This window comes from Primulina eburnea, chromosome 9 (assembly GCF_022965805.1).
Source record: "Primulina eburnea isolate SZY01 chromosome 9, ASM2296580v1, whole genome shotgun sequence".
NCBI classification, from domain to species: Eukaryota; Viridiplantae; Streptophyta; class Magnoliopsida; order Lamiales; family Gesneriaceae; genus Primulina; species Primulina eburnea.
In genome coordinates this window covers 23,377,401-23,449,489 of record NC_133109.1, presented here as the reverse complement: position 1 = coordinate 23,449,489, position 72,089 = coordinate 23,377,401, and the positions used below count along the sequence as shown (strand labels likewise).

General features: G+C 38.1%; 3 protein-coding genes and 2 long non-coding RNA genes across 5 annotated transcripts; 2 read left to right on the top strand and 3 right to left on the bottom strand.

Moving 5' to 3' along the window:
• The first annotated feature begins 22,588 nt into the window (after positions 1-22,588).
• On the top strand, positions 22,589-27,784 carry LOC140841354 (hexokinase-3-like). Its single transcript, XM_073208700.1, has 9 exons — positions 22,589-23,261; positions 24,422-24,572; positions 24,666-24,848; positions 25,771-25,845; positions 26,195-26,350; positions 26,451-26,549; positions 26,636-26,760; positions 26,843-26,924; positions 27,001-27,784. The coding sequence occupies exons 1-9, from the start codon at positions 22,990-22,992 to the stop codon at positions 27,388-27,390; spliced, it is 1,533 nt and encodes a 510-aa protein (XP_073064801.1). The 5' UTR covers positions 22,589-22,989; the 3' UTR covers positions 27,391-27,784.
• A 1,317-nt stretch (positions 27,785-29,101) lies between these two features.
• LOC140840456 (uncharacterized) lies at positions 29,102-31,521 on the bottom strand. Its single transcript, XR_012119995.1, has 3 exons — positions 31,373-31,521; positions 31,120-31,240; positions 29,102-29,274 (listed from the first exon to the last, which is right to left on the bottom strand). It is a non-coding gene; the product is annotated as an uncharacterized lncRNA (long non-coding RNA).
• An 8,154-nt stretch (positions 31,522-39,675) lies between these two features.
• Positions 39,676-44,764, top strand: LOC140840813 (uncharacterized). The gene is made up of 7 exons (XM_073207979.1): positions 39,676-41,377; positions 41,469-41,596; positions 41,715-42,422; positions 43,004-43,363; positions 43,408-43,855; positions 43,969-44,060; positions 44,450-44,764. The coding sequence occupies exons 1-7, from the start codon at positions 39,676-39,678 to the stop codon at positions 44,762-44,764; spliced, it is 3,753 nt and encodes a 1,250-aa protein (XP_073064080.1).
• Positions 44,765-54,102: 9,338 nt separating this feature from the next.
• On the bottom strand, positions 54,103-54,874 carry LOC140840455 (uncharacterized). Its single transcript, XR_012119994.1, has 3 exons — positions 54,647-54,874; positions 54,499-54,552; positions 54,103-54,431 (listed from the first exon to the last, which is right to left on the bottom strand). It is a non-coding gene; the product is annotated as an uncharacterized lncRNA (long non-coding RNA).
• Positions 54,875-55,096: 222 nt separating this feature from the next.
• LOC140840812 (uncharacterized) lies at positions 55,097-56,556 on the bottom strand. The gene is made up of 6 exons (XM_073207978.1): positions 56,413-56,556; positions 56,235-56,331; positions 55,880-55,976; positions 55,594-55,803; positions 55,356-55,482; positions 55,097-55,267 (listed from the first exon to the last, which is right to left on the bottom strand). The coding sequence occupies exons 1-6, from the start codon at positions 56,554-56,556 to the stop codon at positions 55,097-55,099; spliced, it is 846 nt and encodes a 281-aa protein (XP_073064079.1).
• Between the last annotated feature and the right edge of the window lie 15,533 nt (positions 56,557-72,089).

Genomic DNA, 72,089 nt, shown 5'->3' with positions numbered 1-72,089 from the left:
AAGGATATAGGCCGCTCGAGTTCGAGACTAGTATTTGCGATGTGAGTACCATGTTTCATTGGTAGGGGACATTGTGATGTCCGAACATGCAGATAGGTGCTCCTTGTTGAGTGCACTGAACAACCCTCCATAAAAGGACTTTCCAAGTGGTTCTCACTTATCGAGTGGAAACGTCCTAGTCTATGGTTGTACACCATTAGTCCTTATGACCCGGGACAACATTGAGACTCTATGTGCTAGAATTACACTTTGACTTGTTTACCGACTCTCATGGGGTCATCAGGTGGCAAGGTTGGGTGTTCTGTCGAAAAACATAGGAGTCGATGCATTGTAGTCGGGGATTCACCGCTTACCTTCGGGTATGGATATCCTATGTGTTATCATGTGTATGTAGGTTGAAATCTCTGGCCAGAGTATGGTGGTAATTATGAAAGGGGTTTCATAGATTACACCATCGATGCAACTACGACATGACACATAGTATCGATTCATTGAAAACTCTCGATAAAACAATGGTTGTCGAATCGGTCGGGATATATGAGTTGAAGGGACCGTACTGTACGCTAACCATAATTGAATGGTTCTTGCAGGCACTATCATTTGATACCTAGGGAATCATGTAAGCGATGCTGCTAGGCGTTTAACATGATTGGTTGGGTACTATCAGACTTGAGTTCTGACGTTCTTGTTATCAAGGTGTTGATAAGTAAGAATGGAGCAATTGGGGTATGCTCATATAAGGACATGTTTAGTCCGAATCACATGGAGATGTGAACCCACGGCTAGTTATATCAATGAACCATTGAGGGCCACACAAGTACTAGCTTTCTAGATCCCGTTGAGAAGTAAAAATAATTCAATGTATTGAACGGCTTATAAAGGAGTTTATAAGCGTAAGGAAAATTAGAAGTATGACTTCTATAAAGGAGAAACTAGTTCAATGTGTTGAACGACTTATAAATGAGTTTATAAGTGTAAAGAAAAATAGAAGTATGACTTCTATGAGAGAAATGTAAATTTTGATTTATGGAAGTGTTCCTAAATTAAAATTTGGCCAAGTGAATAATGTATTTGAAAATTGTGATTTTCATAGACATTATTATGGACTAAATTAAATTAATTCAAGTGTTGAATTAATTAAACACTAGTGGACCTAGTAGAGTCCAAATAATTAAATTAATTAAAGTGTTGAATTAATTAAATTATATTGAGTCTTGTAGAACTCAATTTAAATTAATTATTTAACTAGTGGGACTTGGGTAAATTCAAGTAATGTTTAATTAGTCTCAAATATGTTTGAGATAATTAAATTTAGTCCATGGTTTTTAATTTGTTAAAAAACCATATAATATGCATGCATGGGAGGTGAAAGGTTGGGAGACTACTTTTTGAGTTTTCAAGGCATGGCATGCAATTTTATGCCTCAACTTTTTCCACTACCAAGACAAGTCTTCCCACTTCACTCTCACATAGCAATGGCCGAAATTCTCACTCAAATTCTCTCCAAGTTTTTCTCTCATTTTCTTCTTCAAGTGTTGAGGAATGAAAAATACTTCTCTTTGAAAAATCCTCCTATTTTTCTAGTGCAAAATTTGAGGGGATCTACCTAGTTGGTGGTGGGCCTAATTTTGAAGAAAGGAGTCCAAGGAGAGCTTGTAGATTTCTTCATGCCTTTCAAGAGCCAAGATTGTTTACAACTTGGTTGGAGCCATCATCAACCTCAAGAGGTTGATAGGTAACGATTTTCTTACACCCTATGTATGACATAGTTGTGTTTTTGTATTTGCTACATGAAATGAGGGGTGGCCGAAAATTTACATGAAAAATGTGATTTTTTTAAACTTCCGTTGCGCTTCCGGTCACCGTAACCGATCCCCTTTCAAGTGGTATCCGAGCTATGGTTATGTTTTTGTGTAGCAAATACAAGATATTATATTGAGATTGATTTCTAACCGCATGAGAATGAAATTTGCAACAAAAATTCAAGGTTTGATGGAGCATATTTCGGGGAGCATGTTGCTGCCCGTTTCGGGGAGCCCGGGCAGCCCGAGGGGCTGCCCATTTCGGGCAGCTAGGGCAGCCCGAGGGACTTCCCGAACAGCCCCATCAATTTAACAATTAAAAAATAATAATTTTGTTGCCGGAATCCGGCGACGGAGCTCCGGCGACGGCGATGACGACTAGGGTTTCCAAAAGGTGTTTTGGAATATCAAAGTGTCATGGGCCTTGAGTTGTTGGGCCATTGGATGACTAACATGTTTGTGAATTTTAAATGGGCCAAAATATTTTTGGTGAAAAATGAGTTTTTGGGCCCTTAAATTTAAAATTACAAAAGTTGCAAATATTTTCTCATGAAATAAATATTTTAAGTTGGACTTTAAATATTTATAGTAAATGGTGATTTACAAGAAATTCGGTTATAAATAAATTAATTGGAAAGTAGACAAAGGTGTTTGTATACTTTGTTAATTTAGTTTATAATCGTGGCGGTTAGTGATTGGATCAAGATATATAATATTGGATAAATTAATTATTGTGATAATTAATTGATGGTGTATGATATGTGATATTATGCATGAAGGATGATCAAAAGCCCAAGCCCAATTTGCTAGGTGTATGCTAGGATATTTTGTGTTGAATGATTGTAATAATTATCAATTTATAAAGTGGGCTTGGTTTATGGCCCGTTCCCACCCCATGAGATGTATCCCTATTTGCCATGGATATTTATTTGTAAATATTAGTATAGTGGATGATCAATATTGGAAGATGGTGGCCATGATGATTATGAAGATCGAAGACATGTAAAAATTTGAAGCTAATGTAATAGTTGCATTGCATCCCGTGCATTTACCCTAGGATTGGACCTAGGCCCGTGTTTAGCTCACACGGGCCATTAGTATTGGGGCGATTGATCATCCTTGTTTGTTTATTGTTTATAATATATGCATGATATGTTATAAATAATGAGTATGTGCGTTATTATTCCCTTTTTTCCATTTATTTCTTATTTTTAGAATAAGAGACGAAAGAGAAAGAATAAATGTGTATTCAACGTCTGCGAGACTCGGGTTTAGGTTCGAATTAAATAAATTAATAGAGGAACCTCCGGATCCCACTCCTGTGCTAAGTCTTTGTCTCAATGACGGCTATATTGATAAAAAGTGACTCTATATAATGCTAATTGAGGCCTTAAGCATAAGGATCCTCTCTCTTTAAAAGCCAAAGCATCGTCTAGTCTAACCTGACTGATAATAACAAAGTTGCATGAATCCGGCAAACATACGATCAAACATGGCGAGCTTTTAAAATAAAATTAATGATGAGACCTTTCAAAATTAAAAACCCTCATTTTGAATAAGATTCAAAATTAATATCAAGCCCGGAAAGGGGAATTATAAATTTGTTTATAATTTCCTTGTCTTCCATCGACAATGGGTGCATGATGAACGTTACCCGTACTCGGGGCTCGGCTCATATTATTGGGGGAGCTTTGGGTGCCGGAAAGCTGTGACATCCATTGACATGGTGATGTGAACTACGTGGAACTCCCATGATTTCGGCTCATATTATTGAGGGAACTCATGGCGACCGTCCATTAAGGTTCAACATCGATGGGTAAGGCTTGACACGTGAAGATGAACGACGTCATATTATTGGGTTCTAATCAAACGTGAGAAAAAAGTTTACGTAGAGGGTTGCATTGTGATGCAATTGGAAACTACCTTTTAGGAATTGTGATTGGCTGATATTATTCGGGATCATAATTCGCTAATTGGACCTTACGTACCTACTGAGGAAAGGAGTTTCCCGTTTTCACTAGAGGGTAGTGAAAGATGTCAAAACAGTGGGAGAAAATATTTATGAAGTAAAAGTCCAAACTTCATATCTTACTAAATATTTTAAAATAGTCATCAACATTTATCTGTTTTTACTTTTCAGTACAAATTGACAATGTCTTCGATTCGCGATCCGATATCCGTAATACTCGACAAACACATATTAACAGGACCTAATTACCTCACTTGGCTAAGAAACCTAAAAATCGTATTGAATTCGGAAAGGGTAGCATATACACTGACTGAGTCGCCTCATGTTGAGGCTCCGACTGACTGCAATCCTGAGGAATTGCAGGCTTACAAGGAATGGTGTGACCATGACTTGATAGCAAGGTGTTATATGCTGAATTCTATGAATGATGAGCTGCAGAGGCGTTTTCAGGATGCAAAGAATGCTACTGACATTCATATGCACCTCAAAGAGCTCTTTGGTGAGCAGACTCGGCCTCTTAGGTATGCTACCTTCAAGGAGCTGATCACTTTGCGCATGCGAGATGGGGCCTCGGTCCATGAGCATGGCCTAAAGATGATCGGGCTCGTGGAAAAGCTCGTTGGCGTGGATCTGATCTTGCCTTCGGAGTTGACCACCGACGTGTTGCTGTTGTCATTGCCTAGCTCATTTGATCCTTTTGTGGTGAACTTCAACATGAACAAGATGGAGCCGACCCTTGAGGAGTTGGTGAATATGCTTGTTACGTTTGAATCAACCATCAAGAAAGAGAAGTTGGTTCTTTATGTGGGTTCTTCATCTGGTACGAAGATTGATCCACATGGGAAGGGAAAGAAGAGTTCTTTCCAACGTCCCAAGAAGAACGTGCCCTTGTTGAGGCAATCTCCGAATCCCGTTGTGGCAGCCACACCAGTTAAGGCTGACAAGACTAGTGATGTTTGTCATCACTGCAAGATGCCTGGACATTGGAGGCGAAATTTCAAGGAATATCTTGCCCAGAAGAGTTCTGGAAATGGTATGTTCTAAATTGAAGTAAACATTTCAATTAACTCTACTTCTTGGGTATTAGATACCGGTTGTGACTCATATATCTGTAATGACTTACAGGTGATGGGAAGAAGTAGAAAGCTTAAGGAAGGTGTGACCTTCTAGAGGATGGACAATGGAGCAAGAGTTGCTGCCATGGCTGTTGAAGATGTTTACTTTTTGTTGAACAATAGTTTTAAGTTAATTTTATGAGATGTTTTGTTTGTACCTAATTTTGTAAAAAACATTGTTTCCATTTCTATGCTGATAAAAATGGATATTCTTATTTATTTTGCAAAGGTGTTTGAAACATTTACATGAATGAATGTTTGATTGGTACTGGTGAACTTGAAAACGATCTCTATAACTTAAAATTGAAAGATATTCCATTAAATGTCCATTCAAAGGCAGACACCATATGAGATATGGATGGGTAAGCCTCCCAAATATTCTTATCTTAGAATATGGGGAGCCCTGCTTATGTGAAGCAGGTAGTGGGAGATAAATTGGATAGTTGATCCATTTTATGTTACTTTGTGGGATATCCAAGGAATTATGTTGGATATCAATTCTATCATCCCCAAGAAACAAAGGTGTTTGTTTCTAGGAATGCAACCTTTTTGGAAAAGGAATTTCTATTGGATAGAAAAGGGGAGATGATAGAACTCGAAGAGGTTCGAGAGACACCCACAATTATTGTACCCATACCCGAAAAGCCAAGAGAGGAGATACAAGCTCCTAGAAGATCCGAGAGAGTCTCGAGACCACCTATGAGGTATGGTCAGCTTCTTGAAGAAGGCCATGATGAGCCTAACCTTGAATGCGATCCAAGGACCTTCAAGGAAGCGTTATCTGATGCCGATTCATCCAAGTGGCTTGAAGCAATGGAATCTGAGATGAATTCCATGCATTCGAACCAAGTGTGGGATCTTATAGATCCACCTGAGGGAAAGGTTCCCATAGGGACTTGGGACGGATGGGAAGGTATTGACCTTCAAGGCGCGATTGGTGGCAAAAGGATATACTCAAAGACAAGGAGTTGACTTTGAGGAAACTTTTTCACCAGTTGCAATGTTCAAGTCCATAAGGATTTTGCTAGCCATAGCTGCATGGTATGACTATGAGATATGACAGATGGATGTCAAGACAGCCTTTCTTAATGGGGATATTAAGGAAGAGATTTACATGTCTCAAACCTGGAGGGTTTACATCTATCGGAAGTGAGCAGATGGTATGCAAACTTCAGAGATCTATTTATGGTCTAAAGCAGGCATCTAGGAGTTGGAACCTTAGATTCGATAGTACAATAAAAGAGTTGATTTACTAAGAATCCTGAGGAACCCTGTGTGTATAAGAAGGTCAGTGGGAGTGTTGTGACATTCCTGGTGCTTTATGTTGATGACATTCTACTCATTGGGAATGATGTAGGAATGTTGCAATCAACTAAGATATGGTTAATGAGTAAGTTCTCGATGCAGGACTTGGGTGAAGCATCTTTTGTATTGGGAATACAGGTCTATAGAGATAGATCGAGAAGATTGCTTGGTCTCACCCAGTCCACATACATTGATGCCATCGTGAAGCGGTTCTCGATGGATGAGTCCAAGAGAGGACATCTACCAATGTGTCATGGCGTGTCCCTATCCAAGTCTGTCTCCCAAGACTGATGCAGAGATAGCGGCGATGACAAGCATTCCTTATGCATATTCGATTGGTTGCATCATGTATGAGATTATATCTACACGTCCTGACGTGGCTTTCGCACTAAGTGTAGTGAGTAGATATCAATCGAACCCCGGTCTTCCACATTGGAAAGCTGTGAAAGACATCCTCAAGTAGTTGAGAAGGACCAATAAATTGTTCTTGGTTTATGGGGTGGAGAACTGAAATTGGAAGGCTATACCGACTCTAGCTTCCAAAGCGATATCGATGACTCGAAGTCAACCTCTGGATTTGTATTCATGCTCAATGGTGATGCTGTCTCTTGGAAGAGTTCCAAGCAAGACAATACTGCGGATTCCAGCACAGAGGCCGAATACATTGCTGCATCAGATGCAGCAAGGGAGGCTGTTTGGATAAGGAATTTTGTCCTAGAGTTGGACGTCATTCCTAATTGAGTTGCTACTCTCCCAGTGTTGTGTGACAACACGGGAGCTTTAGCTCAAGTAAAGGAGCCAAGGTCTCATCAGAAGTCCAAACATGTATTGAGTAAGTACCACATCCTCGGAGAGATTGTGGAAAGAGGAAGAAGTGTCTTTTGACATAGTCGGCTCCGCAGATAATGTTGCTGATCCACTAGCTAAGCCTTTACCTGGACCATTATTCGAGATGCATCGCGAATCAATGGGTTTAAAGCATATGGGTAGTTGGCTCTAGTGCAAGTGGGAGATTGTTAGAGTAGGTGTCCGTCGAGCCAAGTGTTGGCCGAGTGTTCACAATTAAACTCTATGTATATGCAATCTTTATTTTAGTAATATTTGATATTATTATTTTGGCACATCTTTATCTGTATACTCATGCTAGTTGCATAGATAAAGCCCTTGAATATACAAATGGTAGAAAGAATATGAGATTCTCATATGATGAGTATCATGAAACTCATATTTGTAATACTGTATATTCTAAACGGTTCTTAGTCGATTCAGCCGCCACTAAGAAGGATATAGGCCGCTCGAGTTCGAGACTAGTATCTGCGATGTGAGTACCATGTTTCATTGGTAGGGGACATTGTGATGTTCGAACATGCAGATAGGTGCTCCTTGTTGAGTGCACTGAACAACCCTCCATAAAAGGACTTTCCAAGTGGTTCTCACTTATCGAGTGGAAACGTCCTAGTTTATGGTTGTACACCATTAGTTCTTATGACCCGGGACAACATTGAAACTCTATGTGCTAGAATTACACTTTGACTTGTTTATCGACTCTCATGGGGTCATCAGGTGGCAAGGTTGGGTGTTCTGTCGAAACACATAGGAGTCGATGCATTGTAGTCGGGGATTCACCGCTTACCTTCGGGTATGGATATCCTATGTGTTATCATGTGTATGTAGGTTGAAATCTCTGGCCAGAGTATGTTGGTAATTATGAAAGGGGTTTCATAGATTACACCATCGATGCAACTACGACATGACACATAGTATCGATTCATTGACAACTCTCGATAAACCAATGGTTGTCGAATCGGTCGGGATATATGAGTTGAAGGGACCGTACTGTACGCTAACCATAATTGAATTGTTCTTGCAGGCACTATCATTTGATACCTAGGGAATCATGTAAGCGATGCTGCTAGGCGTTTAACATGATTGGTTGGGTACTATCAGACTTGAGTTCTGACGTTCTTGTTATCAAGGTGTTGATAAGTAAGAATGGAGCAATTGGGGTATGCTCATATAAGGACATGTTTAGTCCGAATCACATGGAGATGTGAACCCACGGCTAGTTGTATCAATGAACCATTGAGGGCCACACAAGTACTAGCTTTCTAGATCCCGTTGAGAAGTAAAAATAGTTCAATGTGTTTAACGGCTTATAAAGGGGTTTATAAGCGTAAGGAAAATTAGAAGTATGACTTCTATAAAGGAGAAACTAGTTCAATGTGTTGAACGACTTATAAATGAGTTTATAAGTGTAAAGAAAAATAGAAGTATGACTTCTATGAGAGAAATGTAAATTTTGATTTATGGAAGTGTTCCTAAATTAAAATTTGGCCAAGTGAATAATGTATTTGAAAATTGTGATTTTCATAGACATTATTATGGACTAAATTAAATTAATTCAAGTGTTGAATTAATTAAACACTAGTGGACCTAGTAGAGTCCAAATAATTAAATTAATTAAAGTGTTGAATTAATTAAATTATATTGAGTCTTGCAGAACTCAATTTAAATTAATTATTTAACTAGTGGGACTTGGGTAAATTCAAGTAATGTTTAATTAGTCTCAAATATGTTTGAGATAATTAAATTTAGTCCATGGTTTTTAATTTGTTAAAAAATCATATAATATGCATCCATGGGAGGTGAAAGGTTGGGAGACTACTTTTTGAGTTTTCAAGGCATGGCATGCAATTTTATGCCTCAACTTTTTCCACTACCAAGACAAGTCTTCCCACTTCACTCTCACATAGCAATGGCCGAAATTCTCACTCAAATTCTCTCCAAGTTTTTCTATCATTTTCTTCTTCAAGTGTTGAGGAATGAAAAATACTTCTCTTTGAAAAATCCTCCTATTTTTCTAGTGCAAAATTTGAGGGGATCTACCTAGTTGGTGGTGGGCCTAATTTTGAAGAAAGGAGTCCAAGGAGAGCTTGTAGATTTCTTCATGCCTTTCAAGAGCCAAGATTGTTTACAACTTGGTTGGAGCCATCATCAACCTCAAGAGGTTGATAGGTAACGATTTTCTTACACCCTATGTATGACATAGTTGTGTTTTTGTATTTGCTACATGAAATGAGGGGTGGCCGAAAATTTACATGAAAAATGTGATTTTTTAAACTTCCGTTGCGCTTCCGGTCACCGTAACCGATCCCCTTTCAAGTGGTATCCGAGCTATGGAAGAAAGTGCAGATCACCGGTCCGTTGGGATGAAGTCAGTGAGAGAGCATATCTTGGTCCAGAGATAGTTCAGCAGACAGCAGATGTGGTGGACAAGATTTGAGACAGAATGAAGACTGCCCAAAGCCGTCAAAAGAGCTATGCCGATAAGAGGAGAAGAAATCTAGAGTTTGCCGTAGGAGATCATGTTTTTATAAAGATTGCACCCATGAAGGGTGTTATGAGATTTGGGAAGAGAGGCAAGCTCAGTCTGAGGTTCATTGGACCGTTCGAGATTTTGGACAGAGTTGAGACATTAGCCTATCGTGTTGCCCTTCCGCCGAATCTGGCCGGGGTACACAACGTATTCCACGTCTCAATGCTGAGGAAGTATCTAGCTAATCCTTCCATGTTCTGAGCTACGAGCCGTTGCAGTTGGCTCCAGACCTGTCTTATGAGGAGCGACCGACTCAAATCCTAGACAGACAGGAGCGCAGACTCCGGAACAAAGTGACAAAGTTGGTCAAAGTCCGGTGGCTAAATCAATCAGTGGAGGAAGCCACTTGGGAAGCCGAAGCAGATATGAGACTTCGCTACCCGGAGTTGTTCGGTAAGACTTAATTTCGAAGACGAAATTTTTATAAGTGGGGGAGGAACTGTTGTAAGGCCAGAGATTTAATTACTGTAATCAGACGAAGATTAAATGGTCAGAATTGTGAGTATTAAATATCACAGGAGCCAAATAAAACATGAAAGGAGAAGCCGGGCGTTGTTGCATTGTGAGCCAAGATTTCGGGCAGAATATTTGGCGCCCGAGCGGTAGAAAAGCACCGCCCGAGCGCCAAGGCATCACAAGAATTCGGACAGAAAGGCTGGCGCCCGAGCGGTAAAGATTTACCGCTCGAGCGCCAATGGAATAAGGAGCCACGCACCGAACAGAAAGTGTCGCGCCCGAGCGGTACTTTCTTACCGCTCGAGCGCGAGACGTGGAATAGGCGGAATGAGCCACTTGCTTCAGTGCATGTTACGGATGTATATATATATATATATATATATATATATATACACACACACATGCAAATCTTCAGGATTCCTTAAGCAGATCATTTCTCAGAATTGAAGAAAGGGCCGAGGAAGATAGCAGAAAATCCTTACGCCTTTTGTGAGAAATCCGTCCGTCAGATTTTGAATCCGACTTCAGTACTGTGTTCCTAGCAACGACAGCTACAACTGGACGTAAGTTTTGTTACGTTTTGAGATGTTTTGAAAATATGATGTTGCTAGAATTGAATATGATTCAGATATGGTGTTTCTGCTACTGTAGACATTATAGAATTGAAGTCAGATTAAAGAACAGATTGTTTCTGTAATTGTTATGATTTTTGAAAGATATTGACTGAGATTCTATATCAGAATTGTGTTAATATTCAGAGTATGAATTATGTTGACACAGATTATGAGTTCCAGTATTATATTTGTGATGTTCAGATTGACGGGGTTATTCAGATTGTATTATTATACCGTCGAAACATCAGTTGATGTAGATTGATCAGATTCAGTATTGATTCAGATCGTATTGTGATATCGATGACATGAATTGAATTGTATCTTGTTCAGATATTGATCAGATTATGTACTGAGTTGAGTATTGATCAGAACAGATTGTGAATTGAGTTATTCATTGATACTATGTATTCGATATTGTCTTTTCAGATTGGATATGGACAGAGTTGAATACAGGTCATCGTCTTCGTCAGACAGGGACGACAGAGGTATGATTCATGTGATATACGGGAAGACATAACTCAAATAAGATCCTATTTGAGTTTCCCAACAAAATCACATACTAGATTATTGTTATATTCTGATATGAATATGATTTGTTTAAGTGCTGATATGTTACTGCTTTGTTTATAGATTTATATGCATTACATTTGAGATAGGAAAGTTTGACAGATAGTCAGACTTCTAGACGTTCGGTGTATCGTACGTAGGAGCAGACATCCTCCTATTGTAGATTACTCGATACAGCTCAGACCGAAGTCTAGGAATAAGACGTACAGTCACCCCGATTGGGAGGGTAGGTGACAGCCATTGACGTCTTATTCACACCGGGATCCCTAGAGTTATAGTTGAGTCGAGTCTAGACATGATTTGACTAGAACTGCATGTGTTTAGAGATGTGGTTTCATAGACTATGAAACCCACGTTTATTGCTTTCAGTATGATAACATGTTTATATGATGTGATTTGAATTGCATGTTTACCTGATTGGAGCTGCATGCTTATTTTGATTTGATTTCATAGATTATGAAATCTATTATATTTAATTTTATTCATGATAGAACGTCTCATGATTTACTTTGTGTATATACATGCTTACCATGTCTTATACTGGGATTTATTCTCACCGGAGTATCCGGCTGTTGTCTTGTTTTGTATGTGTGTATGGCAACAGGTGGGGCAGGATCAGGGTCCAGAAGATGAGGATAGATCGAAATTAGAGTGGTGATCACGGACTTGGATGTAGATAGGTTTTATTACTTGATTGTAGTAGCTGAACCTAGTTTTAAATCAGATGCATGTTATACAAGATTTGTATTATTATACTAGTTTGTATAATATATTGATTCCATTACCTTCCGCATTTTAAAAGAAAATTTTTTTTTGACCCTGTTTATCTTAACTGATAATTAAACCCCAAAGATGATTAAGAAGATGATTAGCGTCCGGGTCCCCACAACAGGTGGTATCAGAGCGGATAGATCCTTTAGATTGAGATAGTTAGAACTGATAGATCCTTTAGACTGGGATAGATTGAGATAGAAGAGAATGAGCGAGGTAGATTGAGTTTTCTTTCCTTGCATGTGATTGCTTGCATGAGAATTATTTCAATGTTGACTTACATTGTGTGTGCTAGCATGATTTACTGCTTTCCCTATTACATGTTGGTTGTTATCTGAGTTGATTGCAGCATGTAATTGTTAAGCCTGGATCAGAACCGAGTCTGAATCAGAGGTATATGATCAGAGGAGGGCTGAGACAGATTGTATAGATTGTGTACTAATCTGTTTGATATTCAGATATACCGCCTCGAAGAATTTCAGAAAAAGGCAGTACTTCATCTGAACAGAGAGATGTATCAGAAACTCAGTTAGAAGAAAAGATGAAAGAATTTGAGTTATTACAGCCGCCGGTTCTGAATGGTACCGAGACATCTGAAGATTGTCAGAACTGGTTTGATGATATAGAAATCTTGTTCGATTTACTTGACTGTACAGATGAACAGAGGGTTAAAATGGTGCCGTATCAGTTACGAGAAGCCGCCAGGAGTTGGTGGATTACCAGTAGAAGAATGTGGGCACAGAGAGGTACATTGATGTCGTGGGAAATATTCAGAACTGAATTCTATCGAAGATTTTTCTCAACTTCGTACCGAGAGGACAAGAAATTAGAGTTTGAGAATTTGAGCCAAGGGCAGTTAAATATTGACGAATATATTGCTAAATTCTCTACTCTACTGCATTTTGCTCCTCATTTAGCTGGAAATGATGAAGCTGTAGTGAATCAGTTCATCAGAGGGCTGAATTCGGAGGTAGTTGCATTTATGAATTTGCAACGACCTTACCATTTTGCTGACATCCTGAGTAGATCAAAGAGAGCTGAGGCGAGTCTGATTAGACAATTGACAAGGTTGTGTGTGAAGCCACTTCAGGCACTGCAATCCCCTCTTTGATATGATCACGGCAGTACGAGTGGGAAGCAAGATTTGCTGAAAGCTCGGAAGAAGCCATTCAAGAAGTTAGGAAGTGGTTCCTCGAGTTCCAGTAGTTCTAGTCCGAGCTATACTGGAGTGTATTGCAGGAGTTGCGGAGGGAGACATTTCACCGAGCAATGCCAGGGATTGACTGGTAGATGTAATATTTGTGGACATCCGGGACACTTTGCTAAAGTCTGTCCCCAGAAGCGTTCCCGAATATTGTAGGGAACAGAGTTCAACTGAAAACATAGATCCAGAATTCACAACAGGTACTATTCTTTATGATTCTATTGCATATGTATTGATATATACTAATGCATTTGTTAAGAATATATTTGACTGAGTAGCATGGAGATATGCTGTATCTGTTGGGTCTAGTTGTACTGTAGTATTGATTTCCTAGCTTGTTGAGGAAAATGTTGATATCAGAGATTTCTGTGACATGTTATATACTACAGTAAGATAAGAATGAGATCGAGTTAGATTATGATGTACTTGTGTTTTCTGATTTGAACGCATTATTGATATGTATATGTTGAACAAGTACAGACATATTGTAGAATTTTTCCAGAAATGGTAAAATTCAGACCAGAGATGACTGATTAGTGGAGATACCACGATAAGGATTCTAGACTTAGAATTCCTTTGATATCTATATTGTATATGACTCGATTATTACAGAAAGGAGCAGATTGCATCCTTATGTATTCAGTAGATCCACTGAAATCGAGTTTAGTATTGACAGATTGGTCAGTATTATACGAGTTGGCTGATGGTTGCCTAGATAAGATTTCAGAATTGTGTTATATCAGAAAGATAAATTTCAGAATTGAATTGAGATCAGGTATTGATTGTATACAGAAATTATTCAGATAAGAATTCCGTTTGAAACAGATTGTATTCAGAGTAGGGGATATCTGAAATTAGTATACAGATTGATTTTGATACAATTGATATTGTGATCAGTGACTGATCAGATACCGATATCAGAAAGACCAGAAAGTCAGAAATGTCAGAATTGTCAGAGCTTGATATTATATGAGTTGACAGATTATCTGATACGATTGTGTCTTAAACTGCTTGAGAATTATTGCTTCTAGATCAGTATTTTATACAGATTGTATTGTTTGGGGAGCATATTATATTTGCATATGAGATATAGCAGTTGATCAGAATGGCATGAAGATCTGCTTGATTTGTCAGAATCGATAGTATTGTTAGAACATACAATCCTATATATTTACTAGATTAGTATAGATTATTTTTATTCTGAATCAGTATTGATACAGATTGTATGAACCGTCGAGAGTATATACAGTTCAGCTTGTATAAGAAATGAATTCGAGAATTTTAGCAGTTCAGAAACGTGATCAGAGTGGTTAGAACAGTATTTCGATAATCAGAGCAGAGTATCAGTTAGAGAAACAGAGATGTGATTTTGTGTTTTGTATTAGACTGATTGTGTTATGATATCAGAATGTTTCAGAGTTGTATAACAGAATTGATATTTATAATCAGAGCCGAATACCAGGTAGGTATTTTTCTTTAAATTTTATTAGTAACTGATTTGTTTATACCGAATAGTTTGAATCTGAAATTACAGACAGTGTCAGAAATGCATTGTAGTGGATTCAGTATTCATTTTACTGACTGAGAATGTATGAGATTCGAACAGACAGGTATGATATAGATAGATTAAATCAGTTATAACAGAATTTGTACAGAAATGTTGGCAGAAATTGTACTGATACGTCTGAATCGTTAACAGAGAAGACAGAAAGAGAGAAATCTGTTGGCAGAAATTGTACTGATACGTCTGAATCGCTAACAGAGAAGACAGAAAGAGAGAAATCAGAAGAGTTATTACAGACTTAGTATATTTCTGATTCGACATGGGGAGTATATTTCGATGAATTTCGTAATGAGATTATCCCAATATTTTCCAGATTGTGATATAATATGATTATGAGTGACAGATTGTTCAATCTATATCTATTAGTTTGTACAAGATGATGTACAAACAGAACCAAATGACACAGATTGATGTCAGAACATAGTCAGAGTGACTAGAATGTAGAAGTAGACTATATCAGATTGTGATTTTGATCAAGTTTGCAATTATAGCAGATCATACCATAAGTGATTTTACAGATTAATTACAGATTGACAGACAGTCAGAGTGTATTATCCAGATATTGGAAGATATCCAAAGAACTGAAGTGCTGGATGTTAGCACTAAATGATATTTCATATTGTCATTATATGAATTATTGTATAATTATAGCTATCAGATTATCAGATGGGTAATGAGATAGTTACAGATAAAATATTATACAGTGAATACTACATAATTCTTTTGCAGAGAAGGCAGAAAAAAATGAATATAGATCAAATTTGACAGATTTAAGATGCCAACGTCGGATGATGACGGTTGGTAGGGGAATGATATCCTGGATTTGGGATTAATAGATTGATAATAACTGATAGTACTGATATGTCGTGAGCTATAGATTGGTCTATACGGATGTTGTATAGCCAGTACTGCGAAATTGATTTTCTCAAAGCTATTTTGAGAGATAGAATCGAGAATATAAGGTTGATATTTTAGAATTGATTCATTAAGATGAGTTTATGATTTAAACTCTGTATACATTTCTTCTGATATATCTGAATTGAGTACTTGTGAGTTCGAGGACGAACTCAGATTTAAGAGGGGGAGAAATGTAAGGCCCGAGATTTAATTACTGTAATCAGACGAAGATTAAATGGTCAGAATTGTGAGTAGTAAATATCACAGGAGCCAAATAAAACATGAAAGGAGAAGCCGGGCGTTGTTGCATTGTGAGCCAAGATTTCGGGCAGAATATGTGGCGCCCGAGCGGTAGAAAAGCACCGCCCGAGCGCCAAGGCATCACAAGAATTCGGACAGAAAGGCTGGCGCCCGAGCGGTAAAGATTTACCGCTCGAGCGCCAATGGAATAAGGAGCCACGCACCGAACAGAAAGTGTCGCGCCCGAGCGGTACTTTCTTACCGCTCGAGCGCGAGACGTGGAATAGGCGGAATGAGCCACTTGCTTCAGTGCATGTTACGGATGTATATATATATATATAAATAAATATATATATACACATGCAAATCTTCAGAATTCCTTAAGCAACTCATTTCTCAGAATTGAAGAAAGGGCCGAGGAAGATAGCAGAAAATCCCTACGCCTTTTGTGAGAAATCCGTCCGTCAGATTTTGAATCAGACTTCAGTACTGTGTTCCTAGCAACGACAGCTACAACTGGACGTAAGTTTTGTTACGTTTTGAGATGTTTTGAAAATATGATGTTGCTAGAATTGAATATGATTCAGATATGGTGTTTCTGCTACCGTAGACATTATAGAATTGAAGTCAGATTAAAGAACAGATTGTTTCTGTAATTGTTATGATTTTTGAAAGATATTGACTGAGATTCTATATCAGAATTGTGTTAATATTCATAGTATGAATTATGTTGACACAGATTATGAGTTCCAGTATTATATTTGTGATGTTCAGATTGACGGGGTTATTCAGATTGTATTATTATACTGTCGAAACATCAGTTGATGTAGATTGATCAGATTCAGTATTGATTCAGATCGTATTGTGATATCGATGACATGAATTGAATTGTATCTTGTTCAGATATTGATCAGATTATGTACTGAGTTGAGTATTGATCAGAACAGATTGTGAATTGAGTTATTCATTGATACTATGTATTCGATATTGTCTTTTCAGATTGGATATGGACAGATTTGAATACAGGTCATCGTCTTCGTCAGACAGGGACGACAAAGGTATGATTCATGTGATATACGGGAAGACATAACTCAAATAAGATCCTATTTGAGTTTCCCAACAAAATCACATACTAGATTATTGTTATATTCTGATATGAATATGATTTGTTTAAGTGCTGATATGTTACTGCTTTGTTTATAGATTTATATGCATTGCATTTGAGATAGGAAATTTTGACAGATAGTCAGACTTCTAGACGTTCGGTGTATCGTACGTAGGAGCAGACATCATCCTATTGTAGATTACTCGATACAACTCAGACCGAAGTCTAGGAATAAGACGTACAGTCACCCCGATTGGGAGGGTAGGTGACAGCCATTGACGTCTTATTCACACCGGTATCCCTAGAGTTATAGTTGAGTCGAGTCTAGACATGATTTGACTAGAACTGCATGTGTTTAGAGATGTGGTTTCATAGACTATGAAACCCACGTTTATTGCTTTCAGTATGATAGCATGTTTATATGATGTGATTTGAATTGCTTGTTTACCTGATTGGAGCTGCATGCTTATTTTGATTTGATTTCATAGATTATGAAATCTATTATATTTAATTTTATTCATGATAGAACGTCTCATGATTTACTGTGTGTATATACATGCTTACCATGTCTTATACTGGGATTTATTCTCACCGGAGTATCCGGCTGTTGTCTTGTTTTGTATGTGTGCATGGCAACAGGTGGGGCAGGATCTTGGTCCAGAGGATGAGGATAGATCGAAATTAGAGTGGTGATCACGGACTTGGATGTAGATAGGTTTTATTACTTGATTGTAGTAGTTGAACCTAGTTTTAAATCAGATGCATGTTATACAAGATTTGTATTATTATACTAGTTTGTATAATATATTGATTCCATTACCTTCCGCATTTTAAAAGAAAATTTTTTTTTGACCCTGTTTATCTTAACTGATAATTAAACCCCAAAGATGATTAAGAAGATGATTAGCGTCCGGGTCCCCACAACTGTAGTGCCCAAATTCAGTGCACGTATAACTCATGCATTTATTTAATTATTGATGCATGTATTTAATTTTAAAGCGAGTCCTAGTAGTGCATGATTTATGAATATACATTATTTTAAATTATTCATGTTTATGTGATGCACGTTAAAATGTTTTTTCGAGTTTCATGTTTCAGGCGATTATTCGAAGCGGGATCGAGGAAAAGGCCGGTGACGATTTTTGGTATTTTAAAATGTGGTATTTTTAATTTTTTAGTCAAGAATGGGGCGTTTTAAATGATTTATTTAGTGTTAGTATTTTAAAGCCTAACTTATTTGTTAGTAGATTATGAGTTTAAATCTTCTAAGGATTTTTACTTGTGTAAGTTATTTTAAAATTTTAGAGATTTTATTAGTTAAGGGAGAGTTAGTATTTTTAAATTAGTAGCTAATTATTTAATTAAGCTTAATTCACTCCCTAATTACTAAAACACACGCACACACACACACTTTTACACACACCTGTACACGACTAAACACACACACTCACTTCACACTCAGATTTTTATTATTTTTGAGAGAGAAAACCTAGGGTTCCTCAAGCTAGAGCAGCCGCCCCCTTCCCTCTTCGATTTCCAGCAACTTTTCGTGCGTTTTCTTTTAGGATTTTAGTGCCACGTTCGTCCCGGATCAAGCCTCGATCCGTTCCCACGTCGGTATCACCGTTTCGGTAAATTTTATCATCAAAAGGCACGTATAATCTCTCTTTTCTGCGTCGATGATGTCATAGTATGTGTTGCATTGTTTTTATGCGTAAAATCCATGTTTGATGTGTAGTAGTTTGGGCAGGAAATTTATCGATGTGTATTGCAATAGTTTTTAGATCTAAAATCCCGTTTTTCCCTGTATTTTGGGTTACTTCGATTTTTCAGCCAAGAATCTGAGAAAACTTTCAGCCCAAAAAATGTAGAACTTTTTGATACCTTAGATTTGATATAAAATTCAAATTGTTTGGATAAAAATTGAGTGAGTTATGGCGTTTTTCGTGGGACTGCTCAAACTGCGACTTTTACGTAAATTGTGTTCTTGAAGTTTATTTATTGCAGGCTTTGTTGGGGATCGACGGGCGATCATTGCTGCGTATAGGTATATTGTTATTGATGTGGGGATGGTTATTGACATTTCGTTTCGTGTCGTTAGGCATTTGGGAGATTGAATTGTCGTTTATAACTGTTTTGTTGTCAAAGATCGTGTTTACGGGTTTAGTGTGTACTTGTAATTGTGGGGTCGTTTTGGAGACTTTTGGGAGGTTAGGTGGAGTCGAGTCAATGCCCTAGTATCCTAGGATGGGTCTCGAAGCGTTGTTCACTGTCGGTGTGATCGAATTTGGGGAGATTAAGTTTCTAAGTCGTGGAGCACAGTACACTCGGCGCTCGAGTGGTAATTTCTTACCGCCTGAGGGCCACTCCTTCGGTTCAGTGTAGGCGTCCAGTAGACCTGGCGCCCGAGCGGTAATATATTACCGCCCGAGCGCGGACCCTGGCGCCCGAGCGGTATAGTTCCACCGCCCGAGCGCCACCCCTTCTGTCCAAATATTTTGTTCTTTCTTCTTTTCAAATTCTAATAGTGAGTTCATGTCTTTTATGGTTGGGAAATGTTCACACGGCATCTTAGAGTTTGTTTCGGGGTTTGATGTCCTGGTTAGTATGATTAAACGAGGTCAAGTCCCGAATAATTTAGAATGTCATAAGCTATTTATGCACTTCGGTGGTGAGCTCGAGTACCTACGTCTAAGTTATGCAAGTTAAGTGTTGAAAGTCATGTTAGTATGCAGCAGCGGCCCCAAATGAAATCCAACGAATCCCTCAACGCCAAGTAAGTATTTTGACGTGCAAGAAAAATATTTTAAATTTTTGAGGTATGTTAAATGTCTTGTGACCAAATTATGCTTAGGATTGGAAAGCGTTAAATTATGAACGAGAACCAATCCGCCCGTTAAATTATGAACGGGTTAGATCATGGTTGGAAAGCGTTAAATTATGAACGGGAACCAACCAGCCCGTTAAATTATGAACGGGGATCTCATGTATGTGCAAGTGGATATGTCCCTGTCAGCCCAGTACTGTGGTTTGTCTGATCAGGCGTTTATTATGTATGGGTCACTTGCTTTGAAACATGCCTCTACGCAAATAGAAAGTCATGTATGTTTAAGTATGATCAAGTATGCAAGCATGTTTATGAAAGTTTTTAAGTTATGGCACGTCTATGTAAGTACGCAAGTTCAAACTCAATTCAAATCCAAGCTTCAAGTATGTATGTTCTATTTTAAAGTTGCATGCGATTTTATTATGTATTACTTGCTATTATCAGTTTATACGTGTTTAGTCTTTAGACTCACTAGACTTGATCGATGCAGGTGAGGATGTCCATGAGGAGACAGGAGGTGGGGACCAAGGGACAGGCTTGGACTGATCGGGAGGCTAGACCCGAGGACCGCCCACGCTGTTTTAATATTTTTATGCAAGTTTAAAATATTCTGATTTTATGTTTTGATACGAGATATTTTGAGTAAGCTTTTCTTTCAGCAAAATTTTTTATTGGTGATGGATGAATTCGAAGATATAATTTTTATGAACGATGTAGTGACGACCGTATTGATTTTATTATCGTATTCAAGAAATTTTTTTTATTTTTCCGTAAATTTTAAGTAGTACAAGTACGGTTCGTCACATCTTGTGTACTTAACTGATTAACTATCATTTTAAAATTGCTTTGATCAGTTGGAGTGTTCGTGTGTTCAGTTGTCACCATAACTGAAATACAAGAATGCAAAAACTAATATGTGTTCTTTCAGTTAGTCAGTTTACACAAGTTAGAATATTTTCTAACATTTCAGTTTTCTTTACGAAGGATTACTTCGAGTTTCTTCCGCTTGGTTTAAAACCAAACTCGATTTAATTCATCAGTGTTAATATTCTTAGAACACAAGCTATTGAAGACTGTTGTGTGTGAAATTCCTTCGAAGGCGCTAGCACACACAATCCTTCAAGTTTATTTTACTATGTTTAAACGAATACCCTTTTGCAAACTTTGGTTGTTACTGTTTTTATTCCAAATATTTTAGACGGGTAGTTTATTTTATCGTTATTTGAAAAGTTGTTATTTATTTAAGAAATTTTTATTTTTCTACAAATTTAAGTAGTTCAAAATTACGGAATATTACACTAGGTGTGAATAGTAGGCTCGTCAACTCATAACTCATAGCTCTAGCTAATTGGATAGGAAGGAAGACCCATATGATGGAATGCTCGGGTCGGTAGCTCCTTAGCTCTATAGTACGTTCCAGCAACTAGGAGGTTGTGATATTATTAGTAACATCAAATTCAAAAAATAAAATAAAAAATCATGGATTTCCAGTTCTTTGTTCCACACACATCATAGGGGAAAAAGTGCAATTCTTGGTTTTGGATTTTAAATAATCAAATTACACCTATTTTTTTAACATAAAGGTGTCAAATATTTTTAAAATACTAACGAGTTATTTAGCAAGTTTGGATTGTATCAGCGAACATAAAGAATCCAAATCATAAGACAAAAGCTTGTCTCATGCCTTTCATTTTTTCCCATCATTAAGAAAATGTCCCTTTCATCATCATCATTAAAACGTCCAATTAAACTACCACCTTTTCAAATCAAAGCTCCAAAATCCTACACAACCAACCCCCACACCACCCCCCCCCCCCAAACTAGATATATTATATGTAGACTAATAATAATAACATATATGTCATATATATACAATATATATGTGACATATATGTAGACTAAATTGTACGTATTGATTTTGAGTGGGACAATAATTAGAAAAAAATGAAATTTTTTAGGGAGAAAACCCCTAAATATAACAGGATAATTTTATAAATTTAGGTTTTTTCCACTAAAAAATTATTATTTTCTAGTTATTGTCCCACTCAAAATCAACACATACGACTTAGCCTATATATATATATATATTATTATTATTAGTGCCCACTCAAAATCAACACATGCAACTTTGTCTACATATATGTTATTATTATTAGTCTCCGGACAATTACTAGAAAATAATAATTTTGTAGGGGAAAAAACCTTATATATATAATAATAATAATTAGACAAATAATAATAACATATATGTAGACTAAGTTTGTGTGTTGATTTTGATTGGGAAAATAATAATCTAAATTTATAAATGACCATGGTCAACTGAAATACACGGTATCATTTTCTTAAAAAATAATTATAAACCCTTGAAAAGATATTAATTTTTTATAGAAAAATGGTTGGCTATAGTAAAAAATAATAGATCTGTTTATATTTAGGTATTTTCCCTATAAATTAATTTTTCTATTTATTGTCCAACTCAAATCAACACACAACTTAGTCTACATTTGTGTCATTGTTTTGTCCGGTAAACCCCACACTAGGAAAACTATAATGAGTAGGTATCTTGTGAGACGGTCTCACAAATCTTTATCTGTAGACAATCTTATCGATATTCACAATAAAAAAATTAATTATCTTAACGTAAAAATTAATATTTTTTCATAAATAACTTAAATAAGATATTCGTATAACAAAATATGCGTTTCCAATTTCTGCCAACTATAATTTCACACCCCAAGGCGTTCCAAGCAGTCAAACCCATGATCCCCTCGCTATAACGAGAAAGCTAACAAATCAGGCATTTCGGTATGTGCAAGGGCAAATCCGTCCTTCCGGATCGCAGTATAAATTGCGAAGTTCGCTTTCCGCAGCACACTCCTAGCAATCTCTTAATTCCAATAAACTTTTTCCCTCGGAGAGCAGTGAGCGAACAACTCATCTCCGTCTCGCCATTGAAGGGGAAAAATAAGTGGGCAAGAATCGTTGTATATCGAAAAAAATATTCAGGCGACGCCCGTTCTGCGAGCCCTTTAATTGGACCCGATTCTTGCGGGATGATGTCGTGTATTGATCACTGATATTGGTTGATTGATGTTTGTTGTAACGATGGTGGATTGATTGATTTTCTTTGGAGTGACTGAGAAGCGGAAAGGGGCAGTTTTTTTTTTTCATTTTTTAATGGGGAAAGTGGGGTTGGGGTTGGCGGCGGGTTGTGCTGTGGCCGCGTGTTTAGTGGCGGCGGTGATGGTGGGGAGGAGGGTGAGGAGGAAGATGGGATGGAGGAGGGTTATGAGGGTGGTGGAGGAGCTGGAGGAGGGCTGCGCTACCCCGGTGTTGAGGCTGCGCCAGGTTGTGGATGCAATGGCGGTTGAGATGCACGCAGGGCTTGCTTCCGAGGGAGGTTCGAAGCTCAAGATGCTTCTCACTTACGTTCATGAACTTCCCACCGGGTAAACCCTTCAACACATCTTTCTTCATTGGTTCATTGGTTTCATCATGTTTTGCTGCTCGAATATGATGTTGCTTGTGTTTATTTTATTTTATTTTTTGTGTGTGGCACTCATTTTGTTCGTTTAAATGGTGTGAAAATTTTCGAATTTTCTTGTTTCCGTGTTGCTGTAATTTTGAGTAATTGTTAGTGATGTTATCGAATTTTTGTGTGTTTGGGCTAATGCTTGATTATGTATTCTCCTTTCTGTCTGTTCCAAGGTTGGTATCAATTTGGTTTTTTTCCCGAGGATGGGATGTGAATTGTTGCTTTCACCAATTCATTTTTTCTTTCCTCATTAGGAATATGCTTGATACCGCTGGTTTTGCCTGTGCACTATTCTTTATTGTTCTCTCTCTTTTTGTTTTTGGTTTATAATTTCTTTGGTTTTCATAGTGTTTTATTTATCATTTATAGTCATTTTTAACGTTTTTAGATGTTTGACGATAATCTTGTCATGCTGAATATTTTGATTGCTGTATTTAATCCCCCATTTTTGTTTGCTGACAAGCTTATTATTTCGATGGTGTTCGATAGGATTGTGTATTAGGTTCTGCTGTGTTTTTTGGGGATAACAATTAACAACACTCATTAATTAATCTAATTTAAGATTTCCTAGTTAACAAATGCTGTATTTCCTTTTTTGCAACTTTGGAATAATCTTGTTTCAAATCTATTGTGCTCTTTATTACTTCCAAAGCGAAAGCGTTGATAATATCAACTGCTGAAAGAATTGATATGGTTGGTTATAACTTATAATTATATATTATTGTTGTTACATCATTGATATTAATCTAATTTGTTTCGGTTTGCTTTAAGAAGCCTTCTTTAGGGGTAAATTTTTAATTTTTAAATGCTTTGTGGATTCATTTTATTTTTTGCAATGTGTCAAACGACTATTTGTTAATGTTAAGTCTCACAGTGCTTAAACATGCATGTCACAAGTTAACAGCTAAAATTTTCAGCAATATAAACTATTCTCTTTTAGATTCCTAATTGTGTTTTCAATCTTTGAAATCATGGATAAAATTAAAAAGCCTTTTGGAATTTGAAGTTTGAACTCCTTTTGTTTTCTTAAGTTTACCGTTGCTTGTTAAGTTCGACCTTACATTATTTCTCCAGGAATGAGAAAGGAACCTTTTACGCTCTTCATCTCGGTGGTACCAACTTTCGAGTCTTGCGGGTTCAGTTAGGAGGCCAACGGTCTGCTATTATTGGACATGACGTAGATCGACAACCCATTCCCGAGCCTTTGATGACTGGCACAAGTGAGGTAGGAAAGTTTAGGCATTTGTTTTGATGTTCATGATAATTGGTAAGAATTGAGACACATACGTTCTTTCTTCATTGTGGTTTCCTCTACCAGGAGCTTTTTGATTTCATAGCCGCATCATTGAAGGTTTTTGTTGAAAAGGGAGATAATGTTTCCGAGCTTTCAAGAATGGGAAAGAGGGAACTGGGCTTCACATTTTCGTTTCCGGTGAAACAAATTTCTTTTTCATCAGGACTTCTAATCAAATGGACAAAAGGATTCGCTATAGAAGACACGGTTAGTTGAAGATGTTTGCTTTGTGTTGGTTCTAGTTGTCTTCCTTAATGAGTGGAAGGAAAACAAGTAGCTTAGGTTTTTCCTTCCCAGGGTGGGGGGTGTGGTGGGGGTGGGGGGTTTGGATTTTCTAAAGTTACCACTTATTATGAAATACGTACTAAAAAAGTCATTTATTTCGGTACTCTACTTGTCCACTTAAATGTTGACTTTGCTTTTCTTTTTTTTCCTCGTCCAACACACCTTAGTACATCATGACAATAGATTTCAAGAAATAAAGGGATTTCTGAAAGCAAATGACTTCTAGCCATATAATTGGTGTAACGCCCCAGATTCGATGAATTTCCTCACTGTACCAAGACGGTTCTTTCTAGCATGCTTATGTCCTCACTCACACGCACCCAAGGAAACTTCCCAGGGGTCGCATATCCCAAAATTGTCCCAAGTCAAGTACGCTTAACTTAAGAGTTCTTATGTGATGAGCTACCGAAAAGAAGATGCACCTTCATGATATAAGTAGTACCTATCAAATCTTTTAAGCACTCCTAAACTGCACAGTTTCATACCTGAACAGTTTTGGAATCTCTCTTCTTCCGGTGTAAGATCGGTTCATTCATGTTCCTTTCATCTAGAAGCCTACTAGGAACCCGTTCATTGTTCGTACAACCTCATAGCAACAGCGATCACCCCCGCCCTTTTCGACCCCGAGTCTCACAATTGGTCTCAATTATACTTGCTTCAAATTTACATTTCTCCTACAAACTGATGTCATTTTTGGTTTAAATCGTTCTGTCAAGCTAGTTCGTTACGAAGGCCATTTTTCTTATATTAAATTAAAGTAACTATATTTTTGCCTTAAATTCATCAATATGAATGGAGATCTGTTGAATTATAACTTTGTGTGGGATTCCATGCTTACTTTTAGGTTGGAAGAGATGTTTCTCAGTGTCTACAACAAGCATTGTCTCGGAAAGGCCTGGATATTCAAGTGACTGCACTTGTAAGTTCTTTATTCTATCCTAACAGACTTGATAGCCTGATACAGTGTTTATTCTCATTTATATAATGGACTGCTGATGTTTTATTCCAATTAGTTTTGCATTTCACATGTAGTGTAAAGGAGATAATCTAATTATTTTCTCTAGTTGGTATTGGTTTTTAGCTAAGGTAAATGAATTGCTTTTTTCTTTTTCTTTTTTGCTTTAGTCTTCAACATCGACCTCATATATTTATGCGGGTTTATAAATCGACTCATTGTTGATTCCCACGTAATTAGATGAATGATCATGTTCATATCAGTTCGTGTTCATCTAAGATATATTAATCAATGTTTCTTATTGTGTAAGCAGATAAATGATACTGTAGGGACCTTGGCTGTGGGTCATTATCACGATCAGGACACATTGGTCGCTGTAATTATTGGGACAGGTACCAACGCCTGTTATTTGGAAAGAGCAGATGCCATAATTAAGTGTCAAGGCCTCCTTACGACTTCAAGAGACATGGTAGACTTTCCAAGTGTCGATTAAGTATTTTGCATGTTTGTCAATATTTGCTTTCATTTTCTAATATCACTAATTTTTAACATTTTTGAAATGTTATTAGGTGGTCAACGTGGAATGGGGTAATTTTTGGTCGTCACATTTGCCTAGAACATCATACGACATTGACTTGGACGTTGAGAGTCCCAACCCAAATGATCAGGTGATATTAATTCAACAGTTAAGAAGTAACTTTTTGCTCAATAATTCAAGCTGCGACTGATCAATGAAAAATATGCTATGGTATAGGGTTTTGAGAAAATGATATCAGGAATGTACCTAGGAGATATCGTGCGCAGAGTGATTCTACGGATGTCTCAGGAGTTGGATGTTTTACCCCATTCTTCCAAATTACATGTGCCCTTCATCTTGAGGTAATAATCTCATTCTTAACCCGGTACTATAGTTTCTGTGTTTCATATTTATTCTTTTATCCAATCCTTAAAACTATTCCAGGACTCCATTAATGGCTGCCATGCACGAGGATGAATCCCCTGACTTAAGGGAGGTAGCCAGAGTTTTAGAAGATGTCTTGGAGGTTGAACACCTACCCACTCTTTATTCTCATTTTATTTTCATCTTACTGAAAAGATCCCAATCGCTTTGCCTTTCAGATCCCTGATGTTCCCCTTAATATTCGCAAGCTTATTGTAAAGATATGCGATATAGTGACCTGCAGAGCAGCCAGATTGGCGGCTGCAGGAATTGTGGGAATACTGAAAAAGATAGGCCGGGATGGGAGTGGTGGAGTCACCAGTGGGAAAGGCAGACCCAAAGTGGGAAGCCAAATCAAGATAAAAAGAACGGTGGTGGCGATTGAGGGGGGTTTATATACGAACTATACATTGTTCAGAGAGTATTTAAACGAGGCAATGGCACAAATACTAGGTGAGGATGTTGCTCCTTATGTCATAATTAAAGTGACCGAAGATGGATCAGGTATTGGTGCTGCCCTTTTAGCTGCATCTCATTCAGCATCCTCTGTCATGGATACCGTACTGTAGTTGCTATATATATGTATAGATATATATGCATACATGTATAGCTCCGGACCTCATCTCCTGGTATATTTAGTGTGTTGTATCTCCCCTTACACTTTGGAAAGTTCACCGCATATTTTGTGATACGTTTTCATGTTTCAATCAAGATTTTGATTTGCGAGATATGTGGTGACGATCCAGCCGTGTTATTGAAGATATAACACCAAGTATTAGGAGCGATTCGAAATGTGTATAGCCCCTTAATACTTCTGGGAATCATAAACTTATGGTGTATAGTTTGTAGTGTATGTGTCATGATATATACTAGGTTGATCTCATAGGCTACAACACTAGATAGATGGTGTAACCGAGTCTGAAATATTGAATTCAATTCTATTTATTCATTTATATTAATTTTTTTTTTCACACAGATTGTAATTTTTAAATTTTTTTTTTGTATGCTGTGACAACTTACCACGGACATTTCAGGTTGGTTAGTCGACATATATATACCAAGCAATTATATTATTTCCCTGTACTTGCTTTGATCGCCATTGGATTGTGTCGATTGTTCCTGTGAGTGTTGTACAATCGAGCAGAGCAATGGCCTTCATGATACATCTAAAATTCAACAATCGATTCAAAAGCCAAAAGCAATCAAAGATTTTATCCAGTTTTAAATTGAAATTGAAAATTAGATGACTCGCGGATTAAAGATTGAATAATATGGATCAAAACTGAGCATGATTTACCGTTTGAATTGATCAGGAGATTCAATGCAAAACCGATTTGAATTTGATCCAGTTTAACTTGGTTCAATCCGGAATTGATATAACTTGTTCTAGGTTGAATCAAATTCAACATCAACCGTGGTCAGTGATTCAGATTGGTCTACTTCAAAATGATTGATATCTATTTATATCTGATTTCTTTGATATATAATAGTTTTGAAAAATGATTTATATCTGATTTCTTTATTACATAATAGTTTTGAAAAAAGTTGATTCAAATTTGATCTCAAGTCTGATTCAATCCAGCTTTATCAACTTCACCAGTCATGTAACCATGCAAGCTGCCATATCATTACAACCAAATTTCTTGGCTGCCGCTATGTTGTCGCTGACGTGAGCTGCCTCACATTGTACTTGGCCAGTTCCTTGTACCTTTCGGCAACGCCAATTAAACACACAGTCTGAAAGAAATGAAGAAGAAGCGTGTCAGCACGTTTAGAAACAAGTCCATCCCCAAGTCTCCATGAATTTTGTTGCTTTGTATTGTGAGAGCAACAAACGCCAACAACTACTAATTTTGTACAGTACCATCCTCCAGTTAACGGGGGAAAGTACCGAATTCGAGTCTCCTCCGGGATTTTATCACAATTCTTTTGGTGGTTTAAACGAATATGCATAGAGAGAGACACTGGTTTGAATCTGTGGAAAAAATGTTTTTCTTACCTATACAATTTGGACCACTATACTCAAGTCAGGGCTGCCAAGATCGACTTTTTGTGGCAGTGGAACAGCAGGGATGAACCCATCTAGATCCGGCCCAAACCCCTGGCCCATCCCAAGCCCAAATAGAAGACAGGCCCATCAAAGGCCCATATATTTTCTTATAAATACCAGGTTTGAGTGTTAATTCATTCATTCAATATTGTTTTCAGCAGCGCCCTTAGTTGCTCCCCTATATATCCTCAGTCACTGACTTGAGCGTCGGAGGGGCTACGCCAGGACACCCTCATGGCCCCTCCTAATGATCTTATTTGTAATTTCAGGCTCAGGATAATTTCAAAACCTGCGTCTGGACTAGTGACACTTGCTGGAATCGGACCCTAAATTTCCCGTGAGTATCAATAATTTTCTCTCGATCAATGCCATTATTTGCACGAGCTTCATAGAGAACAGCAAACTGCAGCGGAAATAGAAATTAACATGGAGATTTGCTTTATCACGCATGATCGAGGGTAACTGCTATACAATATATATCGAGCTCAAATAAGCAACTTAAACAAGCTCGATGACTACCCTTTTAAAATATTCACTTGTTAATGAAATCTAGAACTGGTTACATCTATGTAGCACGAACACTTCTAAATTTCTTTCCCCCTGAAGTATCAGACACGGATATGATACGCGGCGGTCAAACGTCTTGGACACCGTAATGATACGCCATGGACACGATGGCGATACGTTTTTGGATGCGTTTCGTTAAACAAATTGGCCTTTTCTTTTTAAATTACTGTTCTGAAGTTGTACATTGTGTATATGTACATAAATATGTATATATACTTCTACAATATATATATAGATATACATATTTCTATAAATATATTGTAGAAGTATATATATATATATATATATATATATATATTATGTGTGTATATATATATATATACTAGGAACGTACACGTGCGATGCACGTTGGCGACTAATAATGAAAAATATAATCACGAGAATTAGATAATGTTTAAAGTCATTTGAATAACATCATGTTTTTAAGTATTTATCAATCAAAATATATTAAAACATAATACATAAAAATACATCATGACAATAAATCATATATATTCACTTATTTATATGACATTTTTCAATCCGCGACATAATACAACTCTCTTAAATGATAAATCAGCAAAAATAATTTTCATTCAAATATCATTCAAAACGAAAAAAAAACAATAAAAATAAAATTAACATAATAGTGAATTTTACCAAATCAAAACTAAAATTTACTTAAATAGAGTACACATAGACAAACGTAAAATAAAATTCTCTTAATTACTAAATTATCATAATAATATTAAAATAAAATCATTAAACTTGCTATTTAAGTACATATCACTTTTGTTTTTGCTAACTTTTAACACATTGCGGATTTTATTTAATTTCTATGTTTTTTTTAATTACATATTATAGACAATTAATTTTATATCAAAATCAATCATTTATAAATTAATATTGGTGATTAATAATTTAAGAGAAATAAGATTTTAACATCGTACCACTAAAATAAAAATATATAGGAAAAAATATATATAAATAAAATAACATGTAATACTCAGTTAAAAAAATTATATATAAAATTGTAATATATAACAAATGATAATAAACTATCAATATAAATCATATTTATTATAAAGATTATATTGAATAAATTTTTTTAAAGATTATATCATAAATCTAGTTTAAAATTTAGAAAAAAAAGAAGAAGAATGTGTATTAATGTCCAAATATATCTAAGATGGACAACAAATCACAAAAAATGACTAAGAAATGTAAATAAATAAATTTTTTACATAAAATTTAGAAAATAAAGAATAATGTGAATTAATGTCCAAATCTATCTAAGATGGACAATGAATTACAAAAAAACCCTTAAAAAGACATATTAATTTAATTTGCTAACTTAAAAGAACAAGGAAATGTAAAAAAAATAATTTTTTGGCATAAAATTTAAGAAATAAAGAGGAATACGTATTAATGTCCAAATTCATTTAAGATGGACAATGAATTACAAAAAAAAAAAAAACCTTTAAGATAACTTAATAATTTAATTGGCCAACTTAAATGAACAAGGACATATAACTTAATAATTTAATTGGCATAAAATTCCTAGTTGTATCGTGTATAATATTTTCAAAATTTTCCGTCGTATTAGATAGAATACACGTACATGTATCTATGCAACATAGGGTTACACTGATTACACAATGGTTCGGTAGGAACAAAATACAATACGGGGTTGTACGTTTACCTTTCGTTCGGTTTGAGTTTCTTCCGGAAAATACTTATCAACTAGAGATTTGATCGCTCTTCTAATTTCTTCATCTGATGCATAGCATGTAATTTCTATTGGAAGTACTCTTAACAAAAACCTGGTAAGAGATAGCAGGTTCTAATCTCACTCATGCCAAATGTTAAAAATAATAAGTGAATGAAATATAGGGTATTCTATAATAACCCATGTGGGGGATACACCAAGAGGAAGCAACTTATATAATACGAACCTTGATATGTGTTTCCTGGTGGATGCAGGAGAGGTCATCATGTGTTGGACGATATCTTCCGGCCAGGATCTCCATCTCTCTTGCGCATTTGTATGAAGACAACGTCATTACAACCGGGGGCTAGTTTGCTGAAACCCTCTAACTTTTTTTTTTTTTTTTTATTTATAAAAGAGACATTGTATCAATAGCAAAAGCATGTTTTTCCACAAAAGAAAAAAAAAATCTGGCAGCCATTTTCCACTCACCTTGCATGCTCTTGTTACCCAACTCCGCTAATTCAGCTTCAATTAGCTGATCGACAGATTTTTCTACCTTGAGAGACGATCCATTTCCAGATTCAGTTGTATATGTTCAAACACATAGTTTCTTAACGGGAAGCTGTTAGAGTAGGTGCAGCCAACTTGTGGCTCGGGTTTTATTGACTTTAATGTAAAACAATCTTTATTTTAATAATATTTTACGTTTTTATTCGATTATGGCATTATACTTTATCTGTATACCCATGCAAGCTGCATAGATAAAGTCCTTGAATATACAATAGGTACCATGAGGTCTGCGTTACAACATAAGATCATGCAACCCATTAGGAAGTGTACCATATATTCTAAACAGGTACCTAGTCGAATCAACCGCCTAAAACTAGGATAAAGGTCGCTCGAGCTTGAGACTAGCATATGTGGTGTAAACACCATGTTTCATTGACAAGGGCATGGAGATGTCCATTCACACAGATGAGTGATCATATGATAATGCACTGAACGACCCTCCTTCGGACTATCCAAGTGGTTCCCACTTATCGAGTGGAATAGTTCGCAGTTATGGTTGTACACCATTAGTCCTTTGACCCAGGACAATGTAGGGGCTATACGTACTAGCATGCACTTTGATCCGTTTACCGACTCCATCGAGGGTCATCAGGTGGCGAGGTTGGGTGTAGTTTCGAAATACGTATGAGTAAATGCATTGTAGTCGGGGATTCATCGTTCGCCTACGGGTGAAGATATCCTATGTGATCTGATGAGTTAATAGTGCAAGGAGTCACTGGCCAGAGCAAGAAATGTGCTTTAGGGAAAGCTGTTTTCCTAGTTGCACATGCCATGCCACTATTAGTACTCAAAGATAAATCACATTATTATCGAATTCATATGCAACTCTCGATATACCAATACCAATGGTTGTAGATTCGATCGGGATATATGTGTTGAAGGGACCGTACTGTACGCTAACCATGACTAAAGGTTCTTGCAGGCACTATCAGTGATACCTAGGGGATCATGGGACGATGCTACTAGACGCTCTTACCATGATCCGATGGGTCCAATCAGAATTGAATTCTGACATTCTTGATCAAGGTGTTGATGAAAGAATGGGGCTAACTAGGGTAAGCCCAAATAAAAATAAATGTTATTCTGAATCACATGGAGATGTGAACCCACAGCTAGCTGTATCCCTAAACCATTGAGGGTCACACAAGTATCGGATTCTGTGTTCCCGTTGAGATAGTCAAATTTCCAAGAGTTGGAATTTGACGACTATAGTTTGATGAAGATCAAACAGGAAGTCTATAAAAGAGTTTATGAGCTGATTCCATATGATGGAAGAAATGGAAGTTGGCATGATTGCTAAATAAGGAAGGAGAGTGGAACTGCCTGTTTTGTGAAGGAGTTCACTAAAACTGACAGCTGCCAAATATGGTAACTGTCATATATGATAAGTTCTAAATTTGTTAAATGAAAATTTTGATCTTCGAAATTTTTTGATTTTCTTTGTATGAACAAGATTTGTATCCTTGGTACATCGGCGCTCTCGGATCGTCGATCGGGATTATAATGAGTTCGGAATCAATTTTTTAGTGAATTTGGAATTTACTAATTAAATTATTGTGCTAGTAGTGGTGACTACTAAGATGCACAAATTTCCATAAATATTCTAGAGAAGTCTAGAATTAAATTAACTAAGGAATTAGTTTATAAATTAAATAATTGTTATTTAATTTAATATACATATACATGTAGATATTTTATATGGTGATATAAAATATGTGTATATAATATTATTATATCATGTATTATTAAAAGTTAATAAATATTATTTATTAAATATATGAGAGTTTAAATATAATGAAATTATTAAAGTCCTTGTGGGAGAGAAACTCCTAATTAGATTAGGAATCTCACTCTCTATATACACCGCGAGGACTCATAATTAAAAAACGTAATTTTGCACACAAAAATTGAAAAAAACACTTTCCTCCCTTTGCCATAAAGCTCTCGGCCACCTTAAACAAAAGTTGGAAGAATTTTTTACCAAAAGCAAATTGGATTTGCTTAATGATTGATTAAGAATCAATAATTATTGGTTAATGAATGATTAAGAATCAATTAGCACAAAATCCATGACTATGAATCATGGACCACACGGCCATACCATAGAATTTTTGAGAAAAATAATTCGGCCACTTTGTGTTCTTCCAACGTTGCACCGAGTCCGGATTTTGGAAATTCGGAAGTTACAATCTCAACGCACAAATCGTTTGTGATCTCTAGTGCAATCCAAGCAAGGAACAAAGTTTCTGATCGTGGTCCTAATTAAGATATAAAAGGAGAAGAGCCGTTTGTAGGGATTTACAAGAAGGACTATCTCTGTGTAAAAATAGGAATAGTTTGGAGTCCAAGCGTTAAGAACGCAAATGTATAATTTTAAACACCCTATGGATGTTTTGAACACACGACGCCCAAGAACAAAATTTTTAAACTTCCGCTGCGTCTTGGGTGCGAGAATTCGATGTTCCAACAGAGGCAACACAGGCTTCAGCCTCTTGATTGAGGTGATCCTCAGGCTTCTCTTCGATTTTTTGTGTTTTCTTATTGAAAGAATGAGGTCCTGTCTTGTCTCTTGAAACAAGGTTTACTCCAATAACAGGTTCATCTTCATTCTTTTTCTGCAACTCATCCCCATCCCTTTGAGTAGACATGCTTAACGGACCGGTTTGGACTGGAACCGACTCGGAACCGGTCCGAAAAGCCCGGAACCGGATCCGGTATGTGAGAACCGGATCCGGTATGTGAGAACCGGACCCGAAACCATGTACAATCCATTAAATTGTGGGTTGAACCGGTTCAGAAAATTCCGGATCCGGTTCCGAACCGGTTTCGGGCCGAATCCGGAACCGACCCGGAACCGAACCCTTACCCGGTAACCGAAATTTTTTTTAGAAAAATAATAAAAGGCCTTTGGCCCAACGGTTGCAACCAAAGGCTGCCAAATGCAGCAGCAACGGCTGCTGCAAGGCACATTTCAGTAGCCGTTCAACGGCTACTGAAATGTGCCATTTTTTTTTTCATTTGGCCCCCACAAACTGCAATCATTTTTTTTTTAACCCTCAAAATCATCTATAAATACAAGTCATTTTTTTATATTTCACATATCAATTTTCTCTCAACTTCTCATTTCTCTACAATCGATATATTTCTTTGCTATCATTCTCCAAATATATTCAATAATTGTGTTATAATTTTATCTATAATCCGTATTATTTTTATTGTTATTTATTTATTATTTCGCAATTTACTCAAATAAATAATTCGAATTTCAATGGCATCATCTTCAAACCGTCGTGGTGGTGGTGGCGAATACGCTCCCGACTTTGGTGAACATTTTGGCTACATCCCCGACTTTGATGAAGTCGAACCTGGCCACAAGAATGAAGAAACCATTGAACTCCCTGACAAAGATGTAGGGACGTCATCGTTTACTCGAGCAAGCAACTCAATGTCAACGAGCACGACGACAGCCCGTGCAAAGCGAAGCAAAGTTTGGGATCACTTTGATATTGAACAACAAGGTACGACTAACTCTTTTGCCGTTTGTAAAATTTGCAAAACGAGGTATTCTTACAAAACGGGTGGTGGTTTCGGTGGTACCGGTAATTTGAAAAAACATTTAGTTAAGGTACATAAACTTGACCCTGATACGCTACAACCATTCGGTAGGGAACCAATACAACAACAAATTAATCCTTTTAGTGGTAAAGCTTTTACAATTACAAAAGAAATTTCTCGGAAAGCCATCGTAAAGTTTGTTACCAAATGTTGTCAACCTTTAATAATAGCTGAACAAGAAGGTTTTTTTGAATTTACTAATACTATTCAACCTGGTTTTCACAATATTTTTCTAGGCACACACTTAAGAAATATTGTTTTGATATTTACAAAGAATATAAATAAACACTAAAATCGCATCTTTCAAATATTTCTAGTAGAGTTAGTTTAACAACTGATATTTGTACTAATTTAAAATATGAATCATATCTTGTTGTTACATGTCATTAGATTGACGAAACTTGGACTATACAAAAAAGAATTTTAGCGCTAGATCATTTAGAATCGTGTCACAACGCATACACTATAGCCAGATATGTTTTAAATGTTGTTAAGATTTATGGCATATAAAATAAAATAATGTCGATAACGTTAGATAATGCGAGTGCCAATACTCTTGCAATTAAATATCTTAAAGATTCACTAAAACCAATTTTAGAAGGTAATTTGCTTCATGTTAGATGTGCGTGTCATATTATCAACTTATGTGTTAAATGTGCATGTGATGAACAAATGTCCACTGTAATATAAAAATTCAAATTATGTGGGAAATTATTATGTGAAAGAAGATATGGACGTGACTGGAAAACAGTAGTCGAATCAACCGGAATTAAATTTAAAAAATTTCCTCTTCCTATTGAAACTAGATGGAATTCTTTATATCACTTGCTTCATACTTTATTACGTTTTCAAGATTTAGTTACTCCATATTATAATAATATTACAACACAATATTTAATGCTAAGTGATGATTGGAATATTTTGAGTAAATGTGTTTCTTTGTTAGAAATTTTTAAAGAAGCAACCGAAAAATTTTCTGGCATTAACTACCCTACTTCAACCATGTTTCTACCTTTGCTTTTCAATATGTTTTATAAATTTATTGAATATCGCGATGATTCTGTTATGCGTGATTTTGTTTCAAATATGGAAAACAAATTTTTAAAATATTGGGAAACTATCCCAATTGTGCATGGTTTAGCAACATTACTTGATCCTACTCAAAATCAAGGAGGATTAGACGTGTTTTTTGAATATTATGCTAAATTTCTTGGCAAGAATGTTGATGATCAAAAGAAGTCAATCATGCATTCTCTCCAAGAATTGTTTGATTTGTATGCTAGTGAACAATGTGATGAACCGAGTGCGCAGCCGGAGGAGATGCCGACATATAAGAGCAAAAGTGGAGCACTGAACTTCTTTCAAAGTTTGAAACGACAAAAGTTCAAAGAAAAATCGGTGACAACAACCAATAACAATGAGATCCAAATTTATCTAAGTCAATATATTGAGAGTACGGATAATTTCGATGTTCTTGATTGGTGGAAAGCAAATTCTAAACTTCATCCAGTGTTATATGCAATTGCAAGATATGTCCTACCCATTCAAAGTTCAAGTGTTGCTTCCGAATCAGCATTTTCACTATGTGGAAGGATCATTGGTGACCAAAGAACTAATTTAAAGCCAAAAACACTTTCCATACTAACGTGCCTACAAGATTGGTTTGCAGCAGAAAAAAAGAATAGGACCTCTGGCGCGATCGACGAATTCCAAAGCTCAAGTTCCGACGAAGATCCAGAATATTCCAAATATATTTTAATAAATCGTGATGAATTTTCATGTTCAATTGTAAAAATAAATGTTTAAGTTATTCTGTTAATTTTTTTTATGTAATCACAATTATTTGCAATCAAAATATTAAATAAACAATTGTCCATTAATATTACTAATTTTAATTATATAGTAAAATATAATAAATTATAGTTCGGAACCGGTTTAAACCGAACCGGAACCTGTATAATAGAAGTCGAACCGGTCTTGGTTTGGATTGTTTTTCATCTTGGAACCGGAACCGGTTCGGAACCGGTTCCTAACCGGATTAAAAATATTTTAATTTCTTATTTACATCAAATAATCTATTTAAATGATATTTATTTTAATTTTCATATTTCTAAATGTTTTTCAAAATTTTTAATTTTTATATATTTATAATATATTTTTAAAATACCCGTTCCGCGAAATTTCATTGTAACTGGAACGGTAGCATCCGTTCCGATCCCCGCGACCGCGACAGCGAACCATGGATCCAGGTGTAGGAATACATTTATCCGGATGTGTCATTTACCACTACCTGGATTTGCTTGTTGTATCTTTTAGTTTTTCTTCTCGACCTTTTTTTTGAAGCTAATTATAGTTAGTTTTATAATTTGTTGTTTCTTGATGCAGTTCTATGAAGATGTTATGGAGGGGCTTGAGTCAAGAGTTGAGAAACTGAAACCATCGGTCAAGCCTACGAACAAAAATAACTAAATTCTCATACTCTGATTCATCCAGTAGTGCTCGATGATGAAGGTAAAAATGAGAATAAAGATGCAGAAGATGATGGTCAAAGCAACAACTAGGCATGCTTATTGGTTCCACCGGACCGGTTTCAGACCGGTGCCTACTGGTTCTCGGTCCGGTGACTTCGGAACCGGTCCGAACCGGTTCTATAATCATAATAAATTCATTTATATTTGAAAATATGATAATCAAATTTAGTTTAAATAAGATAATTATGTTTCGTGTGTTTACAAAAGTATAATCTATCCTATTAAATAGTTTAACTTGCCAACCTGAAAATCTTGTTGAAAAAATATAATCATGATAAAAATATTTAAGTTTAAAAAACTTAGATATGAAATTTTATTTAAATAAGATAAATACGTTACATGTGTTTATAAATTTATATTTAGTACTCCGATTGTTTCTAAATGATTAATTAAATGAAAAATATTAAGTTTTTAGAAAATAAATTGTACATGTTTAAATTTTTACACTCCAATCTGACCTCAAATTTATTTTTTGGATTATGATTGGGTTTATTTTTTGCTAACATGTAACATAACTTATAATTGTATAAAATTAAAATAGAAACAAAGGCCCAACTCAAATTGAATTCAACACAAATTTCATATCAATAAAGGCCCAATATAACATTTAATATTTTGACATATGGACATTGTGTGTTTAGGCCCAAAAAAGAGTGTAACCTAGCTATTTGGAGTATATAAACTACACATGTCGGCTCAAGCTCTCATTTTTCAGTCAGCTTCTCCAATTTTCATTTTTTCGAATCTCACAGTACAAACTCACACATTTGTTTGAAGTTTGTAAATTTTCATGGGAATCAATATTTTTCGACAACATGATTAGTAGTTGGATCGATTTCAGAGATTCCCAAGAGAAATGTGCATTCTGAAGAGACATGTTGCACATTATTTTCAGATTGTGATACCCCCGGATGGAGGATGGGCTCGGCTCGCTCTCGATAGCCCATCTTGTTGGAAGCCCAGCATTCTAAGAAGCCCGGGAGGTCACCTGGGAGGTTATCCCAGCCGACCTCCCATATAAGAAGTTCCATCAATTGGAGAGGTCTGCCGACCTCCAACAGCCGAGCTCCCATGCCGACCTCCCATATAAGAAGGTCCATCGATTGGGGAGGTCAGCCGACCTCCCATGGCCGATCTCCCATGCCGACCTCCCAGCGTGAAGCCGAGCCGACCTCCTTGGTGTTGATATCGGGATGATTGGAGGCGCCTTGGCCGAGCTCCCGAGCCGAGCTCCCACAAGGTCCTGGAGGCAGGCGTGCTCATACCTACGAGAGCTCTTACTCAGACATTAAGCGTGTAGCCCATATAAATCAAAGCCCAGAAATGTAAAGCCCATTAAAAATCTAATCAAATCTGGCACGAGATCTAGCCAAATCTTCCGAAGATTCTGAGGATCTAGACCTACCAAAACTAGGACTCTATGATTCACCTATAAATACCAAGTTTCGTTAACTCTTTATTCAATTCATATATTCACATTCTCTCTGCACACACATTACTCTCTCTCAGTTTTCTGTTCTCTGACTTGAGTGTCGGAGGGGCTACGCCGGAACAACCTTTTGGCCCCTTTCTAACACTTTTGTTTGCGTTTCTTGATTTCTAGGTGTATGATCCGAGCTCCCAAGGTGAAGATCCGACCTCCCAACCACCCTTCGAAGGTTTGATCCGATCTCCACCAGTGAAGGTCCGACCTCCCAGTTAGCATCACCGATTTCAGCAATATCAATTGGCGCCGTCTGTGGGAATATACTGAAAAGACGTAGACATGTGGGGACGAACAGGTAGAAGAACAGGCCCTGCAGGTGGCAACCGAGGTCCCGAAGGGGGTCAAATGAGAAGAGTGGCTGATCTTAGCCTAGATCAACTGGCCCAGTTGATTAACAGATCTGTAGATGAGGCCCTCCGCCGAAATCGGACCCCATCACCACCACCACAACAACTTCCTAATCATCTTCCTCCTCCTCCTCCTGAACATCTAGAATCCATATGGGAGGAAGTCAGGAGGCTTGGCAGACAAGTGGGAGGCCGACCTCCCTTGCTGGACATAGAAAGCCCACTCTCTCCCGAAATACTGAATGAGGACCTCCCCGTTAACATTCGCCAACCAACTGTTAAAGATTATGATGGGAGTACTGACCCTGAGGAACACCTGGAGAGGTTTAGCGATTCCCCCCTGCTCCACCGATACTCAGATGGGGTCAAATGCCGGGTCTTCCTTACCACCCTGGTAGGACCCACTCAGAGGTGGTTCGATCTGCTCCCACCACATTCCATTACCAGCTTCCGAGAATTTATCACCCTTTTCATTAACCAATATGCTACAAGCAAGAGATATTTGAAGACGTCATTGGGTTTGTTCAGTTTGAAACAAGGAGATGCAGATTCACTGAGGGACTTCATTAGGCGACGCAACAGTGCAGCCTTGGAGGTCCCTGCGGCAGCAACAGAAACCTTGGTAAACGCTTTCACGCAAGTGCTAAGAGTTGGGCAATTTTTCAATTCCTTGGTGAAAAAACCCCCCCAGAGTTATGATGAGCTCCTTAGCCGAGCTGAGAAATACGTGAACCTTGAGGACGCACAGAGGCAAAGGCGAGTGGATGTCCTACCCGGTGATAAGGGGAAGGAGAAAGTGGAGCCGAGCAGGAAGAGACCTGCGGAAAGAGCAGAGGAAAGGGGCCGAGGCCCTGGGCCCTTCCCTTATGTCCCATTGGCCATGAGCTTGGAAAGAGCCATGGCAATTTGTGAAGAAAGAAGAAAGTTAGAACGCCCAAAACAGGCCGAGAGGGGGCCGCGTCTACCTCCTTCAGATAAGTTCTGTGAGTTCCATCAAGAATACGGTCACCTTACGAATGATTGCCAGAGATTGGGTGAAGAGGTCCAAAGGATCATGCAGAGAGACCCTCACATGAAGAACCTCTTAGCCCGATCGGAAATAAGGGGCCAAGATAATAGAAGAGGCCGAGGACCTCCCGGGGTGAACCAAAGACCACCACCCACGGAGAACCAACCCAACCAGGGTGGTCGGAATTACCCCCCACGACAGCAAGGACCTCAGGTCCAGCAGATAGCTAACGATCCGACCCCATGTATAATCCATATGATAACGGGCGGCGCCACCGACAGGGATTCAGGCAGAGCTCGCAAAGCTCCTGGTCGAAGATTAGAGAGCCTGGGGTTGGACCTTGCTCCCAAAGCTGACCCTATTATTAGCTTCGGGCCGGATGATTTAAAAGGTATTGTGGCGCCTCATAACGACGCCTTATTGGTCACCCTTACTGTCACCAACTATGATGTCGCAATAATCTTTGTCGACATCGAGAGCTCAGTTAATATTCTTTTCAAGAGAACCCTTGATCAAATGAAGGTGGAAGGCTTCGAGTTTGATCCTATCTCTACGCCTTTATTTGGCTTTACAGTACATGAGGTCCAGACCATTGGAAAAAATCATGCTCCCTTGTCTTTAGGGGCAGGACTGCACCGCATCACCAAAATGACATGCTTTACTGTGGTGGATGCCCCTTCTTCTTACAATGGTATACTTGGCCGACCAGCCCTAGGCTGACTTCCGAGCTGTGAGCTCCACTTATCATCAAAAGCTGAAATATCCTGCGGGGAATGAAGTAGGAGTCGTAGGAGGAGATCAAAAGTCCTCACGACGTTGTTATGTAGACGAGGTAAAGGTGGAGGTCAAAAGGTCCCGAACCGAGGTGGGGATGATTGTGACCCAACCAAAAGGGATCTCCGAAAAAGAGGTTCAGCTTGCGTTAGAAGAAGAGCCAGGAAACAATAGAAATATGGGTCCAACAAAGTGTTAGAGTGGCGGCTGATCTTGACCTCGAAACTAAGCATGACCTGCTGGCTTGCTTGAAGGCTAACCTTGATATATTTGTGTGGTCTTCACAAGAGCTCCGAGGGGACAGCCCCAGGGTCATAGAACACCGCCTCAATATACTTCTTGAAGCTCGGCCCATCAAACAAAAGAAAAGGCACTTCGGTCCCGAAAAGGACAAGGTAATAAAGGAACAGGTGGATGAGCTACTTAGGGCATGGCACATAAGGGAGGTCTTTTTCCCGACATGGCTATCAAATGTTGTCCTGGTCCCAAAAAGCTCTGGAAAGTGGAGAATGTGCGTCGACTTCAGAGATCTTAACAAAGCCTGCCCAAAAGATTGTTACCCCTTACCAAGGATAGATCAACTAGTTGACTCCACTGCAGGTCACCAGTACCTATGTTTAATGGATGCTTACCAGGGATACCATCAGATCCCCCTAGCAGAGGAAGACCAAGACAAAGTGAGCTTCATCACCTCTGAGGGGACATTCTGTTATGTGGTAATGCCTTTCGGGTTAAAAAATGCCGGAGCCACCTACCAAAGGCTCATGGACAAAGTTTTCTCAGCTCAGGTCGGAAGAAATGTGGAAGTCTATGTGGATGATATTCTGATAAAGTCCAAAGGTTTGGCAGACCTCATAGTCGACCTCCGCGAGACCTTTGCCACCTTGAGATCTTATGGGTTGAAGCTTAACCCACAAAAATGCACATTCGGAGTCAGGAGCGGGAAATTACTGGGATACATGGTAACAAAAAGATGAATTGAGGCTAATCCCGAGAAAGTAAAGGCCATCCAATCTATGTCACCTCCTGGGAATCTCCAGGAGGTCCAGAAGCTCGCCGGGAGAATCACGGCTTTATCACGATTCATTTCGAGAGCAGCGCACCGAAGTTTGCCCTTCTTCCGTGTCCTTAGGAAAGCTAAGAAGTTTGAGTGGATGAGGAATGCGTCAAGGCATTCAATGATCTGAAGGAATATTTGGCCAAGCTCCCCATACTAGCCAATCCAGCTCCGGGGGAGCAGTTATATGTTTATCTCTCGGCCACCGACGCGGCCGTAAGCTCAGTCTTGATCAAGCAGAGAGGCACCGAACAGAGTCCCGTATATTACATCTCCCACGCACTCAAAAGAGCAGAGCTCAGATATAATGCGGTAGAAAAACTTGCTCTAGCTTTAGTCACGACAACTCGAAGACTGAGGCCATAGTTCCTCTCTCACCCCATTACCGTCCTCACTCATAGCCCTCTCGGGAAAATAACGACGAATGCTGATATCTCCGGAAGGTTAGTGAAATGGACCACTGAATTGGGAGAATATGACATTCAGTATGGACCTCGGACCGCAATCAAAGCACAGACCTTAGCCGATTTCCTGGCTGAGACTTTGCATGTCGAGGTAGAGGACCTTTGGAAAGTCTATGTGGATGGCTCATCCACCAATGAAGGCAGCGGAGTTGGAGTATTATTGATCTCTCCAAAAGGGGATGAACTAAAGTTGGCTGTGCGGATAGACTTCCGAGCATCCAACAATGAGGCAGAATATGAAGCAGTATTAGCAGATCTAAGGGCAGCTCGGCAAGTTGGGGCCGCTCGGGTTCACATCTTCTCCGATTCTCAATTGGTGGCCCATCAAATGAATGGATCTTACGATGTCAAGAATGAAAGGCTGGTGGAATACGTAAAAGCGGTAGAAGCGGCTAGAGAGCTTTTCACGGAACTTATTTCAAGCAGATACCGAGGGAAGAAAATGAAGGAGCTGTCTCCCTTGCTAAAATGGCGAGCTCACTCCACAGCTTGAAGAAGAGAGATGTGGTAGTCCAAGTGGAACTAAGTCTGTCTCTCTTCTCCCCATCTCTCGAACCCGAAGACAATGATTGGCGTGCTGAATTATTGGGATATATGAAATATGGGGAGCTGCCAAGAGATCCGAAAAAGGCATATAGGATGAAATGGAGGAGCCTTCGGTTTATACTTATCGACGGAGTTCTCTACAAGAGATCATTCTCTCAACCTCTGCTCAAGTGCCTAGGCCCCAAGCAATCCAACTATGTGCTGAGGGAGATTCATGAAGGCTGTTGCGGAAATCACTTGGGATCTTATTTCCTGGCACGGAAGGCACTCCTGGGCGGTTACTTCTGGCCAACTATGCTAAAGGACGCCCTAGCCGTCGTCAGCTCATGTTACAGTTGCCAACGTCATGCTAAGCTCCAACATCAACCAGCCGCACTAATGAAGAGTATTGTGGCCCGTTCGACCAGTGGGGAATCGATATTGTGTGACCTTTTCCTATAGCCCCAGCGCAGAAGAAATTCTTGCTTGTCGCCATTGATTATTTTTCGAAGTGGGTGGAGGCTGAGGCTTTGGCTAAGATCACTGAGAGCGAGGTCCTCAAATTTCTCTGGAAGAACATTGTGTGCAGGTTTGGGTCCCGAGAAAGTTGATATCTGACAATGGAAGACAGTTCCAGGGAAACCGGATCCAAGCCTGGTGTAAGGAGATGAAAATTCAACAGCACTTCACGTCCGTGGCCTATCCTCAGTGCAATGGCCAAGTGGAGGTCACCAACAGGTCCTTAGTGCAGAGCCTTAAAACCCGACTTGGGAATGCAAAAGGAAAATGGGTGGAGGAACTCCCCAGTGTGCTTTGGTCACATCGAACTACTCCAAAGATTGGCACCGGGGAGACACCTTCCAGCCTGGTTTATGGGAATGAGTTAGTTCTTCCGGCAGAGATCGGCGAAGAAACCTCCCGAGTAATATTCTTTGATGAGTAGAACAATGAGAGGCGAGCAACGAACCTAGATTTCGTGGAAGAAAAGAGGGAAGCCACGACCATAAGGATGGAAGCCTATAAGAGACGCATAGCGCAAACCTACAACAAGAGGGTCATTCAAAGGAGCTTCCAGGTTGGAGATCTGGTTTGGAAGAAGATTCAAGAAATGGAGGTCGAAAAGCTAGATCCAAGATTGGAAGGACCGTTCAAAGTTGTAGAGAAGCTCAGCTCAGGTGCTTATTACTTAGAAGACCTGGCGGGGAAGAAATTGAAGAGGCCTTGGAATGCTTTTCACCTCCGCAAATATTATGCTTAGATATTGTTAGAGCTTTAGTTTTTTTATTATGTCAGTTACTTTTGTTGGAAGGACATCGTGTTTTCATACTTTATTCAGACCTCTTAACAAAATTATGCGTTTTTGTTAAAAACTATTGCAGATAAGGGTTTTCACCCTCAGTCAGTTCAGGAGCCCAGAGCTCACCTCATCTTGGTTACGCCAAGTTAGAATAGGGTTTTCACCCTCAGTCAAGTTCAGGAGCCCAGAGCTCACCTCATCTTTGTTACACCAAGTTTGAGTAGGGTTTTCACCCTCAGTCAGTTCAGGATCTTAGAGCTCACCCCATCTTGGTTACGCCAAGTTTGAATAGGGTTTTGACCCTCAGTCAGTTCAGGAGCCCAGAGCTCACATCATCTTGGTTACGCAAAGTTTGAGTAGGGTTTTCACCCTCAGTCACTTCAGGAGCCCAGAGCACACCTCATCTTGGTTACGCAAAGTTTGAATAGGGTTTTCACCCTCAGTCAGTTCAGGAGCCCAGAGCTCACCTCATCTTGGTTACGCCAAGTTTGAATAGGGTTTTCACACTCAACCAGTTCAGGAGCCCATAGCTCACCTCATCTTGGTTACGCCAAGTTTGAATAGGGTTTCACCCTCAGTCAAGTTCAGGAGCCCAGAGCTTACATCATCTTGGTTACGCCAAGTTTGAGTAGGGTTTTCAGTCTCAGTCAGTTTAGGAGCCCAGAGCTCACCTCATCTTGGTTACGCCAAGTTTGAATAGGGTTTTCACCCTCAGTCAGTTCAGGAGCCCAGAGCTCACCTCATCTTGGTTATGCCAAGTTTGAATAGGGTTTTCACCCTCAGTCAGTTCAGGAGCCCAGAACTCACCTCATCTTGGTTACGCCAAGTTTGAAAAGGTTTTCACCCTCAGTCAGTTCAGGAGCCCAGAGCTCACCTCATCTTGGTTACGCCAAGTATGAAAAGGTTTTCACCCTAAGCCAGTTCAGGAGCCCAGAGCTCACCTCACCCTGGTTACGCTACGATCACGCCGAACATATATTAATGCCCACCTCAGATCGGCATGAACGTTACTATTAAAGCTTGTACAAAATTTTACAAAGTATTGGGCCGAGCTCCCAGGGTCGAGCCGAGCTCATCGTGGTTTTATCTTACCAAATTATTATCGCTAAGTGGCTGGCCGAAGTCCCATGGCCGAGCCGAGCTCATCGTGGTTTTATCTTACCAAATTATTATCGCTAAGTGGCTGGCCGAAGTCCCATGGTCAAGCCGAGCTCATCGTGGTTTTCTCTTACCAAATTATTATCGCTAAGTGGCTAGCCAAAGTCCCATGGCCGAGCCGAGCTCATCGTGGTTTTCTCTTACCAAATTATTATGGCTAAGTAGCTGGCCGAAGTCCCATGGCCGAGCCGAGCTCATCGTGGTTTTGTCTTACCAAATTATTATCGCTAAGTGGCTGGCCGAAGTCCCATGGCCGAGCCGAGCTCATCGTGGTTTTATCTTACCAAATTATTATCGCTAAGTGGCTGGCCGAAGTCCCAGGGCCGAGCCGAGCTCATCGTGGTTTTATCCTACCAAATTATCTTCGTTAAGGGGCTAGCCGAAGTCCCATGGCCGAGCTGTCATGGCATGATATCAATTTACTGTGGGGCCGAACTCTAAGAGCCCAACCGATCTCCATCAGCGTAACCCCATGGAGACTAATTTTATTAAGTGGTGGGCCGAGCCCCAGAGATCGGCTGACGTCCTCAGATTATTTTTATTAAGCCCTCAGATTATTTTTATTAAGTGTGAGGTCGAGCTCCAAAAGCCCAGCCGACCTCTCAGGGTGACCTCACCAAGTTTAAATTTTGTCAAGTTTGAATTACGTTTGTTGACCTCATGCGGGATGAAATAATGAAATAAAATTTTCATTTAAGTAGTTCCGTACAAACAAAAGAAAATAAAGCAAGCGAATGAGCTGGGACGGGGATCTAAGCTACTCAAGCTTCTGGGGCTTCTGGGGGGAGGTTATCCACCACCTTCTGAGCATTGAGAAAAACAGCTGAGGACCCCTCGGGAGGATACCCAGCTTCCTTGAACTGAGCCACGGCCCCCTCAAAGCCCACGTATATGAAGCCGAGAGCCTTCTCAGCAACAGTAAGAGTGAATTCTTCTGACTTCAGGAAGTCCTCCTTGAAAGCCTCAGACCCATTTTCCAGGTCGGCAAGAGCGGTCTTGGCCACCTGTTGAGCAGCCCTGATCTCCTCCTGAGACGCTTCGAGCTGGACCTCCGCCATGCGTAGCTCGTTCTTTAATTTCAGGGCCTCCGCTGCAAAGCCCTGGCGCATGTCATCCTCCCGCCTCTTCGAGTTGGCCTATTTCTTCTCGAGGGCCTCCGTCAGGTCAGCCAATTTTTTATCCAGTTCGGTTGAAGTCGCCTGGAAGGCCCGGGCATCCTTCGAGGACTGCTTCCTAAAATTGGTGGCTCGGAAAGCCACCTCGGCATTCAGCAGGGCAGCCTAAAAAAAAATATAATAAAAATAAAATAAAATAAATAAAATAATAATAGCATTCAGCCAAGTTCAGATAAGGCATCAAAAGATTAATTGAAAAACATTACCTCGGCGCTGGCAGCAATGGACCTCGTGACGAGCTCGGACCAGTTAAGTTTTTGGAGAAATTCCGCATCAGCCTCGGAGACGACGTCCTGAAGCACGGCTCCAGCCAGGGCAGAGGGCCCTGCTCCTATAATCCGGTGGTCGTCCCGGTACATATCATAGAGGTTGGATCTGTAGCGAAAGACCTTGGAATGAGGGTCCGATTTGAATTGACGCAGGGGTACAACATCAGTCTGAGGGGTCCCGAGCTCCCCGCTGCTGCCGGACTGACCCTCCTCTGACTTCTTGGGGAGGTAGAAGTGGGAAAAGGAAATGGGGTCGACTTCAAAACCTAAGGCTTTGAAAAGAACTACAAAATTACATAGGGTACGGAAGGCGTTGGGGTTAAACTGGCCGAGGTGAATTTGGTAAAATTGGCTGAGCTGTTGGAAGAAAGGGGGAAGAGGAAAACGAAGGCCACCCTCTAATTGATCCTGATAGAAAGTGTAGTATCCGAGAGGGGGGTTGTTTGCTCTCTCTTCAGAGTGAGGGAATATAAAATCATAATCGGCTGGGGCATAAGAAAGAGCCCGGATGCGAAGCTCATCCGAGGTATCCAGCCACGAATGGTGGAGCTCAAACCAGGGGTCAGGCGTCCTGATTGGCTCCTCGGGGTGACTGAGACTGAGCTGGTTCAGGGCTGCCCCATCATCACCAGTAAAGAGGCGGGAGCTGACCCCCACAGTCTCAGGACGCTCACCTGATCCCGAGGCGACCTCTGTGAGGGGATCATACTGATCCACCTCTCGGAATATGCCCTCGGAGGTCGATAGGGAAGAACGGTTGGGGGAGGCCATAAAACAATACCTACTGAAGATCGGGAGAGCGGGAGTTTGAGGAAAAGGAGGAATTCGTGGGAGATCGGGGTCGAGGTGAAACGAAGGGAAAGTGGAAAATGAAATGAAGGGGGTGGTTAGTATTTATAGAAGGACCATGAAGAAATCAGACCGTTGAATCCAGATGAGGTGGACGGCTAGTATCGTCTCAGGATGTGTTAAACTGGCCGTTAAACTGACAGGTGACAGTGACGTTTCATTCTTGGCTCGAGAACCAGCAGGGCTCGAAACTGGGAACCTCAGCTCCTGATCAGTTCATCAGGGGTAAGGACGACTTAATCAGCATGGTTAGAGACTTTGAGTACCAGCTCCGCTCAGCTAAAACTTTGCCGCAACTCAGCGTGGGGGTGTGCTTTGCTTAGTCATTCAGATCGGCCGAGAACCTCGTCTTCCAGTTCAGGACAATCAAAAACTCAGCTCAGCCGAAAAACTCAGCATCTAAACTTCGTCACCACATATCGGTATCATTGAGAGCTCGTAACCTCAGCTGAAGGATTTCATTCGTCTGAACGTCAATTGGCTTGGTCGTCTTAAGCTCGGAACATCCAAGAAGCTCGGTTAAAGGTTATTGCGCATCACATCAGGACTTACCAACAATTAGTCCATCGATTGGGGAGGTCAGCCGACCTCCCACGGCCAATCTCCCATGCCGACCTCCCAGCGTGAAGCTGAGCCGACCTCCTTGGTGTTGATATCGGGATGATTGGAGGCGCCTCGGCCGAGCTCCCACAAGGTCCTGGCGGCAGGCGGGCTCATACCTACGAGAGCTCTTACTCAGACATTAAGCGTGTAGCCCACAGAAATCAAAGCCCAGAAAGGTAAATCCCATTAAAAATCTAATCAAATCTGGCACGAGATCTAGCCAAATCTTCCGAAGATTCTGAGAATCTAGACCTACCAAAATTAGGACTCTATGATTCACCTATAAATACCAAGTTTCGTTAATTCTTTATTCAATTCATATATTCACATTCTCTCTGCACATACATTACTCTCTCTTAGTTTTCTGTTCTCTGACTTGAGCGTCGGAGGGGCTACACCGGAACAACCTTCCGGCCCCTTCTAACACTCTTGTTTGCGTTTCTTGATTTTGAGGTGTCTGATCCGAGCTCCTAAGGTGAAGATCCGACCTCCCAACCACCCTTCGAAGGTTTGATCCGAGCTCCACCAGTGAAGGTCCGACCTCCCAGTTAGCATCACCGATTTCAGCAATATCAGATTGGAACTTGGAGCTTTATTTAAAGTTATTCCACACTTGAGATCTGAAAAATCAAATGATTTCTTTTATTTTGTTGGATTGATTTTGGTTTTATTTTATTTTTTGCTTTCTGTTATATTTATTTAAATTTTAATTTTTTCTACCTATTCTAAAGATCATTCCTTGAGAAAGATCACATATTTTTTTCACTTTTACTTCGAATGTTTGTGTTTATGTTTTATTTCTTTAAATTTTCATTGTAGTAAAGGATAAATTTGTGTTTGTCGAGATTCTTGTTTGGATAGTCCCAAGACAAACCTTACATCCTAAATTTTAAGATTTTTACACATGCAGTAAGCATTTTATGTATTTTAGCACATATCTACGAAGGAGAAATATTTCTGTGTAGGTTTTTTCACTAATTCTGACCTATTCTAAATATACTTGAGGATGTAATTCCATCCATGACACCAGATCTGGAAAACCAAACATTTATTTTTCCAATATATACAGTGTAATTGCAGTTTTCGAATATAATATTTTTTTATACATATTATATTCGGAGTAAATCTGTTTATTAATCTTTTTTTAGACTGTATAAATCTTGTTAATATTTATTTTCATATTTATATCGTTTTTCCTTCATTTTTTTTTTCAGATTTATATTACTGATGTTTTTTTTTAGTGTGTTGCTTTCCCTGGAACATAAATAAAGGTCATGTACAACGAAATCATTTCAGAAGAGTTGGTATTCATATTTATATCGTTTTTATTTGGTGTGTGAGAGAAGTGCTCCATAAATTTTAATGGTTTTTACACATGCAGTAAGCTTTTTTTTATGTATTTTACCACATATCTAAGAAGGGTAAATATTTTTTTGGAGTTTTTTTCCACTTTTTTTTTATGTATTTTACCACATATCTATGAAGGGTAAATATTTTTTTGGAGTTTTTTTTCACTTTTTTTTTCACCTATTCTACTTATACTTAGAGGATGTAAATCCATCCATGACACCAGATCTGGAAAAGCCCAACATTTATTTTTCCAATATTTACAGTGTAATAGCAGTTTCCGAATATAATCATTTTTTATACATATTATATTCGGAGCATATCTTTTATTAATCTATGTTCAAATTGGTACATGTTTATATCGTTATAATATTTCAGATTTATATTTATGGTGTTCTTTAGTCTGTTGCTTTACCGAAACATAAATAAAGAAGGTCATGTACTGCGGAATCACTTCAAAAGAGTTGATATGATGTTATATTGATATTTTGGCAGTTTTTAAACATCAAAGATGTTAACATCTCGTATTTTTATATATATTTTTGCAGTTTCAATCTTGAAAATAGAGACATTGTAGATCAGCGCGAAAAAAAACATTGATTTCCACACAACGCAGAAATACTAGGTAACTTTCGTGGCCATATTTGAAGTCTAATATGAAATTAGAGACCAATACATGAGAAACATACCGTTTGTTTGGGTATTATTCTTGATGCGCTTGTTATTAATAATAGTAGATGTTGTCAATCTTTTCATTTTTTATTTGATTTTCTGAGATATGTGTTTCTTTGAGATATGAGAGTCTAATCTGCGTCCAGAAAATATCTGTAAAAAAACATATAAATTTAAGATGTGATATGTTAACCTAATCCCTTAAAAATTAGTTTCAAGATAAAAAAAATTGAGAAACATACCCTTTTTTTGAGTTTCTGAGCATTTGGTTTTTTCTACTTGCAATTGTTAAGAGTCCGTTCTACTTTATAGGAGCTTTGTTTGAAAACAGGTGCTGGTTATTGGGTTGTGCAAATGTGGTTGGGTTGTGTAAATATGGTAGACATTGGTTTGTGTTTATTCTTTTTTCAATGTAGAGTGAGTCTCATGGGAGACCGTCTCACGGATCATAATTCGTGAGACGGGTCAACTCTATCCATATTCACAATAAAAAGTTGTCGGGACCCTGGACGCTAATCAAGTTCTTAATCATCATTGGGACTGATTAATCAATTATAAAACAGGGTCTAAAATTTTTTTTTCTTTTAAAATACGGAACGTAGTGACATAAAACATACATATATATACTTCTCAGTATATAAAAGTACAAATCCTGTACCACATACATTTATTCAACTAAGGTTTACACAGCTAATGTCAAGTGTCCAACCCTATCTCTAATCCAAGTTCGGAGCCTCCACTCTAATCACGATCTTTCCTCATCTCCTGGACCCTGATCATGTCCCACCTGTTGTCATGTACACATACAGACAAGACAACAGCCGGATAACTCCGGTGAGAATAAATCCCAGTATAAATCAACGAAACATGCAATCATATAAACAAATATAAAGCATGTAATCAGGTAACAACATTATATATCAAAATCTGAAACATAATCAATATAAAACTGTCAAACATATACGTGACTCCACGTCTCAGACTAGACTCAATCCTAGTCTAGGGATCCCGGTTTCCAGATGTGGTGTTCCTATATCGAATTCCGTAATAGAAGGAACTCTGATCCTATTACTCGATATAACCAAATATGGTGTTCCTATATCGAATTCCGTAATAGAAGAATTCCAATCCTATTTACTCGATATAACCAAACATCCGGTGTCCTGACCTAACCGTCATGGACTGTAGCTCTATCGTTAATATCCTATCTTGAGACATCGTGCAATGTGCCCGTGGCGATCCCGCCACTGTCAGGCACTTCTGTCACAAGATTACTCGTTTAATACCTGCTATCTATAATTCAAGAGAACAAGTACATAAGTCAAATCAATGCAAATATCAATGCAATAAAGTAAAATATGTGATTTAGGGAAACTCAAGTCTGAACCGACTCAAGTCGATCTCCCAATACCACATTGACTTATACCTTTCTTTCGTCAGTTTCTGGCTCAGTCGAAGTCCTGAATTCACAGTCTGTCTGGCAATGACAATATCAATAATCTCATGTCAATATACCTTTCAAATCAATAACAATCTTGATTTAATTCAAATCATCGGCATAACGGTACAAATTCAATATCCCCGTCAATACAACATCACCAGATAACAGTTATAGTCCATAACCCATATCCAATACAACCCGTAATTCAACCGCAAATCAAATCTGTCCGGTATAAATCAATATAACCTAAGAATTCATAACAATTCCATAATCAGTCCGTTTCTCAATCTGACTTCGAGTCTACGATGTTTAACATGTCAAGAACATCATATATGAATTCCATTCAATTCTGACAATATCATAATTTCAAAGCATGTCAAAACGTAGTAAAACTTACGTCCAGTTGTAGCCTACGTCAATAGGAACTCAGTACCGAAGTCGGATTCAAAATCAGACGGACGGATTTCTCGCAGAAGGCGTAAGGATTTTCAGCAAATTCCCTCAGACCTTTCTTGATTTTTGCTGAATGATTTTGAAGGAGTTATGTTCTATATATATCGGTGCATGCATGTTATGAGGTATCACAATTTTCGCAAAACACGTAGCACCGCGGGTGCGGTAGCTTCAAGACCGCGGCTGCGCTCATGCTTCGGCAGCACTTTCATTTTCTGAAATTCGACGACCGCGGGGGCGGTCTTGTTTGCACCGCGGGTGCGGTCCTGCACCGCGGGTGCGGTGAGGCTACTGGAATTTGCCCCAACTTTCTGTCCATGCACCGCGGGTGCGGTGTCTTCCTGAGCGCGGGTGCGGTGTTGCTTCGGCAACACATTCTAAAATTCAGAATAAATGGCCGCACATTATCTTAACTCGTGTCTCAGTTGGCTCTTCAATAATCACGTTAAATTATAAGTCAATAATCTTTGATTAACAGTGATTAATTCTCGGGCATTACAAAAGTAATACTCTTAGCATAAAAAATAATACTTTTTCATGGGTGACCCAAATATGAGATCCGTCTCACAAATACGACCCGTGAGACCGTCTCACACAAGTTTTGCCTTCAATGTATCGAGACTCTAAAAAATTTAATGATAATATTATAATTTTATTCATAGTATTTATTTTTGAATCTTTAATTATTAAATTGCTTTATTAACTCAGATAAAGCCGAAGTCAATATTTTTAAACGTTCCAGTTAAAATAAGTTGCCGAAATATTTATGCAATTTTGACAACTAATTATTGAATATATGATTATTTTTATTGAACACTTCAAACTCTAACAAACATAATGGAGAAATTATTAATAGTATTTTTATATTTTCTGGCTTTTAAATATTATTTAAGTACTTAATTTATAAGCCAATATAAAGTAGTTTTCGAAATTATTAACTTTCGTAAAGTTAATTTTCAAAATTCTTATACGTCTACCATTTATCATTGTTGATTGTATCATTATTTGTAGTTATTCTCTTCATTATCACCTCAAATATAGCCAAAATTAACATTTAAACTCCCTTAAAAAAATTTTGATAGATTAATTTTTAAAGTTTTTAAGTAATTTTGTTTTTTTTTTGGGATTCGGTTAAGACATTTTTGGATATTTTCATTTTTTCTTTATATTTGTTTTGCTATGTGCCTGTTGGTTATAATTCGATATGTTTTATTTTGTTTAATTGTATTATACTTCCGTATATGTCCATTGATTGTTTTGGGCCTAAACATAATAATGGCGCTGTTGGAATCGGCTATACGTCCTTTTGGTTAAAAATAAAATCGAATGAAAAGCAAATTCTTATAAAGTTAACAATTCAACAACCAACTCATCTAGCAAACATACCATCAAGGAAAAGAAACCATAATGTAAACTTGAGAAAGCAAATCCGAACCACACTCATCTTAATTTCTTGGAGATTAACTCTAAAATAACTTAAAAGACATGATTTAATCTTTCTCTTGCTTGATTGCTGATTTTATTTTTTTCTCTGGAGCCGTTGAAGAGAATTCATCGATTAGAGATCTCTTCAAAGTTGAGTCATTTAAAACATCGCTTGAAATCATGGCCTTGGCTGTTGATTTTAATGGAGTTGTTACTTCATCTTCAGATGAACAAATCTGCAATTTTAAAAAAGCAATAGTCAGAATTTTGATGTTATGAAATTATTTAAACTTTATTTTTTACCTCCTTTATATTTCCAATGTCCGCACTTTTTAATTTTGAAAAAACGTCTGATTCCTATGGAACAATAAATAAAATATTGCCTGTATGAGAATCTAAATGTTGTATGAAAAATAAAAATTCTTACACGTTTAAAGAAATATTAATTTACCTGACTCTCAAAAGTTTCTCACAATATTTTTCAACGGCATTGGGGTCTATTGTGACTTTCATGACAGTATAGGTCCCAAAGAATCCCTAAATCTGATTGGGGCGTACTTGTACTTTAAACAAAACTTTGCGATCCACTAAATCCTCAATTTATTTAGGGATTTTTTTTCTGAATTTGATAACTGAAATATAAAATAAATTTAGACTAACTTATGTTAAATCAAAACATAAGTAAAAAAAAAATATATACAAAAACCTCTTCCTTGACATCAACCCTCAAATCTAGTGTTTTCTTCCCTATAAGTTCTACACATTCTCGATCCCAAAGTAAGAAAACAGCGTTTCCATTGTTGTCAACAACTCTAACATGAATTTTAAACCTGTTATTTTTAAAAATGAATAATAATCTTTAAAGAATATATTAGGTAAAAAAACATAATATAATTGAAGATTATTGATCAAACTTTAAATTTCCAGTCACATCGAAACGATCACACCTTTCACAATAAAATTTATCACCCACAGGAGTCACTTTCTTGGGACATTTTTTACAAGACAAATATGACCATTCACGAGAAGATTCAACGCCTACAATTTTTGCGAAAACCCAAAAACTTCCGACCTAAAATATAACATGGAAAATGATAATAATGTTAAGATTTGTAAGAATTTTTTTTATTTGTAATGAGTATATTAAGAAATTTTCGTACTTGGTTATCTTCAGAAATTTGTTCTATAGTTCGAATATTATTTTTTGAAAGCTCCTCTAAAATTGTGTTTGTTGATGCCGATGAAATGTTGCTGATTGTTTTTGGTGTGTTGATTTCCATGACCAACCTAAATACATATCCAAATAGTTAAATTTCCATGAAGACTTATATTCTTGTTTTTTATTTAAAACATAATAAAAAATGATACGAAGTAAAATTAAAAAAAATCAAAAAATACCTTTTTCGAAATTCAGTAACCTCATCCAAATCTCCGTTGACTACCAAGTTTGTGATATGGTATACATTTGATACTCGGATTTCACCCCGAAATCGTTTTGCTCGACACATTTGAAGAATAACAATAAAAGGTTCCTTACCAACATTTTCCACATAGACTATGATTTTATCCACAAAATCTCCCCATAAAGTACATGGTAACTTATTATTCCTGAATAAAATTGACATACATATGAAATCGTTAGCGAAAAAGGTATAAATTTGAAAATTATTTTATTAATATTTACTCGGTGTCTTCTAAAACAATGTCAATGAGCTTTCGTGGACGTCCTTCGATTTCTTTGTTTTGTGGGGAATCTATTGCCACCAATCGTCCAATGACATCTTCCAAAAAAAATTCAACGTGTAAGAATATAATTTTATTTGAAATGAAGAAGAAAATGAAACTATAAATTCTCATACCAAAAAAGGTTGTGTCATCCACTACATCTGATGCAGTGGATAGTGCAGGAAAAGACTTGAACTCATACATCAATTGAGAAAGGTATCTTTGAAAATTTCATAGACATGCGTGTTTGCAATAAAAATAAGCTTGTATTTGTTCTTTGTAGTCTTGAATGTCATTCCATTTTCTGCCATCACCATGTTTTTTTATGGCAAAAATATGCCCTTCTCTGAGAATTGGTTTCAACCTCTGCATCACCTCATCCTTTTTTATGCTACCATGTATGCGATCACCCTGTAATATATAAGAAACTTTCATAATAGCTAATACATAATAATTTAAATTGATGGCGACTATGAAAATAAATATTCTTACTTCTCGATCATGGAAAACACATTCTAAACTAAATGTGTTCTTTTGAAATACAGGAACTTGATAGCACCGAACCAATCTGACTTTAAGGGACCATTGTGCTTTCGAAGGGTTCACCTCAGAGATAGAGCTGAACAATGGAGGCATTTTTTAATTTGAGATTTTGGAATCGTCTTATTGATTTTGACAGAATATGTAAACATGAATTTGTGTAATATTGGATCAAATACTTATACCACATTATTCAATTATTCCAGTCTTTTGGGCTGCCTTATTTGAATTCAAATAAGGTAGCCCAAAAGTCTAAAATTACACTGTCTTATTGATTTTTTTTTTTGAAAACAGATATTGTCATTATTTAAGATTTAATATCACCTAATCTATTTAAGAATTTGACATACAATTCATTTATTCTGAATCAGAAAGGCTCAAGTTTCGATATTTTGAACAGTAATTGATAAATTAAAATCTACAACTTGTATTTCTATTTTTATTTATTCTGAATCAGAAAGGCTCAAGTTTCGGTATTTTGAACAGTAATTGATAAATTAAAATCTACACCTTGTATTTCTATTTTTAATTAGTAATTTTGGCGGGATATTTCTATATTTGGCAGAAACTGTGCTTTTATATATAGATAGATATTCAAATGTGGAGAATGCGACAAGGAAACAGAGATGTTACTGCCTATCACAATGAACTGATGATTATATGGCAGGAAACTATATTTATTTGAAGAATAGGATTGGGAGGAAAATGTTAGAGTAGATGTCCTGCAAGCCAACGGTTGGCTAGGGAATTTATTGACTCAAGTGAAATAAACAATCTTTATTTTAATATAATTTAAGTTTTTATGGTCTTGTTATACTTCATCTGTATACCCATGCAAACAGTATAGATAAAGTCCTTGATTATGCTTTAATACAAATGAATCGTAATTCGATGTTGAAACTCATTTGTAAACACTGCATATTCTAAATTTGTTCCTAGTCGATTCAGCCGCCTAAAACATGGATAAAGGTCGCTTGAGCTCGAGACTAGCATCTGTGATGCTGTGTACTGCGTTTCTTGGTAAGGGAATGGAGATGTCCAAACATCCAGATAGGTAGTCATATGATGATTATGCCGAACAACCCTCCCTCGGACTTTCCAAGTGGTTATCATTCATCAAGAGTATAAGTCCGTGGTTATGATTGTACAACATTAGTCCTTACGACCCGGGACAACACTGAGGCTCTATAGGCTAGGGTTGTGTGCTTTGACTCCTTTTCCGGCTCCAAGAGAGTAATCAGGTGGTGAGGTTGGGTACAGTTGCGATACATATAGGAGCCAGTGCATTGTAGTCGGGGATTCACCGCTCACCTAGGGGTGTGGATATCCTAAGTGATCTAATTTAATAATAGTGCATGGAATCTCTGGCCAGAGTATGATATGTACGTTAGAGAAGGAGTTCTCAAAATAGTACACGCGATGCCACTATTATAGTTATCACATAGTTATCGAATTAATATGCAACCCTCGATGAACCAATGGTTGCAGATTCGATCGGGATATATGAGATGAAGGGACCGTACTGTACGTTAATCATAATCGACTGGTTCTTGCAGACACTATCAGTGATACCTAGGGGATCATGGGACGATGCTACTAGACGCTCTTACCATAATCCGATGGGTGCAATCAGAAATGAGTTCTGACATTCTTGATCAAGGTATTGATGAAAAGAATGGGGCTAACTAGGGTAAGCCCGAATAAAGAATTATGTCCTGAATCACAAATAGTTGTGAACTCACGGCTAGTTGTATCCCTGAACCATTGAGGGTCACACAAGCACTGTATCGTTTGTTCCCGTGGAGAAAATAAATTCAAGGAGTTGAATTTATATTATATTATAGTAAATTCAAGGAGTTGAATTTATGTTAATTAAAATTTGAGAAAATAAATTCAAGGAGTCGAATTTATGATATAGTAAATTCAAGAAGTTGAATTTATGAAATTTGGAGAGAATAAATTCAAGGAGTTGAATTTATAAATTTATAATTTAAATAATAAATTCAAATGTTGAACTTATTATGTATTTAATTAAGCTCAAAAGTTGAGTTTATTAAATATTAAATTTTGGAGGTGATAAATTCAAGGAGTTGAATTTATACTTTAAATATTAAATTCAAATGTTGAATTTATAAGGGATTTAAATTAAATGTAATGGGTATATGTATGATGGGCTTGTAGGAGTACACAACCAACATACATATTATTAAGGTTCTTAATATGACTTTAAAAGATTAATTAATTAATTAAACTAGTTGGACTAGAATAATTAATTGATTAAGTCCATTAAGTATTTAATTTAATTAATGCACCCTAAGCTTATATATATATATATATATATATATATATATATATATATATATATATATATATATATATATATATATATATATATTAGGCTTAGAGTTTGAGAGAATTGATTCACAATTTTTGAAAACCCTAGCCTCCACTCATTATTCTATGGTGATTCACGAGAGTTGAAATTTAAATCCTCCAAACATTTAGTTTACTTAATTAATGAGATTAATTAAGTAAAGCATGATTAAAGAAATATTGAGATTTCTTTATTCTATTTTGCACAAGGTTCATTCGAGAGTTTCAGGGGAATTGGGAGAATTCTTTTTCAGCTCTTACAATATGCAATAATAATTTTGTGCACTCAAAAAGTTTTTGAACCAAATTGTGTTCTATCTCTACGGAAAAATTTCTTCTAATTTTTCTAGTGCAAATTAGAAGAGGAACAAACAATTCAGTCGTGGACCAAATTAGAAGGAAAGAAAGGATTTCATTGTAGAAAGTTCGTAGGGATTCATCAAGAGCTAGATCCGCCTATACCGGATTAGTTGGAGCCAAGTAATTAAATTCACTAAAGGTATATTTCTAACCTCCTATGTATGTTTTGTTAAAATCATACGAGCGTCTAAAGCAAAACATATTTTGATTGTCAAAATAAATAAAATTTTTAAAACTTCCGTTGCGTTTGGGCTTGTAGAAACCGAGATCCAACAGAAAACACCAATGAAGGTATTCGATACAAAAAGAAGGTACAGAGAAGCAGGGTGCTTTTGTTTTTGGCAGGCTTAAATAAAGACCTAGATGCAGTTCAGGGACAGATACTGATAGTGGCATACGGGCCCTTCAAACAAGTGGTATTGATTCTGGACAGAAATCATCAGCCTCATAATATCTTCCTTTCACAAAATATCAAATAATAAAATGCTTCAATCTCACATTGTTCGAAATCCTGACTCTTCTTTAGGTATATCCCCGTAGCTTTTATTGCCAGGACACACTCAAATGGTTCCTAGATATTAGATTCAGATGTCATCGAGCATAGGCATATCACAATTTTTCTCATCACGAACACTGGGGAGTAAAAAGGTTAAAATTGCTGATGGACTCTTTCCTACTATCGCAAGGAAAGAAATTGTCGTCGATTCTCCTTTCCTTGTCCTTAGGACGTTCTGCATGTTCCCCGTTTATCCTATAATCTATTATTTATCAGCAAACTTACCTTTGACTTAATTTTTGTAACGACCCACACTTACTTAATAGTTGTGCACCGATGCATGCGTTGCGTGTTTGTATAATATTTTTTATAATTCATTTGATTTATATTTAAATGAGGATCAAAATATAATTATAAGAAATAGTGAGGGACTACATTGTAATTTTGATATATAAATTAAAAAATAAAATAATAAGAAAATGACCTCAGTGAGAATTGAATCTATAACCTAAACCTCAAAAAACAATGACTCTATACGCTGAACTACAAATAACTTACATTAAAATTTTAACATTTTATTGATATATATAATTTTTAAAACAGACCATGATACTAAAGTTAGTTACTCTAAGTGTCTCAAACTTAATAAAATAGTATAGATAGTATAGATATGCGGAAATAAAATTTTCTATCTAATTAAATCCATAATTCTTAACTTTTAAACTCAATAAATACTACACATAGTGATGCGAACACGGGAGGTCAAGCCCCAAGGAAAGCATGAAACCCTTTAGAGTTACCGGAGGGACCAATTACGAGAGGACGACTAAAGAAGTTCAAGGAGGCACTACATGGAGTCATGAGCAAGCATGAAGGGGTGGTGATGCATGGGAGTACGTTTGGAGGCCAAAGGAATATTATTCAAGCATTGTTGAATACGGCCGAGACTACACGGATGTCTACACGGACCTGCACACGGGGTCCGTGCCCTTTACACCGAGGATGAAGAATTTGCGTGCTGACACGGACCCGAGAACGGACCAGTACACGGGGTCCGTGTCCTATGACATTTGCGAAGACAGTGTGTAAACGGACCCGTACACGGAGGTGGACACGGGGTCCTTGCTCCTTGTTTCCAACTGAAGTTGATTTCCCGAACGAACACGGACCCGTACATGGAGGTCTACACGGGGTCCATGTCCTGTGTTTTCTGCGCGAATTTGTTTCCTTATTTAGAGTTTTATTTCTTTTTGTAACTAGATTTGTGATATCTCTTAATTATTAAAACAAGTTTGGACGAAAATTAGGGGGAAAATTCAGATTATTATTGATATTTTATCATTGTTCTTGATTTTTTCTCTCAAACAATTAAAGCTTTTGCTTTGTTAAAAAAATCAAACTTATCAAAGTTTTTAATTTTGTGGCGTTTGTCGATCCTTCTTACGTTGATTGTCAAAGACGAGTTCTTTGAAGGTTCGTCATAATTTCAGTTGTTTATTTCGTGATTATTTGTTGCTAAATTTTTATAATTTAGAGCTGAATATCACACTCACACTTGATTCAAAAGATCGGGACAACATGAATCCTTCGTTCGTTATTGAATTGAGGGCGCGGTTCTTATTTAATCGTGTTTGCTATTCGTTCGTACAAAGATTCACATCATTTGGTATCAGAGCTTGGGTTCATTGAATTCAAGTAAGTTATATTTCGTTCTATTATCAGATCTGTTTTCCTTTCGTTCCTTTTCAGATCTATTTTTCTCTATATATCGTTCTTCGCCAGTTCTGAAATTTTGGTGATTTTTTTGTTGGGATTTTCGAGTAAATACTCAGCTTTACAAAAAAAATACAAAAATTCCGAAAATTCACCATTATTTATTTTTGATGTCTTGTTCTATTTCCTCTATAGAGTCATATTTAATTGTCTCTCACAGTCAAAAAAAATTATATATCTTCGAATTTCTTGTCTAAACAGTCCAAGTGAGTCGGTCACAATTATTCACAAGTTGAAACTTGATTGTTTGATATAGCTTGAAGCCATTGAAAGAACTCTCGAATTTGAGTGACATTACTTGAGTGCGATTGATTTTCTTTGGAGTGAACGGCGAGTATTTGTTGTGAGAAAAAAAATAAGAGAGGAGAGACGAGCGAACTTTCTTTGGAGTGACCATGAGCATTTGGGTGAGGAATATATTTTCTACTAACGTTTTCTTGCAGGTACAAATCGCAAATTTTAAATGGAGAGGGAGGTAGGAGATAATTCGAACCAGGGGTTGTCTAAGTTTCAAATGGAGGCATTATTCGGTCACTTTAGTAAGATGATGAGAAACGAAATAGAGCTCTTACATGAGAGGTTGGATAATCTTGAGGTTAGCACTAGTGGTAGTAAGTCCAAGCCTAAAGATGTGGGTAGAGGGGGAGAAGAAGAGGAATATGATTTGGGAGGAGACGAGGAGAGCCAAAATGAGAATTGGGGTAGGAGTGGAAGAGGTAGAGGATTTGGGAGAGGAAGAAGATAAGCCGTACGGGGTAGATATGATGGGAATAGGGAAGATGGTAACATGGGTAGTATTAAGATGAAAATTCGTTCGTTCCATGGGAAGTCTGACCCGGAGGCATACTTAGAATGGGAAAAGAAGGTAGAGTTTGTGTTTAAATGTCACGACTACTCCGAACAAAAGAAGGTTAGGTTGGCGGTGGTTGAATTTCTAGACTATGCTCTCATTTGGTGGGATCAATTAGTGACCACTAGGAGGAGGTATAATGAGAGACCCATTGAGTCTTGGGATGAGATGAAGAGGGTCATGAGGAAGATGTTTGTGCCCAATCACTATTATAGGGAGATGTTTAAGAGGCTGCAAACTTTGAGGCAAGGGTTAAAAACTGTGGAAGACTACTAATAAAGAGATGGAAGTAGTCATGATTAGGGAAAATATTGAGGAGGATAGTGAGGCGACCATGGCACGTTTTCTTTGTGGTTTGAACAGGGAGATGAAAGATCAAGTGGAGCTTAGGCACTACTTGGATCTAGACGAGATGGTGCAAATGGCCATAAAAGTGGAGCAACAACTCAAGAGACGAGGAGTTGGCCGCACCAATCAAAGTGGGAGTTCTTCATCTTCTTGGCGACCGAATGGGGCAAAAAGTGATGAAAGTAAAAGTGGTGACTGTAATGCCCGGAATTTGCTACGTTATTAATCTGAAATGATGTGTTAATTAATTGAGGTGATTATGAGAGGATTAATCGGGACACGGTTTGAATTCAGCATGAAAAGATGTATGTGCGAGGATGAGCTCTCACGCATATGCGCGACCCAGCCGGGCGCATATGCGCGAAATGTCCAGAGAACCTCGCGTAAATGCGCGACATGAATCCACGCATGTGCGCGAGGGTACCCGAGAGTTGGGCAAAATGACCAAAGGCCTCGCGCATATGCGCCGAATGAGGGCGCGCATATGCATGAGGTGCTGTGCCGTCAACGCGTCGAGACATACTGTCTCGCGCACATGCGCCGAGGAGTGTCGCGCATATGCGCGAGACGTGTTCTACAAAGGAGTGAGCCACTTGCCCCGTGCATGCATGTATATATACATATATATATATATACATACATACATACATCATTACAAACGTTTCTTCAGAAGGAAAAAGGAAAAACGAAGCCAACTTCACAAATTTGATTTTGATTTTAAGTGTGCGAGAATCCGGCCGTTCAATTTTGAATCCGACTTCGGTACTGTGTTCCTATCAACGCAGGCTACAACTGGACGTAAGTTTTATTACGTTCTGACATGTTTTGAAATTATGATATTGTTGGAATCGAATACACTTCATATATGATGTTCTTGGCATGTTAGACATCGTATAATTGAAGTCAGATTGAGAAACAGATTGATTATGAAATTGTTATGATTTTTCAGAATATATTGATTGATATTGGACATATTTTAATTAAGGATTGATTACCGATGGTATCGGATATGAGTTATGATTTGTAATTGATGTCTGGTGTTATGGTATTGACGGGGATACTGAGATTGTGCAGTTATGCCGTGATTTGAATTAAATCAAATTTATTGTTGAATTGAGAATGGAATATTGATATTATGATTATTGATATATCTTTTCAGATTTACAGAGACAGTCTTGAGTTCAGAACGGTTATTGCTTCAGATCGAAACTACAAACGAAAGGTTTAAGTCAATGTGGTATTGAGAGATCGACTCAAGTAGGACATACATGGGTTTCCCTAAATCACATACTTATTGTTATTATATGCATTGATTTGATTTGATATGATTGTTCTATTGATTTATAAGAAACATGTATTAGAAGAGTGATCTTGTGACAGAAGTGCCTGATAGTGGTGGGATCGTCACGTGCACATTGCACGATGTCCCAAGATAGTGAGTGTATCACGTATAGGTCACCAGACGGTTGGCTATCGATGTGGATAGAATTGGAGTTTCTTCTATTACTGGTGATAGATACCATATCGATGTGGATAGAATTGGAGTTTCTTCTATTATTGGTGATCGATATGGAATGCCAACGTCTGGAAATCGAGATCCCTAGACTAGGATTGAGTTTAGTCTGAGTCGTGGAGTCACGAGTAGGATTGATAGTTTTATATGAATTATGTTTCAGACTTTGATTTATATCTGATATATGCTTCATGCTTTATATTGATTATATGATTGCATGTTCGTTGATTTATCTGGAATTATATTCTCGCCGGAATTATCCGGCTGTTTTCGTGTTTGTATGTGTGCATGACAACAGGTGGGACAAGATCAGGGTCGAGGAGATGACGAGAGATCAGGATTAGAGTGGAGATCACGGACTTTGATGTTGCTGTAAATAGGGTTCGAACACTTGATAGCTAGTTGTTGAACTTTAGTTTGTATTGAATGTATGCTGTACAGGACTTGTACCTTATGTTATACTGATAAGTATAATAGTAGGACTTCCATCACGTTCCGCAGTTTTAAAAAAAAATTAGACCCTGTTTATTATAATTTATTAAATTATCCCCATGACGATTATGAACTTGATTAGCGTCCGGGTCCCCACAACAGGTGGTATCAGAGTGATAGATCCTTTAGATTGAGATAAAAGATAGTGAGCGGGGTAGATTGAGGTTTTCTTTCCTGCTTTTGAATGCTAGCATGTCTTACTGCTTTAATACATGTTACTTGCTTATCTGATTTGATATGGTAATATGTTTGATTGAGAATGAATCAGCACCGATTCTGGATCAGCAGTAAGATGATCGGAGGAGGACTGAAATAAAATTGTGGTATTTGTTACTAACCCATTTGATTATCAGATATGCCTCCGAGAAGAGTACCAGAACAGGGTAGCACGTCAAATCCTTCAATGGACGTTACAGCCACTCCAATGGAGACATTGTTAAAAAGATTTCAGTCATTTCATACACCGACTCTGAAAGGTACCGAGAATGCAGTGGATTGTGAGAGTTGGCTAGACGATATCGAGATGTTGTTTGAGTCCTTGGACTATACCGAGGAGCGGAGGGTGAAACTGATAGTACACCAGTTACACGATGTGGCAAAGAACTGGTGGATCACTACTAAGCGAGCATTAGAACATCAAGGTACGACTATTACCTGGAATGTGTTTAGGACTGATTTTTATCAGAGGTTCTTTCCAGTGTCGTACGGGAAAGACAAGGGAGCCGAGTTTGCTAACTTGAGACAGGGCCAGCTAAACATTGAGGAATATGTGTCCAAGTTCTCTACATTGTTGCGGTTTGCTCTCCACGTGGCTGAACATGATGAGGCCGTTGCAGACCAATTTATTAATGGCCTAAATCATGAAATTTTTACCTTGGTGAATACCGGACGGCCAAACAATTTCACTGATGCTTTGAACCAGGCTAAGGGAGCCGAAGCAGGTCTGATGAGACAGAGAGGAGCTTCGTTTATGCCTCCAGCCCCGAGACCAGAACAACCACCTTCTCGATTTGAGAGTGGCAGCAGCAGTAGTGGAAAGAAAGATTTCTTGAAAGCTAGAGGAAAGCAATTCAAGAAGTCAGGAAGCAGTTCTTTTAGCTCTGGGAGTCCTCGACAGAGCCAGAGCTATATAGGACCCTATTGCAGCACCTATGGAGGGAAGCATTCCACAGAGCAGTGCCGAGGAGTGTTTGGCAGCTGTCATATTTGTAGACAGCATGGACATTTTTGCCCGAGTATGTCCACATAGAGGTGCCCAGGGATCCCAGGAAGCAGAGTCAGCTGGATCAGTGGCTCAGACAGGGAGACGACCATCTGCTATTCATTCTTTCAGTCAGCACCATCTACTCAGTCACAGCAGAGGCCAGGAGGAAGCCAGACAGTGAGCCAGCCTCCGAGAGAGCAGGCCAGAGTGTTAGCTTTGACTGAGGAGCAGGCACATGATGCATCTGATGATGTTGTGGCAGGTAACTGCTTTATTTCTGTTTATCCTGCATATGTATTGATAGACACTGGTGCATCACATACATTTATATTTGAGCGATTTGCATTGAGTCATGCATTGCCTATTGAATCATTGTCCACGGTAGTGTCTATCTCTTCTCCGTTGGGGACATATTTAATATCAGTAAAGTCTGTTAGATCGTGTATACTGCAGTATGATGGGCATGAAATTGAGTTAGATTGTATTGTGCTTGGGATATCTGACTTTGATTGTATTATCGGTATCGATATGCTGACCAAGTACAGGGCTACAGTCAATTGTTTCCACAAGATCGTGAGATTCAGACCTGAAATGGCTGAGGAATGGAAATTTTATGGTAAGGGTTTTCGTGCTAGAATTACTTTGATATCTGCAATGAATATGACTCGATTATTGCAGAAAAGAGCGGATGGATTCCTTGTTTATTCAGTGGATTTACTGAAATCGAGTCCATCATTGGCGGACTTACCAGTGGTGTGTGAGTTTGCTGATGTCTTTCCAGATGAGATTTATGGATTGCCTCCGATTCGAGAGATAGACTTCAGCATTGAGTTGATGCCAGGTACAATACTGATATGACCAAATGGCTGATATTTACGTCAGAGAGGTAGTCAGAGTGCACGGAGTGCCGAAGTCGATTGTTTCAGACCGTGATCCTTGGTTTACTTCGCACTTCTGGCAGAGTTTGCATTAAGCTCTCGGTACGAAGTTACATCTATCACCCCTAGAGTGACAGACAGTCCGAACGGACGATTCAGACATTGGAAGATATGCTGAAAGCTGTAGTGCTTGACTTTAGCACTAATTGGCAGGATGCCTTGCCTCTTTGCGAGTTTTCGTACAACAATAGCTATCAATCGAGTATTGAGATGGCACCTTGTGAAGCGTTGTACGAAAAGAAGTGTCGATCCCCTCTTTATTGGGAAGAAATCTCTGAAGTTCCTGAGACTGGACCTGACATGATCAGAGATATGACGGAGAAAGTAAAATTGATTCAGAAGAAGATGAAGGCAGCTCTGGACCGACAGGCCAAATATGCCAACATCAGATGACGACCGTTGGTATTTGAGACTGGAGACCGAGTATTCCTGAAGATTTCACCTTTCCGAAGAGTTTTCAGATTTGACAAGAAAGGGAAATTATCTCCACGATACGTTGGTCCATATGAGATTCTCGAGAAGATAGGAGATCATGCATATCGACTCGCCTTGCCGCCTTCATTATCAGGAATACATGGCGTCTTTCATGTATCTATGATGCGGAAGTATCTCCCTGATGACTCTCATATTATCCAACCAGACAAGGCCGAACTTGATGAATCTCTGAGTTATGTTGAAAAGCCGATCCAGATTATTGATCGTAAAGAAAAGAGACTCAGAACGAAGACGATTCCTCTTGTGAAAGTTCAATGGACCCGTCATGGCATTGAAGAAGCCACCTGGGAGATTGAATCGGACATGAGACAGGAATTTCCAGCACTATTTCACTGATGTAAGTTTCTATTCAATTTCTATTACATGCCTTCTTATTGATATGATTGATTGTCTAGTGATTTCGAGGACGAAATCATATCTTAGGAGGGAGAAATGTACTGCCCGGAATTTGCTACGTTATTAATCTGAAATGATGTGTTAATTAATTGAGGTGATTATGAGAGATTAATCGGGACACTGTTTGAATTCAGCATGAAAAGATGTATGTGCGAGGATGAGCTCTCACGCATATGCGCGACCCAGCAGGGCGCATATGCGCGAGATGTCCATAGAACCTCGTGCATATGCGCGACATGAATCCGCGCATGTGCGCGAGGGTACCTGAGAGTTGAGCAAAATGCCCAAAGGCTTCGTGCATATGCGCCGAATGAGGGCGCGCATATGCGCGAGACGTGTTCTACAAAGGAGTGAGCCACTTGCCCCGTGCATGCATGTATATATATATATACATACATCATTACAAACGTTTCTTCAGAAGGAAAAAGGAAAAACGAAGCCAACTTCACAAATTTGATTTTGATTTTAAGTGTGCGAGAATCCTGCCGTTTAATTTTGAATCCGACTTCGGTACTGTGTTCCTATCAACGCAGGCTACAACTGGACGTAAGTTTTGTTACGTTCTGACATGTTTTGAAATTATGATATTGTTGGAATCGAATACACTTCATATATGATGTTCTTGGCATGTTAGACATCGTAGAATTGAAGTCTGATTGAGAAACAAATTGATTATGAAATTGTTATAATTTTTCAGAATATATCGATTGATATTGGACAGATTTGAATTATGGATTGATTACCGATGGTATCGGATATGAGTTATGATTTGTAATTGATGTCTGGTGATATGGTATTGACGGGGATACTGAGATTGTGCCGTTATGCCGTGATTTGAATTAAATCCAGATTAAATCAGATTTAGTGTTGAATTGAGAATGGAATATTGATATTATGATTCTCGATATATGATTTCAGATTTACAGAGACAGTCTTGAGTTCGGAACGGTTATTGCTTCAGACCGAGACTACAAACGAAATGCATAAGTCAATGTGGTATTGGGAGATCGACTCAAGTAGGATATACTTGAGTTTCCCTAAATCACATACTTATTGTTATTATATGCATTGATTTGATTTGATATGCTTGTTCTATTGATTTATAGGAAACATGTATTAGAAGAGTGATCTTGTGACAGAAGTGTCTGATAGTGGTGGGATCGCCACGGACACATTGCACGATGTCACAAGATAGTGAGTGTATCACGTATAGGTCACCGGACGGTTGGCTATCGATGTGGATAGAATTGGAGTTTCTTCTATTACTGGTGATCGATACCATATCGATGTGGATAGAATTGGAGTTTCTTCTATTACTGTTGATCGATATGGAATGCCAACGTCTGAAAATCGGGATCCCTAGACTAGGATTGAGTCTAGTCTGAGTCGTGGAGTCACGAGTATGATTGATAGTTTTATATGAATTATGTTTCAGACTTTGATTTATGTCTGATATTTGTTTCATGCTTTATATTGATTATATGATTGCATGTTCGTTGATTTATACTGGGATTATATTCTCAGCGGAATTATCTGGCTGTTGTCGTGTTTGTATGTGTGCATGACAACAGGTGGGACAGGATCAGGGTCGAGGAGATGACGAGAGATCAGGATTAGAGTGGAGATCAAGGACTTTGATGTTGCTGTAAATAGGGTTTGAACACTTGATAGCTAGTTGTTGAACCTTAGTTTGTATTGAATGTATGTTGTACAGGACTTCTACCTTATGTTATACTGATATGTATAATAGTAGGTTTTCCATCACGTTCCGCAGTTTTTTTTTTTAAAAAAATTTAGACCCTGTTTATTATAATTGATTAAATTATCCCAATGACGATTATGAACTTGATTAGCGTCCGGATCCCCACAAGTGACCAAACCCAAGATGGAGGCCAAGCATGAAACGCCTAAGCAAGGAGTGCAAGGTAAACCTGAAACTCCTCCTACTCGATCTAGAGATACTAAATGTTTTAGGTGTCAAGGGTTGGGTCATATTGCTAGTGAATGTCCTAATAAAAAGATAATGATTTTAAATGACTATGGTGAGTATGACTCTCAAAGTGATGAGGATGACGAGGATGATGAGTTGCCTGCGTTAGAGGATCCTGATGAAGGTTATGGGGCGGTTGTAGGTGAAGCACTAGTGACTAGGCGTATCATGAGTGGCCAAGTCAATGAGGAGGAGAATAATCAAAGGGAAAACTTGTTCCATATTAGATGTTTTGTGAATAACAAGGTTTGTAATCTTATCATAGATGGGGGAAGTTGTACTAATGTGGCTAGTAGTGAGATGGTAGAAAAGTTGGGTTTACCTACACTAAAGCATACTCAACCATATAGACTTCAATGGTTGAATGATTGTGCGGAGGTGAAGGTGAACAAACAAGTTTTGGTGTCATTTTCTATTGGGAAGTATGTGGATAAGGTCTTGTGTGATGTGGTGCCCATGCATGCTTGTCATATCTTGTTGGGTAGGCTATGGCAATATGATAGGCGGATGACACATGATGGGTACAAGAATAGGTATTCATTTATTTTGAAGAAAGATTCCATTGTTTTACTTCCATTGTCCCCAAAGCAAGTGTTGGAGGACCAATTGAAAACAAAAAGAGAGATGAGGCCGAAAAAAATAGTGAACAAAAAGTGAGATGGCCTTTGAAAACAAAAATGAAATGGCTGAAAAAAAAGTGATAAAAAGAGTGAGATAGCCATACAAAATAAAAATGAGAGGAAAGAAATTGAGAAAGAAAATGAGAGGAAAGAGGCCAAAAAGAAAACATACGTGGCTGAAAGGATCAGGTGAATCGGGTGAAGAGTGTTTAGAAGGGGGGTTGAATAAACACTGCTCGATTAAAATAAGTCTTCGACAAACTGATTTCAGCTGTATTACAAACTGAATCTAAAATATCCTTTCGGTCAACAACAATCAGTTAAACTGAATAAACAGTTGCGGAAAACTAACTGACTGAAAGATAGAGTATCTAACTGAAAATGATAACTGAAAGTAATAACAACACAATTTGTTTCTGGATGTTCGGAGACTTGAATAACTCCTACGTCACCCCTTCTATCACGCAGATAGGATTTTCACTAAAAGACTTTGATCAAATACAAATCAGTGTACTGACCCACTTCAGTTTGGACTTATCACTTTGCCAATACTGAAACTCTTAGTATACAATACTTTTACAGATCGTAACTGATCTTAGCACAACTTAGAAATTCTATCAATCGATTACAAAGTGCTATGAAAGCTCAAGAGCGTAGTCTAGAATACTACTGATAAAACTGATAAGCGTGAGCTTGATTTCTGAATGTGAGCGGATATTTTTGCAGCGTAACAGCAAGTAAGATAACTGAGAATGCGATATATCTTCAGCTGCTGCCTTCGACTATTTATAGGCTTCCCTCTCAACGGTAACATTAAAGATATTTGAATATTCTAACCGTTGATTGCCACGTCGATATATCCTGACAATAGTACACTGTTCATTTCTGAAATGCGGCGAGCCACTACCAGTTGCAGATAGCTGTACTATTTGTCGGTTGTTGCTTTCAACTGATGATGTGTACAGCTGAGAGATCAGCTGGTAAAGATTAGTTGACGATGGAATAGATTTCTGTTGTAGCGCTCAGTTGACTGATGACGTGTTCAGTTACGTTGATCAGTTAGTAAAATTCAGTTGCTGGATTCAGTTGGTAAATCTTTTGTCAAACGCCGGAATTTCGTTTCCAACAATTTCCCCCTTTATGGTGTTTGAGAAAACTATGGTGAAAGATACTTGACTGAATTCAAAGTAGATAAAATAATATGTCGGTTAACTGTATCAACTGAATTCACATTTCTTCAAAATAAATACAATAGATACTGCTCCTATTGTTTCTTCTGCTGCTCTAAGATTTCCTTGATCTCTTCCCCCTTTTTGTCAAACTGCTCCATCTTGAGAGATAGCTTCCCAACGTCAGTAGAAAGGAGCTTGACAGAGGTGGAAATGTTATCGATAGCAGTAGTCATAGAGAGTTGTAGCAGTTCGACTTTTCTTGACATAAGTGACTCCATACTGTCGACCCGTCGGTTAATAGAGTTTTGAGTGGCAGTCAGGCTTGAAATAATTCCTCTATTTTTCTGAATATCGTTGACGGCGAATGAAAGAGCGGTAACATCAGATTTTATATCCTTCAGACTTTTTAACGATTCCTGATTATCGTCCAACTTCAGAGTATGCGATAATTGAGTGTTCTGAATCTTCGAGATGGTAGTAATCATTTGACTCATAATGTCTTGCATATTTTGAACTTCTTCAAAAATAAGATCAAAATCTGAGGAAGATGGAGGATGAGATTGTCGAGAAGTGCTTGGTTCACTTGTAGTATGTTTAGAAATTATCAAG

What these genes read in the sequence shown, in the direction of transcription:
- LOC140840813 (XM_073207979.1), top strand. Translation starts at nt 39,676, where the DNA reads ATGAGAAGAGTGGCTGATCTTAGCCTAGATCAACTGGCCCAGTTGATT. An exon ending in TGCCCCTTCTTCTTACAATG is followed by an intron (nt 41,378 to 41,468) that starts GTATACTTGGCC and finishes GGAATGAAGTAG; the next exon opens with GAGTCGTAGGAGGAGATCAA. An exon ending in AAGGGATCTCCGAAAAAGAG is followed by an intron (nt 41,597 to 41,714) that starts GTTCAGCTTGCG and finishes GCTTGCTTGAAG; the next exon opens with GCTAACCTTGATATATTTGT.
- LOC140841354 (XM_073208700.1), top strand. Translation starts at nt 22,990, where the DNA reads ATGGGGAAAGTGGGGTTGGGGTTGGCGGCGGGTTGTGCTGTGGCCGCG. An exon ending in GATTCGCTATAGAAGACACG is followed by an intron (nt 24,849 to 25,770) that starts GTTAGTTGAAGA and finishes GCTTACTTTTAG; the next exon opens with GTTGGAAGAGATGTTTCTCA. An exon ending in ATATTCAAGTGACTGCACTT is followed by an intron (nt 25,846 to 26,194) that starts GTAAGTTCTTTA and finishes TTGTGTAAGCAG; the next exon opens with ATAAATGATACTGTAGGGAC.
- LOC140840812 (XM_073207978.1), bottom strand. Translation starts at nt 56,556, where the DNA reads ATGCCTCCATTGTTCAGCTCTATCTCTGAGGTGAACCCTTCGAAAGCA. An exon ending in TTTTGCCATAAAAAAACATG is followed by an intron (nt 55,977 to 56,234) that starts GTGATGGCAGAA and finishes TTTTTTTGGAAG; the next exon opens with ATGTCATTGGACGATTGGTG. An exon ending in ATTGTTTTAGAAGACACCGA is followed by an intron (nt 55,804 to 55,879) that starts GTAAATATTAAT and finishes AATTTTATTCAG; the next exon opens with GAATAATAAGTTACCATGTA.